The 72,089-nt window shown below is 35.7% G+C and overlaps 1 protein-coding gene across 1 annotated transcript; it reads left to right on the top strand.

The window, feature by feature from the left end:
* Positions 1-15,245: 15,245 nt before the first annotated feature.
* ACTR3 (actin related protein 3) lies at positions 15,246-69,645 on the top strand. The gene is made up of 12 exons (XM_019731127.2): positions 15,246-15,666; positions 35,379-35,434; positions 39,162-39,286; positions 45,507-45,617; positions 48,938-49,033; positions 50,435-50,542; positions 54,264-54,407; positions 56,796-56,969; positions 63,546-63,638; positions 63,839-63,964; positions 67,230-67,313; positions 68,415-69,645. The coding sequence occupies exons 1-12, from the start codon at positions 15,623-15,625 to the stop codon at positions 68,508-68,510; spliced, it is 1,257 nt and encodes a 418-aa protein (XP_019586686.1). The 5' UTR covers positions 15,246-15,622; the 3' UTR covers positions 68,511-69,645.
* The last annotated feature ends 2,444 nt before the right edge of the window (positions 69,646-72,089 follow it).

The raw sequence follows: 72,089 nt of genomic DNA, 5'->3' as shown, positions 1-72,089 counted from the left end.
ATTCAGAGAATCAATAGCTGGGCTTTACACTACTCACACTTACCCACCACTCTACATTCACATTACAAATATGAACCCTAAGTGTAAATAACCTATTTTGTTAGGCAAATAGAGCTTTTTTTTTTCTTTTTGCTTTTTTGCTTATGGGTAAAGGAAGCCAAGTTAAAGAAGCACCTTATTATTCCTAGCTTCCATATGTGAATTCTTCTATTCACTCATAATTTATTTGTAACCCGAGATCAATACCTGTGGCACTTTCATGGACATTCCCAGACCTGAGTAGAGTAGCAAAAAGCTTGAAGTGCTGATGGCCATGTTCCAGCTGAGGTGACAAGGTGACACTGTCTTCTTTCATCTGTTATACCATAAACAAGTGTTCTTTTTGTGGTCTATTTCGTGCTATATTTTTTCACATTTTTGTGCTTCTTATGGTTGCTTTTACTGTTTAAAATGACCCCCAACCGGAGAAGGTGAAGGAATTAGGAAATGCAAATTGGTAGTCAAAAAATAGTCACAGGGGTATGAAAGACAATATGGAGAATATAATAAATAATGTTGTAAAGACTATGTAGGGTGCCGGATGGGGACTGGACTTATCAGGGGGATCAGTTCATAGATTGTGCACATGCCTGACCACTGCGCTGAACACCTAAAACTGATATAGAATAATACTGAATGCCAACGATAATTCAGTATATATATACATATATACTTACGAGATGTGAAGTACAGCATAGGGAATATAAATGGTATTGTAATAACTATGTATGATGTCATAGGACTAGTAGACTTGGTGGGTTATCATCACTTTGTGAGGGGTGTAAATGTCTAAGCATTATGTTGTTTTATACACTTGAAACAAATATAAATAAATAAATAAATAAATAAATAACGCCTGAACCATAGTGCTGAAGGGCTTGTTGTCTAATGCTCCCAAGCACAAGAGGCTGTGACGTGACTCATTCAGTCATGAGTTACAGTGCTTGCTAATGGCTGTGAGTTCAATGTTAATGAATCAACAATGCATACTAAATAAGATGTCTTTAAACAGACACACATAAAAAAGGTTATGTGTTCGGTTGACAAAAATGTGAGGAGAGACTTGCAGGAACCTAACCCTGTATTTCCCCCAGGAGCCACGATTCAATATTTGCTAATTCAGCATTGGCAGACGTTTTATAGAATATAGCTACTGAGAGGAATCAACTGTATGTTAGAGCACAACACATAGAGTCAAGTTTTCCTGCCTTACTTTTTAGTTCTTAGTGTGAGTTTACGTTTTTCTTAAATATGATAGCTGTGCATTCATGTCCCACATTCTTGAGTTAAAAAAAAAAAGTATATATGTGTGTGTGTGTGTGCGTGCAAAAATGGCTCCTAAATGCTATGTGTGGAGGCATTATTGGAGGGCATGGACTTAAAAGAAAGCCATTGTTGGTTTGAGTGGTTCAAATATATTGCCAATTTCATAGATTTTGAACCACTTATGAAATAGATAATGTGGCAGCAGCTACCAAGTTTGCCGTTCCTTCACAGTGTTTATGTCTTTTATTAGTATTAAAGAATAAATTTTCAGTACAGAATTATGAGTGCATACCATTGTATCAATATAGAATTCAACGATATTTTTGTGTTAATTACAATGAAAACCAAGGGTTGCTTAGCAAGATTTTCCTCATAACCCCAAGTTCTGCTACCACGTGTTTTATAACAATGGGTATAATTCTTTGTGATTTATTAAAATATAGATACTCCCAGGAGGAATAACATATTTAACTCTGTTGGTTTCTTACCATTGCTGTAATCCTTTTGGACTGCTGTACTTTATAAATAGAGAGACAATTGTAGCCAATTCTACTTCAGTATGAATGAGTTTACCTGATGTTTTCCTGACCATAGGTTCTGCCAGAAGGCTTTGGTGAAGAGAAATGGGTAGGTGGGTGTGAAGAGTTTAGCAAGAGATACTGAACTAATCTGGGTAAATGGCTTGTTATAGGTTGAATTGTGTCCCTCTCAAAAAGACAGGTTGGAGTTCTAACTTCCAGTACCTCAGAATGTGACTTTATTTGCAGATGGGGTCTTGACAGAGGTGATCAAGTTAAAATGAGATCATTAGAGTAGGTACTAGTCCCAAATGACTCGTGTCCTTATAAAAGGGAAATGTGGATACAGGCACACACACACACACACACACACACACACACACACACACGAAGAACACCCGTGAAGGAGACAGAGATGAGATGATGCTTCTTCAAGCCGAGAAACAACAAAGATTGTCAGCAAACCACCAAACCACTAGGAGACCTGGACAGATCCTTCCCCCACAGCTCTCAGAAGAAAGCAAGCCTGCCAACACCTTGATCTCAGACTCCCAGCCTTCAGAAAACTGAGAGACAATACATTTCTGTTGTTTAAGCCACCCAGTGTGGGGGACTTTGTCACAACAGCCCAGGAAACGAATACATGGTCCATCATGGGTTGAAGAATAAAATTAACCCCCTTGTGGTTTCCACTTCTGCTCCATCTCAACAAAAACAGAAAAGGAATTGCTTAAAGCTGGGCATGATGAACTGAATCCTACCCACAATCATGAAACCACAGCCTTCACCTTTCACAGAGCACAAAAGTGTGATTTCAAATCCTATCTCCAAGGATGGGTCCACTCTGAAGCCATTTAGGACACTAACAACTGTCCTGGACTCTTTGATGCAATAAGTATGACTGCTTTTATGTCATGGGAAGGTTGAATGAATGCAGAGAAAGAGTTTCGGGGGCGGGGTGGGGAGGAGAGCAGCAGGGGTCTTCATTTTTATCTAATATTAACAGTATTAAATGTGCTTTGTTACCTATTCTGGGAGCTGATTACATCTTCCTCTCTTTTGTGCAGGCAAACCTACTTGGAACTATTTGGGGCTCAGCGTGGGCATGATTCTTTGTTCACTCTGCTCCATTTCCCACAGTTTCCCTATCAACGGGAGATCACTAATGAATGAAGAACTAAATGGAAGTGGCTTTAAAAAAATTAAATGACGGTTTCCATTGTATCAGATGTTTTCAACATGTTCATTCGATGTTTTACATCTTTTGCTGGATGTTTTGAGATGTGAGCCTTGCAATACTGACATGAATTCTTCTGTGATGATGACAATCATTTTGTTTTTTGCCTAACAACTTGCCAAGTAGTGTCATTTCCGTGTAGGAGATGGGGTTCGGTCAGAAATCAGAGCCCAAGTGAGGTAGATCAGTTGAGGGAATTTAATACCAGGAACTAGTTACAAAGATAGTGGAAGGGCTGGAAAGCCAAACTGGGGAAGGAGGGACACCCCAGAGAGCAGCAGTAGCAGGAAGCCTCTACTCTCCATCCCAAGGTTGGAGAGACCAACAGAGGAACCGAGTTATCAGAGCCCTGGAGCCATTGTCCCTGGATGGACCTAGAATGGGAATAGTAGAGGAGAAGCAGCCACTGTGGGAGAAGCTCCCTGAATCAGATAGGGGGAGAAACACCTTGGCTTCTCCTCTTTTTCTGCCAGTACTCCTACTTCATCCTTCTATCTTTCACTGTCCTAATTCCTTTGGGGCATGGGCAAGTGACTCCAGCAAATGGAGTTGGCAGGAATCAGCTTCCTTCCATACAGAGTAAGAGAAAGAACGGATGAATGAATGGATCTGAGAGTAAGTAGGCAAATGACCAGCACATTAAGGCTAGACAAGTGTGTTATGTTGGATTTTGGGTAGCAAAAGGTCAAAGCAGGTCAGAGAAGCCCAAACCAGGGGTTGGGCAAGACCAGTGAGTTATGATGGATATTGCATATAAAATACAAGTTATAAACAGCAGCTAAGACGACACAGGGAAGTACACGTACACACCATAAATTATAAGCTAAGAAGCATCAAACAGTTTCCTGAAGATCGGGAGAAACAGGAAGTTATAGATTTTCACAATAATTAGGCCACGTCAAGGAGACAGAGCATCAACACACACAAGGAAGTAAAAAGGTCAAGTAGGCTTAGAGAGGTATAATTCGTTATCTGTGTGTGGGAATTCATTTCAAATCATCAGTTTGAAATGTAGACATTAGAATCCAAAAAAAAAAAAAAAAATGTTCTTAGTTTTTGTCAATCAATATCTTGGCTACTTTACATTTTTTGGTTATCCGAATTAATTCCCACATCTGCTTGGAAACTATACTTTTCAATCTGTGATATTAGCTTGCCTACTTATCATTGCTCTTTCTCATGAAAGTAGGTTATAAAGAAAAGTTGTAACTATTTGAGTTTCCTGTTGATTTCAGATTCGGTAAGCAGGGTGTTCCTGTTAGTACTCAGAGGGCACCTGACTGCAAGGAAGCCCTAGGGCAAAGGTTATGGGGAATAAAAAGGAATCATACACTCGATGAACAGAACAAAAACTTACACATAAAGAGTAATGTAACTTTCAAATTAGTTTTACAATTTCTGTCCTTATATTGTTTGTTTATCTTTCATGGCAGTCTCTGTTTTATCCCATTTAGCACCATATGAGAAAAAGATAAGTAACACTTTGAAGTGATCACACCACTCTACTTAACAATCATCTCTCTGAATTCATATATACTTATTTGGATAAGTGAATTGAAAATTGTTCCTGTCTTTAATTATATTAAAAGTTTTATTAACCAAGCTCTTTGCAATGGAATCTGAATTAATATCTGTAGGAGCTGCCTGGTTCACTAATTAAACAGGCATCTTGCAATAATTCATGTTTGGAGGAAAGCAATGTATTTTGCATATTGGTATCCATTATAAAAATGTGAATTTTGGAAAGTAATAAATGAAGCATGTAGTTACAGAAATACACGTTTATATAAGCACACAGGTGCGCGCGCACACACACACACACACACACACACACACACACACACACACACACAAGGCCCAAAGCCTATACAGATATAAATTATCTAGGTAATTAATAAAATTTATTCACCTAGAAACGTGAGCATCAAATATGTTCAGGCAGTAGGCTAGGCTCTGAGAACACATAACCTCACATGATTCTTGGCTTCAGGAAGTTTATTAAGCTAGAGATTTCTCTTATGAGGCCATTAGAGGGGCTAAGAGAGGTGACTACGTGCAGGGACCACAGGTGGCACAAAGTAGGGAGGTATCCCCAGGTGAGGAGCCAGCAGCAAGTTTTCAACCTCAGGGTTCCAGGTCTGAGCTCTGGATCTCAGCTAGCCCAGTCCCAAGCCTAGACCTCCTGCGAATGGCAAGGTCCAGCCTGGTCTCCTACCTTGAGCTAACATGACGCTGCTGTGCATACAGCCACGCCTCCTGCTAACCTCTCACTCCCAGCTCTCAAGGGCACCCTTTACAAACTAGCATTCCACCCCCTACACACACACATATTTCACTTCCCACATCAAACAGATTGTGTAGCCCTGTGGATTACACTTCTCAGAAATACCACTGAACATTCGCCGCCTCTGCACCCGCACTGCCTCTGCATGCCAGTTCTTAATTTGTTCTGTCACAACGGTCTCCTATCAGGTCTCTCCCTCCATCTCCTGTTTTGACCTGCTCTACTGCAACTTTCCCCTGGCAAAAGAGCTATCTTTCCAAAACACGTTCTCTTTTCCAGTACTTTCTGATGGATCCCTACTGAGTACACGTAGTGATTCTCAGGCTTGGATGTGCTCCAGAATCACTTAGGGAACTGTTTTTAAAACACAGATTCCTCCTGAACCCAAATTTCCAGAAGTGGGGCCAGGGCCATCTGTATTGTATACAAGTTCTCCAGATGGCTCTTTACTGTCAGTCTGGTTCTAGTTGGGGACCAGAGTTTTGGAGCTGCAAGATAAAGTCCAAACTTAGCACACAAAATCATTCACATATTCACAGTGACTCTTCTCCTGTATACACAGCGTACCACAGCCACAGTTGTCACCAATTTCTGAAATTCTCAGGGTTCTTTCAAGCCTCTGTGTCATTGCATGTTATACTCTCCAGAGTTGCCTCTCACCTCCTCCTCCTCTCTGGAAAGCATTCTCCAAGCCTTCTTTGAAATGTTCCCTGATCTCTCAGCAGAGTGAGCCATGAGCCTTCCAATGCTTCTAATGCCCTTCTTATGTTATACTTTAAATTTTACTGATCTGTTTCCCTTACTGCACTTTGACTTCAAGGGGTGGGGCTACAAATTACTCATCTTTTTAATCTTAGTGTTCCGCTTTGCTCCTGATTCATAACTGGCACATAACAAACATGAACGAATGGACAAATGAATGGGCAGAGTTCTAGTTACAGTATCATGAAAATTGGCTGGGTATGAGGCCATTACTCTTTATGAGCTGAATAATTATATAAATTCCAATAGAATACTATTAAGTGTAGCTAGCACAAGCTTATCAGCATTTGAAACGAAATGGAAACCAAAATAAACAAAGGCTATGCAAAAATATAATGACAGCTTTCCCAGTTCAGGATTGAGATCATTCAATATGTAATGTTAATGTTTGGCAGATGTCCAACATTTTTATTCTTTATTTAGGAACTGACAATATAAGCAGACACGTGCAATCCATCTTTTTGGCGGGGCGGGGGTGGGGCGGCAAAGCCAACAATATTTTTTAGTGTATTTCTATTTTTTCTGCTTCTATAGTATCTCCTTCTTTAGTGTTTGCAGGAATTCTTTTTAATGAAAATATCATGAATCCACAACCACTAAGAAAAAATTAACTTAGGTGTACAGGTTTACAATTCAACATAAATGGAATTTTTAATGGACTTCACTTGTTTTTGCTTGCTTTATGTTCATTACCTCTCTTTTGGTAACAAACACTTATTTTCCCCCTTGGGACTACCCCTCCTCCACTTTCTGTGTAGATCTTCCCGGTGGGACTGATGGAAGTGGGGCTGGGCATGTGACCCAGGCTTGGCCAACTGGAGTCACAGTGAAGTATTGAGGAAGGACTGATCCAAGCAGCTAATGAGTTACTCCCAGTTTCTTTGTTGGGACCACTGAGAAACATGTATTCTTTGCACTGGGATTAGAACATAAGCCATTTCGCCACTGTGTGAATAAGGTTACCTGAGAATGAAGTCGACTCAGTGACACGCAAACTCAAAAGAGAAAGGCAGATTCTCATGATTTTTCGTCTTTGCATCCAGCTATGCCTGAACCCAATTTACCCCCTTGAAATGTACACTGGAGATCCACTCACTCTAAAGAAAAATATGCCTTTTTATTCTCGAGCTGGTTTGAGTTTGGTTTCTTTTATTTACTACCAAAACTTCTTCAGCAGTATGTAGGACATTATGCCAGATTTTGTAACATCACTACATTTGTTATAGTCACAAGAACGGAGTGAATTTTCAATATAGCTTTTATGACTCTCTAGAGTTATATTTAAGTAGAAGTACTCCAATACTTGATTGTGAGATCTTAAATAAGTCACTTATATCTCCGTACCTCAGTTTCTTCATTTGCTAAATTGGGGAGTTATAGTAAGTCCTTCTGCAAAATTAGTATCCTATGGAAAAAAAACAAAAAGCCACGGCTACAATATTAGAGCAACTGACTGCTATTTAAGGACCTTAATCCCCCAGGCATAAATGCCGAAATAGCACATGGTATGTGTTAGGGGCTGAGGTGACGGGGACCAGGAAGAGAATATTTGATAAACTTCATTTTGGATAAAACCCCAACAGTCAAATAATTTATTGTATTATCATTAGCTTCTTTTATAATTGGATACTTCTTCCAGAAATGTGAGAACTGTCACAGGTTGTCAAATTTGCCAAAGGATGAAAATAGAGGTGTCAGTAAAAATGTATTCACAATCCAGTTTCTTCTCATCAAACTGGAACCAAATACACAGTTTTAGATTAAGATGAGAAGCTTGAACATTTTTCAAACACATGTTTTGAAGAGAATGGCAATGCCTGAGACAGATTTAGAAAAAAGCAATGAATAAATTTAAAAATCTAGGCTGCTCTAAAACTAGAGTTTTAGTAAAAACCAACATATGTTAAACCAAAAGCAATGTATACATTGGGCCATATTGTAATGTCAAAGAATTAAGAATGCACTTCTTTTCATCTTTTATTTTAAAAACAATCAATATATCATTTCCTATAATATTTTTTTCTCCAATTGGTACGTGAATGTTTATACATGACTTCCAGTTCATTTACATGTAAAGTTACTGCAACCTACCATGGGTTTGTGTTTCCCCTGTCACATCTGTTCTTTCTAGTTTTTGATATTAATACTTGAATTAATGACCGATTCCTAAAACAGATTGAACTTGCTCAGACGGAATGATCCTAAAAGCTTTCTATGATTATGTTGTGGCGTTGACATTGGATTTCCAGTCCAATGTCAGAAAATAACTCAGAAACTTTCCTCCTGGCCTACTAGATATTTTAAAATTACAAATTAATTATACTCATTATAACAAGACAGAAAATATAATTACAAAAAAGTTAATAATCTTCCCCTTTAATCTCATCACTCTTAGGTTTCCGTTATTTCATGCACAGTCTTTCATATTATCTCTATGTTTATACCACATATAAATATATACATATATGGCCCACCCTTCCTTCCCTTCCTTCGCTCCTCCCTTTTCTGTATTTTTCCAAATATTAGATCACACTACAAATCAAAGATCACAAACTGATGGCCTGCAGTCTGGATATATCAGGGAAAATGTTTTGTTTGTAAAACATTAGGGTCATTTAACATGAAAACTGGAAGATGTGGATCTAAATGCCTGCATAGTAATATTATTGATGCTGCATGACCTCTCCCATTTTACATGGTCCTTTTCATCCCCTATTATTTATCCCTTCACTAATCCACCTTTCTATGTTACTAGTCTATCACCTATAAACATTTGAGCTTATATTCGTCTGATATTACTTAGCAACTTGCTGTTGTATTTAACATATCATGATAGTATCAGTTAGAATCAGATGCAGTGGCTTAAACACTAAGGGTTTATTTTTCTCTCATGTAAAATAAGTCTGGAAGTGGGTGTCCCAGGGCCTTTATAGGGTACTTCAGGGTCATTAGGGACCCGAGTTCCTACTTTTCTGCTCCACTTGCCTTAGGACATGGCTTCTCATATCAGGGTGAGTTAATAATACATAATGGCTGAGAAGCTCTAATCACTTTATCTGTGTCTCATGCAGGAAGAAAACTGGAGGACACAAAACCAAAATGGCGCACTTCCTAACTGAGCCAAACTTCTTTAAAGATATTTTCCAGAAGTTCCACTCAACTATTTCTACTTTTATCTCATTGGCCGTAACTTAACTGCACAGCCATATTTACCTGAAAATGTGAATGAGAAATGTAGTCTTGTGGCTGGGCAGATAAACACCTGAATAAAGCCCGGTTGCTTTTATCAAGGAGAGAAAGCATGAGTATCCATTGCTGCTGCTACATATCCCTGAAGTTAATACAGACTTTATGGAAGAGATTGTGACTGCCCCTCAACATCCAGACTCCCCTTCTAAGTTAAAAGAAACCTGGGATTTACCTGGTCACAGAGACACTTGAAATAAAGGATGTATTTTAAATCTTTAAACTTCAAAATAATTCTTCATGATTATAATGTTCTCTCCTTCCAACATCCAGTACTTTTATTCTTTAGGAGTCACCCAAGTGGGATTCCTAAGATTAACACAAACGAATTTTAAGTTTTAATAGCTATTGATAGTTAACTTTGTAGGAAGTTGTAGCAATTCGCGTTCTCAAGAAGTGTTCAGTACATGTCCATTTTTCTATACACTTATCATCATTGGATATGTTTTTCTGCTAAATGTTGTGAATGATGGGTGAAAAATGGTATCTTTCATTGTCTAATTTGTAGTTCCCTTACTGCCAGCAATGACAGGCCTCCTTACTTATGTTAATGAACTATTTACATTTCCTCTGTGGGATGTTTGTGTTAAAACCCTTTGCCAATGTTTCTGTTGGATAATTTTCCTTTTTCTTATTTTTAACTATTAGATACTAACCTTTGTCATATGTGATGTAAATATTTTCTTCTAACCGATAATTTTAAAAAATCTTTAACCAATGGAAATTTAATTGTTTATGTAACCAAATCTTTCCATTAATGGCTATGGGTTTCTATTGCTTTTAGGAAAGTCTCCTCCACTTTGAGATTATACAAATATTTTCCTAAATTTTCTTCCAATATAGTTATAGGTTTGTTTTTGACTATTAGACTCATTCATTCAACTAATAGTTGTTGAGCACTTATTATGTGCCAGGTTGTCTTCAGATTTTAGTGGGGTTATTTTCTAGTTTGGAGATAAAGACAACAAATAAATGAACCAATAAATAAACCAGGCATTTCACCAGAGAATGAAACACAGTGGCACGGTAGCATTAGGCAGTCTACTTCAGATTGGGTGGTTAGGGAAGGCATCTGTGAGGAAGTGAGATATAAACTGATTTAGGTACAACTATTGATTAGAGGGGAAGTACAGGGAGAAGATGCAGGTAGAAATGGCCTTGGTGTGTGTGAAGAGCAAGAAGGTTGATGTGGCTAAGGCATCAGGGAAAGGAGGAGACAAGTTGGAGAAAGAGGCAGACACCAAAACACGGCGGGTTTAGCAGGCCACAATTAGGGGTATAGGTTTAATTCTACATAGAAGATTTGTAGTTGATCTGGAATGTTTTTATGTGTAATATGGTATGTGTGTGTGTGTTTGTGTGTGTGTGTGTGTGTGTGTAGGAGAATTTTTATTTTCTTTCTCAAATTTTCTATGAGAGTTATATTTTAAATAAATTATTCATTTTTTGTAGGCAGTGGAAACTAGGGTGATATCCCAGAGAATCTCACCTCACTTTAAACACTGTACAGTTATTATCACTATATGAAATATATTTTCAATCGAAATTAAATATGATGAGTATAATATTTTTAACCCAGGGAATGTATATGGCCATTGAGTAATACCTTTCTAGAATTTCCTTTTAGAACCATGGTCAGAAGCAGTTGATAAGTCACCTATGAAAACCAGTTTTATTACTTTATAGTCAGCTATACAAAGCTTTCCATCAAAAAACATAGCCCTAGTTGATCACTGATTTTTACTCACTGGACTTGGCTCTGAAACAATGACTTTTGGCCAATTCCAAAAGTTAAATCTACCCACAAAGGGCCAAGATTTGCCACCAATGAAGATATTTAAAGGAATGTGCTACAGGCTCTGAAGGCAAGTCTGAAGGAGACCTTCCAAAAATATTTTGCACAATGGTAGCATTAAAAGAGTAAGCACATAGGCACCAGGATAACTTTTGTGAAGAAGAGGACCAGCTTTTAGATATTTAAGTCTATATGTTTAAGTAACAAGTCAAAGAGTCATTACTTTATAATTATGCCACATTCCTCTTTGTCCATAAGATCATTCTGCAGTTTATAATATGCTCTTGTAAAATTTAACCTTTAAAGAACCCTATAGGTTAGGTATTTCTGCCCATTTTACAGATGAAGAAACAGATTAAAGAACTCATACTTGAGTCTCTTGATTCCAAGTTCTGTGCTCTCTTTAGACACTAAGTGAGTTGTCTAAGATCACACAACTTGGGAAGGGAGAAGCCAGAATTCACAGCCACCTCCTCTGACCACTAGGCTGCATGGACCATTTATCCATCTGCCCTTAATCAATGTTCTCTGTGGATTTGATTGGTCTGCCAATTTGCAAATAGTCTTCCCTGCAGCAAGTACCTAAGTTGATTTTTTAAAATAAATAATATTTACCATTTTAAAATGGAGATTGAGAGACATGTAAATTTCTTAGACATTTTAAGATCTAGAGACATTGGCTAAGCTGGCCTTAAAGCATTGGAATACCCCAGGAAATCTCATGGTAACCGGTAACCAATATATCAGTCAAAATTAAACAATATTTGTGGCATTACAACTAAAGAGCCCTGGAAAGAGGTCAGAACCAGGTTTTGGTCTGGGCTCTCTTCCCTAGCTTCCCTAAGATGTTGGAAAAAAATCACACAAACTATGGGCTTCTGTATCATTTAGAGTTCTTACATTTCTGCAAGTAATGGAAACTGATTATTACTAACTTAAGCAAAAGGGGATTTATTGGAAAACTATTGCAAGGCTCACAAATGCTTAAAATGTTTGGGACCAGGCTTGGAAACTGATAACCAAGGACTTGGTTGACCTGATCTAAAAGGAAATCAGAGTGCAATTAGGGAGTAACGAATGCAGGGTAGTCAGACAAACCCTGCCTATCCACCACTGCTTTCCTTTCTTACCTAACAAGATATTCTCTAACAGGCCCTCTAGTTCTGACAGCCTTTGGTCTTTGTATTTGGAAAAGGGTAAGCTGGAAGGGGACGTATGCAAAACAGGGTGGTCAGAAACGCTTTGTTCTTTTGTACATCTGATGGCTCTACACAGTTGAGGAGACATGAGCCACCACAGCACTAGACTGACCAATTTGACATGTAGCAAGCAGGAAGTAGAAGGAGTCTTAGGCAAGCAAAGTGTTTGGGTAGACAAATCATGAGGAACAAACGCAAATGACACTTCTAACAAGCGTTGGAAGCTATCAAACGCTTCTAACAGTCACAGCCTTTACAGACAAAGGACATTCTTGACTATGTAAAGGAGACTATGGGAGAAGGTTTCCTCATGCCTACAAAATAAGATACAGTACGTAGCACCAAAATGAGCTTCATATTTTAATGCGGTACACAAGAAAATGTTAAAGAGCCTCTCAAATCACAAGTTGAAAACTTGCAGCCCACAGGTCAAATCTAGCCTGCAAAGAATTTGTGACCAACAGAGAAAAATACAGACTTACAGCTTTTCTTGAAAAAAGGGAGGCTCTGGCAACACTGGGCCTGCACTCTGTATGGCAAGTTTTCTACGGTCTTCCATCAGGATGTGGGCTCTCCACATTGCCATTCCCTCCTCATCGCCCTCTTTACTCATACATCACCTGCCTGGACCCTGGGAGCAGTCCAGTTTCTGACCCTTAACGTAACTACTTCCATGGCAACCCATCCAAGGCAGAGTGTAGGCAGCCATCTTGATAATCTGCCAGTGGGGGCTTCCCAGAGAGACCTGTTTAAGTTCCTAACTTCTGTCCTTGGGACCCTTTTGGTAGGATCCCCTTGTTCCTGACTTATACCTGTAATGCTGGAAACAACCATTTACTCCACCCCCACCAAGCCACATCTCCCTCTTCTGTCACAGTCTATCTTCAGGCATCTCCTCTTCCAAATGACCTAAAATCCCTGATGGTGGAAAAGGCAGCAAAGAATCCCTACTTAGGATCTTCTAAAATGTAGGTAATAAACAACTATACATCTGAAAAAAGAACCACTTGTGTTTGACTTCTTGGAAGGCAAGCTCTGAGGAAAGCTTACCCTCAGAATTATTTCTTTGTTTATTTATGTATTTGCTGTGAGTAGCTGTGGATGTGCTGGATACTAACTGATGATAACTCCCCTAAGTGAGTCTCTTCTGCACACAGCTGATCCCATCTGGAGCCTACTCCTCACGTACTTCTATCCCTAAAAGCACGCACTACAGCACAGAAGATGATTCACTCCACTCATTACTATATGGGATACATTCCCTACATCATTTCTTTGCTTAAATCTCTTTGATGGCTTCCAAGTTGCTTTTAAGCTAAACTTTAAGATGCGTAGAAAAGTCTACTAATCCTTGCGTCGTTTGCTTCCTCCTTATTTCTCAGACTTCACCTCCCTTTGCATCTTCACTGACTCACTTCAGTTTGACCACTTGGGTCTTTCAACTTGTGGAAGAAGCCAAACTCTTCCCCCTTTCCCACCTCAGGGCCTTGATGTTTGCTGTTCCTTCTTTCTGGAGGGCTCCCCTTTATTTTTACCCTTTCACCTAACTCCTACTACCTCCACCCTAAGCTTTTAAATGCCACTTTGTCAGAGAAGCCTTCCCTGTCTTCCACTTCCCTCCCATTCTGCCACCTGCCATCCCCATTTCTCATAGGCTTGTAAACTTCTGGTTCCCTGCTCTCTGCTTTCTATTATTTTTCAACACAATTTGTATGTTTCCCCACTACACTGTACTCTATGAGAGTAGAGACCTTAATATTTTGTGCATACTGAATATTCAGGATCAGCAACTGTTGTCATTGTAACAGAATAGTGAGCTATACTTTTCTATCAAAGAAATGAAAAACCCACATTCCACCCCCCAGGTCAGTCTAACAACACACTATGTGTGATCTTCTGGAATTAGACCTCCTTTCTTAGTAAAAAATATTTTTATTTCATCCTCAGATAAGCAAATTCACAAGGTTTATCAGAAGACAATAAACGTAGTGGAGAGGAAAGCTACTAACCTTCTGGTTCCCAGACCTTCATCACCTGGGATCTTGGGAGAAACGCAAATTGCCAAGCCCCACTGCAGACCACAGAATCAGAGAACTCTGGGGGTGTGGCCCAGCAATCTGTGTTTTAACAAGCCTTCCAGGTAATTCTGATAAACACTTAGAGTTTGAAAACCATTGTTCTAGGCTTTCCAGTTTTTAATCTTTTTCTTTTGATTTTTTTTTTTTTGGACCCGAATCCTTGGTATAATCCTGCTAGTAGAACAGTATAAACTACTCCAGAGAGAAATTTTTGTCGTCATCCAGAAGCCTTGACTGAAGGCCTATTTGTGTAGAGTATATTACGTAGGATATATTCCCGGGAGGTTTGATGTTTGCCCTCCTTATGGAAACAGGCCTGCTCTAGGTGGGTGGGCGGGGGGCACCACAATTTAAACATGTTATAATAATTGTAACGTGCAATGTTGTAACAATCCACAAGTGTAAACGAATAAAACCTCGGCATGAAGGCAGAAGAGCCACAGTGCAAACCTTTGTTCATCCGTCCCCCGACTGCTCACCATCGGTCTGATATTGCTCTTTTCCACCCAGAAAAGCAGCCACTCAAGTTGTAAGAATGGTTGTGTGCTGCTGACAACGTTTTCAATTAGGCCGTTTTCCCCGGAGCACGGAAGATATTCGTGGCTGCGGGATGCGGGTCCATCCTCCCGCAACCTAGCATAGAAGTAATTGAAACTAAAAGCCCCTTTCAGCTTCCGAAGAATTGGAGACTGGGGCTGACTTCTCCGCCCCTACACTCTGGGAAAACCCGAAGTGGATTGCATTAACGTAGGGATGGGAGCCGCCGCCAGTGACCACACCTCATTGCGCATGCGCTCTCACCCCTCCCGCTCGGAGCCGGAAGGGGGAGCGCTCGCTGCCTGGGCCTGGGCTGGCCAGGGCGTCGGCACCGGCGGCCATCTTGACTTCCCGGGGAAAGGCGGCGTGAGGGGGAAGAAGTTGTATGGTGGGGGCAGGAGTGAGGAGGAGGGGAGACAGAGGGGGAGGAGGCCGCGGCGGGGCAGGGCGGGGACTGCCTGCCCGCCTGGGTTGCGGAAGTGGTAGCGGCTGACCGAGCCTGCTGCTTTCTCGCTACTGCTTCGGCTTCCCGGCTACCCCCCGGACGGAGAGAGCGGCCCGGCTGTGGATGGTGAGATAGCTCCTATCTCCTGCCGCCAATCCCTGGCCACAACCGGTACGGAGCAGACGGCGGCAGCGGCAGCAGCAGGAGAGGAGGAAGATGGCGGGACGGCTGCCGGCCTGTGTGGTGGACTGTGGCACCGGGTAAGGGGACTGACGGGCGGGGGTGGGGAAACTGAGGCTGAGGTAGGAAAATGGCGGGGGAGGGAGGAGATCGGGAGATGAATGGTGCGGCAAGGTGCCGTCGCCGGTGGTGTCAGTCCTAGCCCCGCTGTGTTGCGAGGGGTGGGGCCCGGAGAGGCAGGGCCTCCCTTGTCCCCTGGTTTCACCTCTGGGACCCGGGCGCGGGGCCGAGAAACCCCCGGGAGTGGATTTCTCCGCGCGGCTCCTCCCGGCCCTTCCCCCACCGCGGTGGGCAGCGCCGCCCAAGGAGATGCGGGGACGGTCACTTCCCCGGGGCGCGCGGACGCCGTGGGGGTGGTCGCCGAGCCCGGGCACCCGGCTCTCCTTTGCTTCCGCACCCTTCCTGCCGGTGGGTTTGGGCATCGAGCGCGGGGACTCGCCTGGCAGAGGAGCGAGAAAAGAGAAGCGCTCCGTGTAGGTTTTGCAAGATCGCTGTGACAACACTGCCTAGGGTGTGGGTGGGGGAAATGGGATGAATCGGACTCTGAAAATGGGAACCTAAATCGGGGCTTTCATTTGACCACCCACCTCCTCCTCCTTCTCAACGCCCGGTCGTTTCCATCTCCCGCTGCATTTTAACCGGTGAACCAAGTCACATTTTAATTTGAGAGAGAAAGAGGTAATGTGTTACTTCTCTTGCTTCAAAAAAGTCCCCCAGTGAGCAAGCGCGCTGCAACTTCCTTAGTTTTGTCAAAGCTGCTTCCTGCTTTCAGTCTTTTATACCCTTATAAGGTAGTTTTTCGTTTCCAACCTGAATACATCTTATTAGAACTTTGAAAATTAAACCGATTTTAAGTAGACTGAGTTACTGGTGCTAGGTATCAGTTTATGTGAACCTGAAAAATTTATTTGTGTTCTACGGGAGGGAGGAAGGGAAGCTCCCGGGAAAATAAGTTCATTCTGTGACGGTATCATAAAGCGAGAAGGAAGGTGTAGAGTTATAAAGGGTTGTGCTTGCTTTTCAAAGAATTATTACAGATCTGTACTGTAGTTTACTAAAATATAGGGTGGCGTTAACGTGGTCGTTCTTTCTGTATTAATGGGCATTGTAGAGAGTTATGCTATACTTTGTAATTACATAGAAAATGCTGTCTATTTTCTAGAATGACTGCTTTATTTTACAATATTGGAAATGTTTTCTGTTTGTGCGTGTGTGCTATGTTGATTTATTATTACATCTCTTAATTCCCAAAATACTCCAATTTTGGGAGGGGGGTGTGTGAGAGGTGGATTGCCAGCCTTCTCTCCCCCCTCCCTATTTATTATTCAGCAAGCTACTCTTCCTTAAAGGATGGTATGCTCCTCCTCCTCTTTGCTCTCTGTAAAATTTCATGCTAGTGTGGCAGTTTCCAAAATCCCAACCATGCATAGGGAAATAACCTATTTATTAATATTTTCCCTTGGGAAACATTAGCCTAGTTTAGCCTTGGGAACGTCTATGTATTTTTTTGATGGACAGCTTATTGATTTTTTTCTTAATCCAGTCTCACTTCCCTAAACCGATATTTTTTTTTGCTTTTTATTTTAATTGGTGAATAGTTTTATGTTTAGGTTCACTTTTAAAATTAGATTTGGCCTTACTGAGGAAGAATTTTCAAGTGTATTTTGTTAAAATGAGAAATACTGCTACATAATTAATATTTATGCTTTAGAAGTGCCTGGATTGTCAATAAAATTATTGTAGATAATTGTCACCGTAATAGCATGATAATATCTTAAGTAGGATGTTACTTTTTCTTCATTTTCCCCCGTTTGGAAATACAGTTTTGGTTATTTTTGAATTAGTATAACTAGGTATTTCATTGAAGTTAACTGTCCTTAATTGACCTCCTGATAGGACAACCTTGAGAGGGGTTCAGTACTTAGGATATATTTTTTTTAATATTTCAGTTACTATTACGTTAATACATTTTACATTATTGCATTAGTTTTATCTGAGAAGGAGGACACTCATGATTTGAATGGAACTAGTTAGGATTCCCGATTTCCTATCACTTTCTTTTACCGTCTGTCACAATCTGAAATTCTAAGAGAGCCATTTATTTTGGTCTGCAAGGCATTTTGGTCTTTCTGTTGCATTTCTTGAAATGTTACTCCTTTAGTTTTATTAAAGCACATAGAGGATAGCTCATAGAGATTGGTTCTGGGGTAAGCATCTCTAAGTAACGCCTTAATAGGAAGTTTTATGTTCTAGAATACTGTGGTCCCCAGATGCAAATCGTGCACCTATAATTTGTGTGTTCCTTTGTGCTTTAGAGAATGCATTCATGCATGTCTTAAGTCTCTAATTGCAGTTTTCCACTTAATGTCAGTGAAAAATTATAACCTTAATCAGGTTGCTCTTTCCATTTCATTATATAAGTTAGGCAAAGGTGACAAAAAAAGTGGCCATTTATGGAACTTGGTGGTCTTAGGTAAGAAAAGCTGTAAGAGTTAGGAAACTAGAAGCTTAATCCCAGGACTTAAAGATCCCCCAGCAAAAATCCTTTATCTCAATATAAGATGAAGAATCACCTAAGCCAAGATCACAAAATAGCTCCTTTTGAAAAGAATTTAGAAAGAAACAGTTCTTTCATATGATACCCTATCTACATGCTTTTTTGGTCTGTATTAAAATAGTACTGTAGAATACAATTTTGCCACAGAGATTCTCATTGATAGAGTTGGTTGCTTAAGAACTAAATTACAGAACTCAGCCTGCTACTAGTGGTGAGAGGAAAACATTGTTTAAAAAAGCATTTATAAACACATTATAACACTTGCAAAGTTATGATTATCTTAAGTTATTTTTTGCGTGTTTTCACTCAAATTTCTTCAACATTCAAGCCAAGTAAAGGAATTCCTTATGTACTTTTTATAGTGTAGCTTGGTTACAGAACTTTGCATTGTAAACTTCCTTTTTCCCCCTTTATGGTTTTCTTTTTTTCCTGATAAATACTGCATTGGTAAATTCTTTTCATTGATTATGATAACAGAGGTTAATCTAGCCTTATTGTAGAACTCTTGGATATATTCAGATCTAGAATGGATCAAGGAATTTCCCTAATGAACTTAAACATCTTAGCAATCTTAAAATTAAAATGTAAGCATAAATATTTTGTTGAGAGTAGTGGATGAGGAGCTTATTTTATTCATCCTGTGGCCACATTCTAGCAATAAGTATAGATAAGCTGATCTTGTTTGAGAGAGCAGAGGGGGAAGGGCTGAGTGCATGGGGGGAAAGTTTATGTTTTGTACATGGTATTTAATAGTGCTATTTCTCCAGCCATCTCCAAGGCTAGAAACAGTCACAATACCTTGTTACAAAAACAAAACAAAACAAAAACATTAAAATTCTCATTCCTTCACAGATCATGTTTTGTGTGCTGTTGAAAGTAAGTGTAACAGACATGATCCTGTTGAAAAGTTAATTTGGTTTAGACTTTCCTATATGTCTTTCTCTTTTCCTTTCCTGTCTGAACAATTTTGTGTTGAAACATTGATTTTTGAATTGTATATATGGTGTATGTAGTGAACTTCCCAGCCTTATTGTAAAACACAGTTAAGAAATTTTATTTTTAAGCATGAAAGGGAAAGATCCACAGTGGAGGACCTGCTGGCCAGGCTTTTTATTTGCCTTAATCTTTTGACAGCTATTTTTACCTCAATTTACAAGTGAGGAACAGGATTAGTGAATGTAAGTTACTTTTTTAATGTCATGTAGTTAGCAGTTAGTGAGAGTTGCTATTTGGACTTAAGCTTTTCTCTATTGAAGCCCTGTGTTTTTTCTGTTACACCATGGGGACTCCTGAGCCCCTTTTCAGAACTAAGCACTTTGTTTTATTTTTATTAGTAATGTTAACTATTCTTGTTTAAAATAACCTTGTTAAAAAATCCCAGCCTTATGCATTTGATTTAATTAATTAGAGGAACCTTTCTGTGCAGCTCTTTCTGACTTAGATTTTTTTCTGGGTGTGTGAATTCCTAGACTAATTTCTTTGTAACTTTGATTAAATTTAATCTGCAAAAAAACATATTCATAAAAACCAGAGAGAAAAATAGATAAAAAGGTTTTTATCAGGAAATACTAGGAATTAACATTTATAAAGATTTATGTGTCAGGCCCTGTGCTAAATGCTTTATCTCATCTCATTTACTTTTCACATCAACCCGAGAAGTATTACTCCATTTTATAGACAGGAAAATTTAGGTTTAGAGAAGTTAAACTACTCTGCTGAGGTATTGTAGCAAATAAGTGTGATAGAGTCACCACACCTATAGTCTCCTTACATAGAGGATGAGCCTTTGACAATTTTGAATCATTTAGGTATTCTTGAGAGAATTCATATATGATGTTATAAAGGCAGAAATGTTAGTAATTTAAGGAGTATTTGCACAGGTGGAAAAAATGCTATTGTCAAATTAAAACTTACTATATACTTAGCAGCAGGCCAGGCATTCTTGGAATTATAATGAAAATGTATTATACAATCTGCTGTCAAGAATCTTAAGACAAGAGCTAAAAATCATCTTAAAAAATCAGATGGTGGAAGACTGCATTAATCAAATGTTAAGTTAAGTACTTTTCCGATAGTAATAGCTATTCTATAGGTTGTAAGGAAAGAAAGGGATTATTGTTTTTGTGGTCATGAATGGTCAAGGAAGATTTAGTGGAGGTAGGGTATGAGCTCTCTTTTTAAGTATCTGGAAGGATGCAGGGGAAGGAAAAGCAGATACGTGTAGCAGAGAGGAGAGAGTAGCTGCTTCATGTCTTTAGATCTCAGCATATGTTGTACCCCTCCCCTACCTTATGAATTGAGGAGTACATAATAACAACGCAGACTAGATTATGTAATGTGAAAAGGTACTAACATTTATTGGGCACTTACTCTGTGTATCTGGTTTTCATTATGTCAGCAAAACTTTGATTCAAAATAATTTTACTTGCTAGAGAATAAAAATCTAGTAGAGGAGTGAAATGTTGAAAATAGGTCTTTTAGAATATTTGCAAGGTGGAATGCAGTAGGATGAGATGTAAAAGAGGTATTTGGGATGTAGTTATGGGACTTAGCTCAGAGTAGGAACTCAGATCTTTGTTGAATGAATGATTGAATGAGTGAATGAATGAACAAGAATTAGGGGGATGGTTTAAAAAAATTGCATCAGACACACCTGTACCCAGTGACTCAGGATCTCAAAGGTGGGGTCTAGGCATATTTATTTAAATGAGCTTCCTAGATGATTTTTAAGCAGCCGTCTCGGCATCAGCTTCTGGAGCAAAAGAGAGAAATTTGGGAAAGGTTGGTTTTGTTTGTACCTTCTTTCTGGCAATTGTATTGTTTTGTATTGTGTATTTATGGTTAGCAAAGGCTTTGAAGTCATAGCTGTTTTTGAGTTCATGTTCTACAATTTACTAGCTGTATTTCCGGAAGCTGTACACTTCAAACTCTGCAGGTCTTATTTTTTCCATCTATTATTTGGAGATCATAGTATCTAATGGTTTATTTTATTTTATTTTTGAGGTAATAAATGAAAGTGGTTCAGCAAAGTGCTCAATACATTGTAATTATTACAATTATCAGTTAGAGCCCTTTTTTATTGAATTGAAGATTTCAAGAAAAGGAACACAGTATCGTGCTTATTTTCTTATCACCTGTAGTACTTTGCCTACTACAATTGTTTGCACAGTCAAAATGTTTTTGCTTATTTGAGAGATGGAGGTATAGCTAGGACTTGGCAGTTGATTATAGTAGATTGTAAACAGGCATCAATGAAGATTTGAAGATTGTGAGTTTGAGTGGGATAATAAGGGAGTTAGTTTTAAGAAGCCAAGTAAAACTGGAATTTGTTATTGAATTTGGAATGATCCATAATTGGAAGTGCTCTAGAGGAAATTAATACAGGAACTTCAGGAATGAAGGGGGAGATTTCACAATCATCATTATAATTTATACATTGAAGCTAATTAAATGACAATTTAAAGAGAAAACAAAAGATTGAATATTAATGTTCCTTGTTTAAAAAATCTTGGATATGTGACCCAGCTTCTTGAGCATCACAGTGAGGAGAATGAGTGAGCACAGTGGCTCGAAGTGATGAGTGATCAGTTATGATGACAGCCAGTCTCCTAGCTCATCCCACTTTTTTTCCTTAGGAGGAGAGTGCTCAAAATAGGTCTAAATTTCCCTCCACAGTGTTCCTTCATGTCCAGCGTGCTTCCTCTCCTCCATCATGTGGAAACATTAATGCTTGGACTTGACAAAAGTGTGGAATAGTTAAAATGTAGCTCCAAGCAGCATGTTTTCTGAGACAAAATTCCTCTATTAAAAGGCATTTGAATGCTCACCTGTAATTCTATTGGAACTTGTAGCCTCTTTTATGACACTACTGATCTGTAATAGCCACTGGCATAAAGAGGCAAGAGCAGAGCGGTTAAGTAATAATAACACTACATTAACATGCTTTATAGCTTACCAAGCACTTATAAATACATGCATTATTAAGTAACAGTGCAAAATAAGTTGATGTTAGTGGATTAATGTTTTAAGTTTGGTTCTTCAGAATAGGATAGTGATTAATATTACTTTGTGTGCTATTTGTTTTACATCTTTATGTGGGCCTTTATATCATAAAATATATGAAAGGTATGTACAGAGTTAATACCAGAGCAGAAAGATAAATATAATATCCTATTTTGGAATTTTAATAATTTCAAATATTTCTGCAAAACTGTTTCAAACTGTTGTCTTCTTTAATCCTCATGACAGCGTTATGAATTCAGTTTTATTCCTTATGCATTAGGAATAAAGTCTATGACCACAAGATAGTAATTGCTGGAAAAACATTTCACTCATGACTTTTTGATTTTTAAGGTCCATATTCCTCCTCTCCACTAGTGAAAAGGAGTTAGATTGTACTTTTTAGGCCTAAAAGGACTGGAAGGTTGTTTCATTCAACAGTTTTAGAAAAGAACAATGATTAATATAAAAGATACCCTTATTTATCAGAATTATTGCCTGCTAACGTTTTGTCATATTGATTTCATCTTTTTGTTTTTTAAGAGTGAAAGATCATTATCAGTGACTATCCCCAAGTAGACTTTTCCCCTCCCCAGAGGCAGGACCATGATAGATTAACCATTTCTTGTATAAAGCTCTTTTTTTTTTTTTTTGCAATTCATTTCTACTAGTCCGGGCCTTCCCTAACTTTATTACATTTCCACTACTATTCTTCTAGTCACCAAGTCGTTGATAACTACAAAAGTGCTTTTGAATGCTCTCCTTTACTATTGCCCCTTCTTTAAGCAATTTTCAAGTCCTTTTTCTTCCTTGCTAGCCAGAATCACCATTGTAGATTTTTTTTCATTGCTGATATAACCCAGGGAGATTTTCTGTATATTTAACTTGCTTATCTGGACCACAAAGGAAAATTTTGGTTTAGTTTTTTAAAATATGATGTTGACCTTCTGAGTTTATAAACTTAGTATAATTTTGCGTTTTTCATTTTATGATCTCTTAAAAAAACCATTTAGAAAATGACACGTTCTTTTTTAAGTATAGGAAAGTGTAAAGAAGTAAAGTGCATTCATAATTTGACTGCCCAGATAGCCCAGTGACATGTTTTAAGATAAAGTAATGTATATGCATATCTTTGCATGAATTATCTCCGGGATCAAACCATAGCATGAGCATGAGGAGTAGTAAGTAGTCTTCAAACCATTGAAATTCATTGAGGTGTTCTAAAAAGCGAGGGCTGGATTTTTCTACTGTTAACCAAGCTTAGATTCCTGGGCTAAGCCCTACTGGAATATGGTGTATTACCCTTTTTGCATATTATTGTATTTGTTTTGTTAAGGATGTTTGCATCGCAATTGACACTTGAACAACATGGATTTGAATTGTGTGGTTCCACTTACATGTGGATTTTTTCAATATTGTAGATATATTTTCCTTATGAGTTTCTTAATAACATTTTTTTTTCTCTAGCTAACTTCATTGTAAGAATACAGTATATAATGCATATGCAAAATATGTGTTAATAGACTGTTCATGTTATCGACAAGGCTCCTGATCAGCAGTAGGCCTTAGTAGTTAAGTTTATTAGTAGTTAAGTTTGAGGAGTCAAAAGCTATATGCAGAGGCGGCCAGATGGCTCAGTTGGTTAGAGCACGTGCTCTTAACAAGGTTGCCAGTTCAATTCCTGCATGGGATGGTGGGCTGTGCCCCCTGCAGCTAAGATTGAATATGGCCACTGGACTTAGAGCCGAGCTGCGCCCTCCACAAGTAGATTGAAAGACAATGACTTGACTTGGAGCTGATGGGCCCTGGAAAAAAACACTGTTCCCCAATATTCCCCAATAAAAAAAATTAAATAAAAAGTTATATGCAGGTTTTCAACTGTGTAGGGAGGTTGGTGCCTCTAATCCTCACCTTGTTTAAGGGTTAGCTGTATATTCATTACGGATATTGGTCTGTCCCTTTCTTTATCTGGAATGTTTTTATCTGATTTTTGATATTACAATTATAATGTCCTCACGAAAGGATTTGGGATGGGTTTCCTCTTCTGTTTTCTTAAAGTGCTTTTGTAAAATTAGTGTTTTTTCTTCCTTAAATATGTGTTAGAATTTATCAATGAAACCATTTGGGCCTGGAGTTTGGTTTTGGGAAAGGTTGCTGATAATTAATAGCTATGGGGTTATTAAAATAGATTTTATGTTTCATCTTGTGTTGAATTGGTAAATTGTATATTTGAAGGAATTTCTCCATTACATCTGAGTTGTTTAATGTGATGGTTTGGTTGTTTTGTAATATTTTCTTTTTATCCTTTTGATGTCTGTATGGTTTATGTTATTAGTCAGTTTTTCATTCTTTATGTTGGCTACTTCTGTACTATTTTTTTGTGATCAGCCTAACTGATCTTCTCAAAGAACGAACTTTTAGCTTGTTAATTTTCTCTGTTTGTTTTCTATTTTCGATTTCCGCCCTCGTGTATACTATTGACTTTCTTCGATTTACTTTGGGTTTATTTTGCTTTCCTCTTTCTAGCTTTTAAGGTGGAATTGGAATCTTAGGTATGATTTTAGACCTTTCTGTTTTTTCTAACATAGGCGCTCAAAATTGTAAATGTCCCTCTAAGCAGTGCTTTAGCCCTTGAAATATTTTCTAATTTCCCTTTTGATTTCTTTGATTTATTGATTCTGGCTAAGAGTGTATTTAATTTGCAAATTTTGGGGTTTTCCTAGATAATCTTATTGCTACTGATTTCCAATTTAATTCCTTTTAGTCAGAGGACATTATTAGTATTTATCATTGCAATCTTTTATATTTATTGAGATTTGTTTTATGGCTTAGCATGTGATCTAGGTCCTGGATTGGCACACTTTTTCTGTAAAGGGCCAGATAAGAAATATGTTAGACTTTGTGGGACACATACAGTCTCTGTCTCCATTGCTGCTGCTTTCCCTCCCTCCTTACCCCCCTTCCCTACCTCACCATTATTCCTCCCTTCCCCTTCAAAACTGTAAAAACTGTTTTAAACTCACCAGTGACACCAAAACAGAGCACAAGTTAGATTTGGCCTTTGGGCCACAATTTGCTAATCCATTGTCCAAATGAATGTACCATGTGTACATACTTAGCAAGAATTCGTATTCTGTAGTTCTTGAGTGTATATTCTATAAATATCAGTTAGGTCAAAATGGTTATTAGTGTTGGTCCTCTATGCCTTTACTGATTTTTTTTGGGGGGGTGGGGTGGGAGAGGGACTCATTGATTGCTGAGAGGCTAGGTGACAGTTTTCTCCTGTAAGGGTAGAATTATGTCAGCTTTTAATTCTGACACATTTCAGGCATGTTGAAACTGATAATAGACATATACTGTTGTGTCTTCTTGACGAATTTATCCTTTTATTACAAAATTTTTCCTCATCTCTGGTGTTACTCTTTTTCTTAAGAGTAGTTTTATAGTGTATCAATATAGACACTCCAGCCTTCTTATGCTTACTATTTGCTTCCCATCCATCTTTTTTCATTCTCCATCTTTTATATTTAAAGGGCACAGCATGCAGACAGCATGTAATTGGGGCTTGCCTTTTTAAAAAAAAAAATTCTATAACTCCCTTTTAACTGAAGAGTTTAGTGCATTAAATTCAATGTAATAATGGACATGGTTGGATTGTATACCATTTTATTATGTTTTTAATTTGTCCTCCTTTTCCTCTTTCTTTTGGAGTATTTGAACATTTTTTAGAATTCCACTTAACTTTTGGCTTTTTTCCATTATATTTTTATTTTATTTTATTTATTTACTTTTAAAGATTTTATTGGGGAAAGGGAACAGGACTTTATTGGGGAACAGTGTGTACTTCCAGGCCTTTTTTCCAAGTCAAGTTGTTGTCCTTTCAATCTTAGTTGTGGAAGGCGCAACTCAGCTCCAGGTCCAGTTGCCGTTTTCTAGTTGCCGTTTTCTAGTTCCAGGGGGCGGAGTCCACCACCCCTTGCGGGACTCCAGGAATTGAACCGGCAACCTTGTGGTTGAGAGCCCACTGGCCCATGTGGGAATCAAACCGGCAGCCTTCGGAGTTAGGAGCATGGAGCTCTAACCGCCTGAGCCACTGGGCTGGCCCCAACCTTTTGGCTTTTTAACTGTATTTCTTTGCAATTTGTTTTTAGCTATTGCTGTAGATTATAAACACACATCTTCAAGAAAAGTTACTACCATTTACTTAGAGTTAATACTTTAAAACTTCATGCAAAGAGTAGAAATCTTGCATCTCTGTAGGTCTGTTAACTCTCTACCATTCCCCTACCCCATGTTCTTTTATGCTACAGTTATAGATATTACACTTACATATACTATAACCCCACAAGGTAATATTTTTGCTTTAAATAGTTATAAGCATGTTAAAAAATTGAAGAGGGTGCGAAATCGTCTTTTATATTTACCTAGCTGTTTTATCATTTCTGATGTTACTCGTAACATCTCAGTTTTTCTCTGGTGTCAACTTCCCCTTACTCTGAAGAACTTTCTTTAGCTCAGGTTTGATGGCAATGTGTTTTCTTTTAACTGAAAAATGTCTTTATTGCACTTTCAGTGTTGAAGAATATTTTTGCTCCTGTAGATTTCTGAGTTGACTGTTTCCCCACTCATGTCAGGCTTTAAAAATGTTATTCCACTGTCTTCTGGCCTCCATAGTTTCTCATAAGAAGGTGGTAGTAGTTTGCTTTTTTGTTTCCTGTTAATGGGCCATTTTTCCTGGCTTCGTTTAAGATTTGGTCTCTCTTTGATTTTCAGAAGTTTGGTTATGATGTGGCCTAGGAGGTATGGTTTTCTTTATATTTATTCTGCTTGGGTTTCATTGAGCCTCTTAAATTCATAAATTTATGTCTTTTACTAAATTGGGAAAGTTTTCAGTCATTATTCATTTAAAAAAGGTTTTTCCTACCCTCTCTCTCTTCTTGAGGACTTCAGTATGTCAACTGTTTCCTATTGTCCCTCGAGTCTCTGAGGCTCTCTTCTTTTCTCTGTCTTTTTTAGGCTTTTTGTTTTTCCTTTTCTCTTTTTAGGTTGGATAATTTCTACTTAGCTGCCTTCAAGTTCACTGATTACATCCTGTCACCTCTATTCTGCTGTTTAGTTCATCCAATGAATGTTTTTAAATCTGATACTGCATTTTTCAGTTCTAGAATTTCCATTTGTTCTTTTTATAGTTTTAGAGTCTCTGGTGATATTTACTATATTATTAGTCATAACAAGTGTGTTTTTCTTTACTTCATTGTGATAGTCATAGCTGCTTTCAAGTCTTTAGTAATTCTAATATTTGGGTCATTTTGTCTAATGTTAAATGTCTTTCCCTTGGAGAATGGGTTACATTTTCCTGAATCTTTATATGTAGAGTAATTTTGGTTTGTATGTATATACTGTTCTTGTTTATCTCTTCTCTTGTTGATGAACATATGTTTTGCTTCTAATTTTGGGCCACTGTGAATAATCCTGTTGTGAACAAATGTGTACACATATTTGTGTGGACATGTTTTTATTTTTCTTGTTATATACATAGAAGTACAATTGGTGGGTCATATGGTAAGTGAATGTCTCAGTAGTTTCTAAAGTGGCTGTATCATTTTGCATTCCAACTCCATTGTATGATACTATACTTTTAATATGCTTTTTCCCCCCTATGGAGTTGAACATCTTTTCATTCATAGCCATTTCAAATTCTTTGACTGGGTACTCCTTATTTCCGTCCCTGGTTGTAATCACCTTTTAGGTATCCTTTAGTATGTAAAGGAAATTAATCCTTGTTCTGAGTACAGACAATTTTTTTCTTTTGGTCACTTTTGGCTACTTTTGGTATGCTTTTGTGAAGAAGTTTTAAATTTTCCAATAGTTGAAATAGCAATTTTTTTTTTAGTGTCTGGATTTTAAATTATAGTTAGAAAGCCCTATTCCAGGACTATAAAGAAATTATCCTACATTATTTTTTAAACTTACAGTTTGATTTTTCCCCCCTTTTAATCTTTGGTGCATTTAGATTTATATTACTTTAATATTCATAGTTCTACCTAATTTAATTTTTCTTCTGGATAGCTACCAAGTTTGAATAGCTTCTTTTTATCGCGGTAAAATATATACAACATAAAATTGACCATTTTGACCATTTTTAAGTGTACAGTTTAGTGGCATTAACTATGTTCACATTGTTATGCAACTGTTAACCACCATTCATTTCATAACATTTTTATCTTCCCAAACTGAAACTCTGTACCCAAAAAACACTTACAGCCCCCCACCCCCATCCTACTTTCTGTCTTTGAATTTGACTTTTCTAGGTACCGCACATAAGTGGACCATATAATATTTGACCTTTTATGATTGACTTATTTCACTTAGCATAATGTCCTCAAGGTTAATCAATATTGTATCATGTGCCAGAATTTTCTTTTTAGGCTAATGTTGCAATGTATGTATATACCACAGTTTGTTTATCCATTCCTCTGCCAATGGACTCTTGGGTTGCTTCCACCTTTTGGCTGTTATGCAAAATGTTGCTGTGAACATTGTTGTACAAATACCCGTTCAAGTACTTGCTTTCAGTTCTTTTGGGTACATCCACAGAAATGGCATTGCTGGATCATGTACTATTTTATGTTTACCTTTTTGAAGAATTGCCATATTATTTTCTGCAGCAGCTCACTGCTTTACATTCCCACCAGCCATGTGAAGGGTTCCAATTTCTTCATATCCTCACCAACATTTGTTATTTTATTTTTGGGGACTGGTAATAGCCATCCTAATAGGTGTGAAGTGGTATCCCATGTTGTTTTTGATTTGCATTTCCTTAATTATTAATGGTATTGAACATCTTTTCATGTGTTTATTAATTAGTCTTTTCTTTATCTTCTTTGGAGAAATCAATCCCTTATCAGATACATGATTTGCAAGCATTTTCTTCCACTCCATGAGTTGCCTTTGCACTCTGTTGATAGTGTCCTTTGGTGTACAGTTATTAATTTTCATGGGTCCAATTTATCGATTTTGTTGTTGCCTATTCTCTTAGTGTCGTATCCTAGAAATCACTGCAAAGTCCAGTGTCATGAAGCTTTCCTCCTTTTTCTGCTAACAGTTTTATAGTTTTAGCTCTTACATGTAGGTCTTTGATCCATTTTGACTTAAATTTTGTATGTTATAAGATAAAGGTCCAATTTCATTCACTTGTTTGTGGATATCCAGTTTTCCCAGCACCATTTGTTGAAAAGACTGTCCTTTCTCCACTGGAATGGTGATGGTACCATGTCAAAATCATTTGACCGTCTATGGGAGGGTTTATTTCTGGGCTCTATTTTAGTCCATTATTTTATATGAGGTGTGATCAACAAATACGGTGAATTTAAATTGAAAAAATTTAATACAGTAAAATCTCATTGCGATGTGTGACATAGAGCCTTTCCGTTGTGATCACAAAATACGGTGAATGCTGCTGCTGAATGCCATCCAACGGAAAGGCAGGGATCTTTAATACAGGAAGCAGCACATGGAACCTTAGTAACTGTGTATGACAAGTTTCAGCTTGTTCGATTTAGTGTGGTGTGAGCCACGTTTGAGAGAAGGTGTGTTTTAAAGTGTGCCATAAATCATCCTCCATCGTGATGACAATGCTCCGTGTCATACATCGCTTCTGGTATATGGCAATTTCTGTCAAATAAAAACATTACTGTATGTCCTCATCCTCCTTATTCACTGGATCTGGCACCGTGAGACTTCTGGCTCTTCCCCAAAGTCAAAATGATTCAGGACATCGAGGCAGCCATGACAGTGCAACTAAAGACACTTACAAAAGAGGACTTCCAGAACTGCTTCAGAAACTGGCAAGAACAATGGGATAAGTGTGTTCGAAGCGAGGGGGAGTATTTTGAGGGGGGATTAATGGCAGTGCGTCTTTTACTGTAATATTTTTTTATTTAAACATTCGCTATATTGTTTGATCACACCTCATATTTCTGTCTGTATGTCAGTGCCATGCTGTTTTGGTTACTGTAGCTTTGTAGTAAGTTTTGAAATCAAGACATGAGACATCCAACTTTGTTCTTATTTTTCAAGATTGTTTTGGCATGATCCCTTGAGATTCCATACACATTTTAGGATAGATATTTCTCTTTCTGCAAAAAGGATTGTTGGGTTTTTGATCGGGACTGCTTAGATCTGTAGATGAATTTGAGTAAATAGCTTGCAAATGTGAAAATTTGTCACAAGTCTAAATACACTAAATGACATTATTGATATGGTAAATTTAAGAAAAACCCAAGCTATTTAATTTCATGTTTAAAAAACTTAATGGGAGGCTATGTTATCCAAGTGTCTGCTAGCTTTCTGAAGGAAGAGTTTTTGCTGAAGGCATCTTGGAAAGATTTTGATGTGTGTGTGGATACTTTTCTGCAGATGTGTTGTATAATCTGGTTATGTATTGTCTTCTGAGCTTGCTTAATTATATAAATGACTTTTTTGAACACCCAAAAGAACTTAATAGAAAATTACAAGGGCTATGAAAAAATAAAGTATACTGAGAGAATTTATGAATTCAAACAAAGTTCACTTTGAAAAAGTAAGGTTAAAATGGTTCACTGTGATGTTTGGTCAGTATTAGTTTTAATTCTAAACAACGTTATAACTAGGAGAGGAACACGTATGTATGCTTAGATAAATTCTTAATATGAGAATGTTTGATTGATTTGAAATCTATTTGCATTATTACAAAAAATTTGAACTTTGCATGTGTCAGTGAAAACCAGGAGCTTTTAATTTAAATAAAGTGATCACATCCTTGTGATCTAAATTGTAGTTTAAAGAGTTCAAGTTACCACATGCCAATTAATTGTGAGAAAGGAATTTCTTTTAGTCAGAAAAAGTTAGAGAACCTTGTTTACCATCTACTTGTACAGTTTCTTCTCCATAGTGGCTATCAAGAATTTTCGGAGTTTACTGTAAAAATGTCTTAATCAAATTAGGCATTTCAAGTATAAAAACTGATAGAATTCAGTTAGGTTAATGGAAGCTTACATATGAAAAGCTTTTATTTGAAAGTTTTCAGTAAATTTAGTGTATTGTTTGCATCTTTCCTAATAATACAAAGAAAATTTAAATAAAGTTTTTAAGCAAACCTCTTACAGATATATCCAAATCCCCTCCAGTTTCTTCAAATATTACCATATTTTGTATGCATTCATATGTAAAGGGTTGGAAATATACTTTTCCAGCTCATCCTTTTAGACACATCTTTCAGACTCAGTTCCTGTAAATCTTCCTAGGCTCTTTTCCTCTTCTCTCTCCTCCTTCCCCTACTTAAATGTGTCTGTTTTCTGCTCATATTTGAGCATTAAAATGTTTTTATCTGAGCACCAAAATGTCTTTTTTTAAGTCTGAGAGTTCTGTAGTCATATTCTGATTGTTTTTACTCTTGTGACATTTTCTAGATACTTTCTGAACTTTGATTCTTCTGAATTTTTGAGTCTTTTCAAAACAATATTTCAAGTTTGCTAATTGTGTAAGAGAATGGTTTTAAGGAGTCAAATTCTTATTTTCTCATCTAGCACTTAGCTCTGTCTCCACTAGAGAAAAATGTGACTTTTTAAGGGTTCAGCTTAACTCAGCAAGTCTTCTAGATTTTCGTATATGATTTTCTCTATTTTTTTAGATTGTATTCTATACGGCATTTTTCTTTGAACGAAGAACCAAATTAATTTTTAGAGGCTAAGCAACTTTTAAAGTTAAGTGAACTAGGACATTTCCCATCATATTTCTTAGAAATTGGTGAAAATATTGTCCTTTGTGATAGTCATTAAATATTATAATTTAGTCATCTGTATCTAGTGTATCTAAAATTGACGTGATTTTGTTCTTTTGCAATGTTTAAAAAATTTTAAATCCAAGGCTACAAACATTAATAAATATATTTGGCTGTTCCCCACCTCTCCAAATTTAGAAAATTATTTTGCTATGGTGTTTTGAATATAGTAAAAGTGATTAAATGTTATGGTATATCCATACAGTTGATATACTGTATGTAGTTATTTTTGTGCTTGGGGAAGAGCATACTTGTTTTGATTATGTATTGACTGTTTTGTATTAATAAGTTAATTAGATACCTCTTTTGGTGTTTATTTTGAAAGTAATTTATTGCTGAATATGCTCAAGCTAGGGAATTTGATTTTGACCAGGAATAGAGCTTTGATTAAACTGGTGAATTTTTGTTAAATGGTTTCTTAAGAGAGTTCCTACTTTAATATGGGTTCTACCTCAAATATCTTAGTATCATATTAGGGAGATGATATTTACACACATAAATAACAATATAGACTTGTGTATATGTTCAGCAAATGGTTGAGATAGTTTATTGAAGTAGAGGATGACTGATAGTTAAAGTGATCAAGAAACATTTTGTGGAGGAGTCCTAAGTTGTGGTGAGAGCTTTTTGAGAGCGTGCAGGGTAAGCACAGATAACATTGAAGGGGAAATGTGCAGAGCATGTAGGGGAAAATGAGTATGCTTCGAGTTGGGTTTATGGAAGCAAATGATGGGAGACTTAATACAATTGGGGGCATATGGAGAACCTTAATATTCAGCTAAAGGAATCAGAATCATAACTTTTTATCTGAAAGGACTTTAGGAACTATTTACAATTTATCATTTTTGTAAAAATGGGAACACGTTTGTACTTAATTTTATAAGCAGTAGAGCCTCATATGAAGATTTTTTAATTAGGCAGTGGTTTGGGGGTTAAGATTATTCTGATCTCTTTTGTAGGGGTCATAGAATTGGAAGCAAGGCATTCTTTTCTGTCTGTTAGGGTATTGTTGTGTATAATGGCTTGAATTGCTGTGATGACAAATAGGAATAAAAGTGGAGGGATTAGCTAAAGGAATGATTAGGTTATTAATCCTTCCACTAAGTGTTGGTCAGACAGTAGACTTTTAGGGTGTTGTGGCTCAATTTTAGGCTGTTTTGTTTTAAGGAAGTCTTTGTTTTCATAAGGCTCAGTAAGTTCCTGTTGTCCTCCAGGGACGCTAAATACACTGTTGGCGCTCCTCTCAGTGCCACTGTAGCCTCTACTTTTTTCAGGTTTCTTTTAACTGATACCCTCTTACTTCAGCCAGGTTACAGTTAGGTTTCAGTGAATTCAGTGGGAACAGGTTATCCATATCAGTCGATGGTGGTTTTGTGCATTTGAGTAATTAGTTCTAATTTTTCTGTCTGCAGATCAGGGGAGTATGAGTTGTTCAGTCATGCTGATATCCATCTATTACAGGAGTTCTGTTCTACACGTGAAGTTGTCACATTAATAAGAGACTCTCATTTGGAAGAATACAAAAATTGGGCAGTGGAAGGGTAATAAAAATATATCAGATATGAACTAAATCTGAAAATCTACAGACTGACTTTGGTTTATAGGTAGAGGGATAATTTGTATCATTAATATAAGCATTTGAAAGTTCAGATATCTGTATGACCTTTATCTGAATATTAAAGGAGAGGAAAATTTGGAGAGAGTGGATGAAAAGAGTAATTATAATTCGAGTTGACATGTATTGAATGTGTACTCTGTGCCAGGTGTTGTGCTTAGTGCTTTAATTTGTTCTCTTATACTTTGAACAATCTTGAGTTACTTATTTTACAGATGAGGGAGTCAAGACTTAGGAATTATTATGAAATAATGCTGTACACAAACGGGCAGAGGTAATCAGCTCTCAGGGAGGTTATGAAAGTTTTCATATAGAGGCAGTGATACTTAACCTAAATTTTTCAGCATGAGTTAAGAGTTTAGACATTGCAGTCAGAGTTGAAAGGAGCTCATCTCCTCTAGTTAGAACAGTTTAATAGTGGCTCTGCGGCATAAAACGCGTCGGTCTGCTCAGGAACCATCAGCGGTTTTCTGTGTGGTGTTAGGGCTGCTGGGGAGGCTGTCAGGAGCCACATACTAAAGGGCTCTTTTCTTTACCTTGCAAAGAAATTTTATTTTTTAAAACATGGACACTGGAAAATCTTTGAAGCGATTTAGTCAGTAGAGCAGTATCACATTTTGAACAATTTATGTTTTCCCCTTATGTCGAATGATTTAGTCTATCGGGCAATCTTAAGGTTCTTGAACATAGTTTGGGGCCAAATACCCCCAAAAGAGATTTTCCTCCTTTTATATTAGACAAATATTTCTGTAGATATTATTAGAATAGGAGAATGTCACAGCAGTTTACCTGCCTATTATTTAGCAGTGGGTCTGAATATGAAATCATACAATAAAATATTGTAACTTGCTCTTTAAAGCTGGCTCATTAGTTAATAGGTTTTCCCACACAGCCCAAAAGTGCCCAGCTGTCTCCTAAGTGTGTGCTGCTTGTCATTCTCAGCTTTATAATTTCTAATCATCATGGTGGTTATTATTTTGTTATTGTAAGAATATAGGCTGAATCCACTGTGGCAAAACATTTAAAAAAAGTATAGTTAATTTTGAATAGTAATGCATTCAAATGGTATGAAATGATATGCAATAAAAATCTCCTCACCTACCCAGTCCCCTTCCCTGGAGACAACTAAAATTACTGACTTCCTTATATTCTTAATGCTGGTCTGTGTCTATACAATCAACTATATTTTATATGTTCTTACCCCTTCCCTTTTATGCAAATATAGAATATTTGAAACATTGTTATGTACCTTGCTTTGTTCAGTTAACAATACATTTTGGAGATTGTTCCATATCAGGACATAAAGAGCTTCTTCAATCTCTGTTTTAATAGCTACATAATATTCCACAGTATAAATTTAACATATTTATTTTCTCATTTGATAGTTATTTAGGTTATTTCCAGTCATTTGCTAATATCAGCAAGGTTGTAGCAAAAAAAATGCAGTATATACATCTATATACATATTTATGTAGAATAACGTTGCCTTGTTTGTTATTTCTTTACACACATGTATGAATATCCTTGTAGGATCAATTTCTGAAAGTGGAATTTCTGGTTAAAAGCTATGGGTATTTATAATTTTGAGAGTAGAGATGTTTGAATGAATTTAAAGCTATGGAATTTTATATATGAATTACTCACAATGTAATCTCACTTCAAAATAATGGAAATCTAAGAATTAAATTTATAATTGCTAAGATATTAGTGATATCCTTATAAAATTCTTTTTGTTTTGCAGATATACAAAACTAGGATATGCTGGAAATACAGAACCACAGTTTATTATCCCTTCCTGTAAGTATTTCTTTTAAACCACAAATAAACTGATTTAAAGATCTTTTTCTTAATAATTAAAGTAAAAGAGAGAATCATTTCTGGCACACTGTAATAGTGAATCCTTTAAAAACATGGTTTGCCAAGATTTAAGTGTGGCCTCATTTCTGTACCTCTGACCATTCATTTCAGCTCTCTGTGTAGCTCTTCATTTACCAAGTCTCCTAAATATCTCTTTGTAAAGACAAAACTGAATTAAACAATTTTCTGTTTCGAGGATATTGTTGTTAACTGTGTGGTTGTAACTAACTTAAGTAGTGCACCCCCCATCACACCTATGAAGACTGTCCTTTGGTTTGTGGATGTGATTATTGTTTGCAGGCTCTGAGCTTGTTGATTTCCCTGACAAGAGCCCCGTTTAAAAATAAGGAAGGCGTCTCATCTTTATAGAGATGTTAACTTCAGCTGTTTTCTGATATCTTCTAACCATACTTACAGTGTTTTCGTTCTGTCCTATTTTTGTTAACTTCATTTTCTCTGACTATCAACTTTCAGTAGGTTTTAGAAAATACTCTTGGGGCGGCCAGGTAACTCAGTTGGTTAGAGCGTGAGCTCTGAACAACAGAGTTGCCGGTTCAATTCCCACATGGGCCAGTGAGCTGCGCCCTACAAAACTAGATTGAAGACAGCGAGCTGCGCTGAGCTTCCGGAGGGGTGGCTGGATGGCTCAGTTGGTTAGATGGTGAGCTCTTAACAACAAGGTTGCCTGTTCAATTCCCGCATGGGATGGTGGGCTGTGCCCCCTGCAACTAAAGATTGGAAACAGTGAGAGCTGTTTCCAAAGATTGAAAACAGGGTGAGCTGAGCTGCACCCTCCACAACTAGATTGAAGGACAATGACTTGGAGCTGATGGGCCCTGGAGAAACACACTGTACCCCAGTATTCCCCAATAAAATAAAATAAAATACTCTTCATACTTGGTTTGTTAGTGCTCTTATTGGTTAATGTGGATTATGTATCTGGTCCTTGACGGAAATACTTTTGTGCTTTTGACTTGCAAACAATTCACTTTCTGCATGTTATGTAGTAACACCTCTGATCTACTTGTCCTATGCAGAATTAAGACTTTTGCATATCACATAACAGACCTTTTGAGCCTTTGCTTGGTGGTGCTGACTCCTAGAAAATTTAATTTTGAGAGAGTTAGTATTTTTGCACACTACTGTTTGTGTATATTTGAATATTTTTGTGTATTCTTACTAACTTATGAAGGCAAGAAAGAAATGGGAAAATAAACATGCAGAGAGTAGTGAAAGTAGCTTAAATTGGTTTCAAAATCAGTGAAGTTGGAACAAGGTAGGAATTATTAGACATGCCAAAAAATGCAGATCTTTAGTTTCAGTTGGGTACTCATTGGACATGAACAGGTCAGTTGTTTTGTACCTAAAAGGGAAGCTTTTGTATATGTTTTTTACTTTTTGGAAACAAACCTATTTGACTTTTGCACTTTTGATACACTTTTGGCATACTTTTTTAGGTTTGGTTATGTAAGAAATTACGCTACTACCTAAGTCTAATTCTCTAACACCTAGAACAGATTTTAGGTGACACTGATGAAATAGCTCATTCATCTGACTGTAATAGTCTTAGTGTGGTGATACTGTTGTCTTTTTCATTATGTTTTATGCATATTTGTTGTCTACACTGAGGGATAGGTTTGCTTTTCTTTTCCCCCTACCCTTACATATCAGTATATTGATTGTTGTTAATTTTAAGAATTTGATGGCAAATATTGGCTCTGTTGCTGACTAGTTAGTATAGAAGAATTTTTGTGGACTAGTACTTGACTTTAGTTATATTTGAATTTAATGGTAGACTATTGTGTTTGCTTGTATTAGTTTCCTTAGGCTGCCATAACAAAGTACCAAAAACTGGGTGGCTTAAAACAAGAGAAACTTACAATTCTGGAGGCTAGCAGTCCAAAATCAAGGTGTCAGCACGGCCATGATCTTGCTGACAGCTCTCGGGGATAAACTTTGCCTTCTCTGTCTAGCTTTTAGCGTTGGCTGACAATCCTTGGTATTCCTTGGCTTATATAGAAATCACATAGCTGTCTTCTGTCTGTCTCTTCACATTGTCTTCCTTCTCTGTGTGGCTGTCTGTGTCCAAATTTCCCCTTTCTATATATAAGGACATCAGTCATAATGGATTAAAGCCTACTCTAACCTCATTTTAACTTGAAAGACCCTATTTCCCAGAAAGGTCACATTTTGATGTTAGGACTTCAGCATATGTTTTTTGGGGGACACAGTTCAACCCATAAAACTAGATTGAAGACAGCGAGCTGCGCTGAGCTTCCGGAGGGGTGGCTGGATGCTGATTTTGTAATTTCTTAATTTGTAATCTTTTATAAAGCATTATGTTGTGATTAAACTTTTATTCAGTAGATTACTGATTTGTCACTCACATCTTTGCAAAATTTGGTTTTGTTTGTGTTAAGTGGTTGTATTAAGTCTTTCTTGGAGACCCTTATAATCTTGATCTTTTGAACCCTAGGCTGTCATCATCACTGTACCCGTTCTCTATTTCATCTCTGCCAAAATACACAGTTTTAGTTTTCATTGTCTTTATGAGAGATCGGAGCATGTTAAAAATTAATTTGCTTACTAAAAGAAGGTTTTTGATTTTAGAGTTTTTTTCACCAGCCAGTTTTAATGCTACAGGTGCAATGTTTATAATCAGCAGATGTAGTCATTGCTGCTGATGAGCGTGGATATTTGATCTGGAAAGCCTGTAGATATGGTTCAAAGTTATTTTCATATATCTTTGTTTTTCAGGAAATTATAGTAAGCCATCTGGATGTCTGTGTACATAATAAATGAATTGCTAGAGAAGCTTTCTAGCATTTAAAAGTAGACTGTGGATTTAGAATTTCTTCAGTATTTTCTACCTACTTTATTAAGGCTATAATTGTTATTATATAAATGTGTAACAGTTGAATGCCAGATTAACTTAAATGTATGCAGGTAATCTATTAATATTTTTATTTATATTATAAATATTATATATAGATATTATAGGTAGTTATAATAATGGACTGCTTAACTTGAAGAATTCAGAAATTTATGACTTAATTAAGAAATATATAACAAGATTTAGGTCTGGTACTGTATGTTGAATTTTTGAAGATATTTAAGAGGAATGTCCCGGGTTTTACCTAAAAGATTTGAAATTTCCTTTTGTATATGTGATTAAAGTTTAAGAGATCCATATGTCATTGTTATATTTAAATTACTAGTCCGTAATAGAATAGGATAGAAATATGGGGAAAGCTTATTTTTAAAAAATTCCCCTTGTAATTTTCCTATTTTCATTTGTTAGTGTTTTTCAATTTTTTTCTTTATGATTGACCATCAAACATATCTTGACTTGGTGGGATTACAATTTCGCTCAAATTAAAATAGATTTTACTATAGTTTAAAAAAAATATAACTGAAACATTCCTACAGCAGTACTTCTGTTTTTGGCATTTTACATTTAAGGCCTTGCCTCTGGGAGGAAGTTGAGATTTCATTGTGTTAAATGAATTTTGTCATTGGTGTCTTACCATCTTCGTGCTTTTGTTTGACAGTTTAAATTGCTAGATCATGTTTTGTTTAATAACACTTTGTAATGGTAGAAGTTACATAATTTGTTTCACTTGAAAATAATAAATTTTTTGACATGTAAATAACTTTTATTTTAAAGGTATTGCTATTAAGGAGTCAGCAAAAGTGGGTGATCAAGCTCAGAGAAGGGTAATGAAAGGTGTTGATGACCTAGACTTCTTCATTGGTGATGAAGCAATAGAAAAACCCACATATGCAACAAAGGTATATTTTTATGATTTGTAAAAATATATAACATTTGCTTTAAACAAATTAGTGATTGTGCCATTTGGAATTTCATTCAGTTATAGGCATAATACCCTTAATCTCATCACAATGGAAATTTCTTCTTCCCTGTAGCCCCTCCCAACCTTGCTTTAACTTTATTGTTTTTTTTTCTCCAAGAGGAAAATTTTTGCCCCTTCAAGTGATCAGTACTTACTTTTGCATACCCACTAAATCTCAGAACCACCAATGTGATTGGCATTCTCTTACCTCCACATTGCCACATCTAGAGACATTTCCCTCTCATTGTTATTCAAACTCACATCATTTCTTTCCTTTTTGAAGCTTATGCCATCTGGAAGTGCAGGTCTCTTTTCCCTTTTTGTTCCTTTTCCTTTTCTTGTTCCCTGCTATTCTTCCCTCTTCTTCCTCTTTATTGAGGTATAATTTATATATAATAAAACAGGTAAGTCCTAATTATACAGTTAAAATTTTTTATGACTTTAATCATAGGAGTTCAGGATATAGAGTAAATCTAGTAACCCAAATGCTTTCATTGTGCCTATTTCCACAGTTATTACCCCCACCCCCACCAAAAGGTAAACACTATTCTGACTTTTATTATCTTATTTTTAGGCATTGACTGCCTGATTTGCAAATTTCATTATTTGTACCTCATTTCTTCCCTTTTCGTAAGTTACTTATTAATGAGCAATTACCATGTGTAAAAACTTAGCTAAATGTTGAAAATGCAGTAGTAAAAATGGCTATCTTGATGTCGAGGTTATTATAATGTGGTAGAAAAGAAGACATTAAAGAAATAATACCGAGTGTTAGAAAAAGGAAAGTACAGGATGCTCAGGAGTATATATCGGGAGTAGCTCACCTAGTTTATGGACTCAGGAAAGTCTGTGAGGAGGAAATCTTTTAAGCTGAAAGTTGAAGGATAAACTAGCAGTTGGCTGGGTGAATTGTGTAGGCAAGGTTGTTGTAGGCAGAGACTCCAATATTTAGGAAGACTTTAAAGTATAAAGGAACTTGGAACTGACGACCAATGTGCCTGAAGCATAGAGAATGAGGTGGAAAGAAGTGAGGGGGCTGGACAGGTGGGCCAGGATAAGATTGTTGAGAGTGTTGTTAAGCTGTGAAAAGAATTTAACTCTGTCCTTTGGGGAACATTAATGAATTTAAGCAGAGAAATAGTGTTAGTGATTGAAGTCTGTCTGCTTGGGCTGGAATTCTGGGTGTGCCACTTTGTAGCTCTGTGATATCACTCAGTAACTTGACCTTTCTGAGTTTTTTTCTTCATCTGTAAAATAGAGATATCATTAGTACTTTAAGATTGTTGGGAGGTTTAATGAGATAATGATATAAAGCAGTTGTTAAGGTGCTTTGAACATAATGAACACTCAATATGTATTGGCTGTTTTTAATATTTGGGGACACAGTATCATTTTGGACAGACCAGACTATTGTAATAGCCAAGGCAAGGAATGTTAGTGACTTGGACCTCAGAGATGGCAGTGGGGATACAGAGAAATGACATTGTGTGTGCACGTTTAACTTTATCATGGAAAACCTGACACATAAAAGTGGAGACTGGAATGTAATGGACACCCAGGTACCCATCTGTGGCCAACCTTGTTTTATCTGTAACCACCCCCTCCCCAATAATTATTTTAAAGTAAACCCAGATGTTATTTTACCTACAAATACTTATCTCTTAAAAATAAGGACTTTTAAAAATATAGATACCATACCTCAATACAGTCTGCAATTTCTTAATGTTATCTAAAATACAGTCAGTGCTCAAATTTCCATGATTATTGGTTAATCTGTTTGAATCAAGATTCAAACAAGGTTTACTCACTGGATTTGGTTGATAAGTCTCTTCATCTATAGGTGCTTCGTGTGTGTGTTGCCATACATAAATGGGGAAAATTGGATATTTGTCTTGTTAAATGTCCCATATTCTGGATTCTGATGATTATATCTTTGTCATTTCTGCTTTCGATATTTACTTTTTTTGTTGTTGTAAAATGATAGATAAATCTAGAAGTATAAAAATTAAAAAAAATTTTCTTTTGGAAAAGTAGATATTTAAGGAGTAACGGAATGATTAACAAGATATTGGTGGTAATCTGTACATAGTAGTTGAGGATAATTCCCAGCTCCTGGATAGTTTCCTTGCCCCTTATTTCTTGAGATTAAGAACATTTAAGGAGAAACGCTTTTGACTGTGGTGGTGTAGAGAAGAGAGGATAAGTTTAGTTTTTAATAAGTTGTGTTTCAGGTATCTGGGAAACATCTGCTATATTGTTAGATAACTGTTTGGCTTTTGGAGCTCAAACAAGACAGAGCTGGGGGTAAATATTTGGAAGGTATCAGTTACCTATGGAAAGGATGAGATTACCTACAGGAGTTTATATATCAAGAGAGGCCTAGGACAGCCTGATCAGTGCCCCATTTAGGTTTGGATAGAGGAGGAAAAGTTTACAAAGGAGGCTGAAAAGGCATGGTTAGAGGATGGAGTAAACAGGAAAGAGGGATAGACAGCATGGAATGCTGCTAAGTTATCAGATCAGCTAGAGCCTGTCTTTAGCTACAAGGATGTCATTTCTAACCTTAATAAGAATAGTATTGAAAGAATAGTGAGGCTGGATTACAATAGTTTGGATTTGAATGGTAGGCCAGGAAAAAAAGATAGTAATGTTCATTGAGATTTAGCTGTGATTGGGAGGGAGAGATAGATGAAGAGACAAGATGTGGGATTAAGATAGAAAAGATGTTTAAATGGTATTGTGAAAGAGTCATTAGAAAAAATTAAAGTTAGCAGGAAAGATGGAGTTAACCCAGGTGTCTGAGAAAGCTAGAAGGAGGGATCCAAAGCATGGATGATCTAATTGAAATTGGGAATATCTCATATATCATAAAAAAAAAGTAAATATGGAATCCGCTTTATAGATTTGGTGAAGAGATTCCTGCCTGTTGGCTTCTACTTTCTCTGTGAAATACATAGTAACGTTATCTCTGCTTCCCTGGGAATAGTGGGAGAAGGTGAGATCTGAGTGATACGGAGAACATTTAAAATCATTATTGTGGAGAATAAAGATGAACAGAGTAGAGAGACAAAGGCTTGCCAGGCAAAGTTAGGTGCATTTGAGAGTAGTGATTATGAATGCTTAGTTTTCTTAACCCAGTTATGTGTGTTTCTTCAGTACAATCTGTATTCTGTGTATAGGCAAGTTTAGAGTAGAGTCCTGCTGAGTTGGGTGTTGGTAGATAGAATGACAAAAGGAAATATGAATAGTCAAAATAATGGGGCATAAAATCTAAAGGTGTGTGTGTGTGTCTGTGTGTGTGTGTGTGTGTGTGTGTATCGTCTCAAATTATTTACTATGCTCTCTGTTACATGTAATTGTAACAGTCTTCATCCGTCTTTTTTTTCCTAACATGAACTGTTCTTTTTATTTGTTACTGTTTTTTTACACCCCTGTTGTCACTGATTCCTCCTCTTTTGTCCACTACTCGTATGTTAATATTTCCCAGGTATTGTCCTTGGTTCTCTTTTATTTGTTCATTAAATACTTTCTCTAGGTAATCCATTTACTCCTTTGTCTACAACCACACCTGAATCTCTATTTCCAATTCCTTGGCCACATTTCCAGCCACCTACTGTTAACTACCTACTCCTACCTGGCTCTCAAGTTTAGTATTTATTATATATACAAAATTGATTATATATACTCCACCCTTGCTTATTCCAAGACAAGACAAAACACAACTTTTGTGTCTTGATTAATAGAGTTTCTCCATCCTGACTTCAAAACTAGGAACCTATTGATATCTTTGAGAATTTTCTCACCTATTAATAGAAAGTTTGAATCTGGCCTAAGATCATTCATACCACAGTGCGTGCTCTTATTCTCTCTTTCTTGGTTGTTTTAAAGATTTATTTTAGCTTTCCCAATGCTGCTATACTATTCTTCCTAAAAAATCAAAGCCATGCTTAACATTCCCCTGCTTAGCAATTCCCACTGGTGCCCCGTTTCTTAGAGAATAAAACCCAAATACAAGGTAAATATATTTTTTGAGAATCTGGTCCCCTTAATCCAGAACCAATCTCTCTCTCTCTGCATCCCTTTCCCCAACCCTTTTGTCACACATATTTCTCATTGATAAGTGCAGTGTTTGTATATTATGCAGTGTTTGTCTTTGTATGTATGTTTTTCTATTTGCTATCTACATGTTCTTCCCTGCCACTCCTCCAAGAAAACAAAATCGACAAGGTTGCTCCTTTAAGACTCAGCTTAGATATGACCACCTCAGTCATATAGGAATATGAGCCTTCTTGTTTTCCCTCAGAAGCCAAGTTCGTCATCTTGTCCTGGGTACTTTGTTTCTTTAAAAACGTACACTGTAATATTTGCATCTATTTCTTCCACTAGACTGAGTTTCTTGTGGGCAGGAGGTTCATTTGTGCCAGTGAACCTTAGCATCTGTGCCAATGATTCACAATAGGTGCACCATAAAATAACACTTAGAACACTGAAATATGTGCACTTCCAATAATGTACTAAAATGAATGATGTAGTAAAGTATGTTTTTTTATTAACTTAAACGAGGAGTAGAAGTCATAGTATAATGCCTTAAAAAGTATGTGGAAGGCTAGGGTGAGATGTGGATTTTAGGGATTAATAGGTAAGAGGTTTAATGATTGAGTAAATAACTGCAAGGTGTTTACTTTTTCTTTCAGCCTTAGGTACTGAGTATATACTATGTACATAGAACTATATATTTTTGTTTGTTTCTTTGTTATATACTGGGGGTGCCAAAAAAGTGTATACAAGTGGACACTGGTCAGTGTTGTTCAAGCAGTCGTTTTCCGTAATCAGAAGTGTCTGGACGCTGATGGTAACCACTTTGAGCACCTCTTGTAATTGCGGGAGTCAAACGTGACTTGTATTCATCTTTTTTTACTGGTATCGATGTAGTTTTCCTTTCTTAAAATGTGTATACATTTTTTTGGTACCCTCTGTATATATTTAAACTTTTTTGCCTAAATTTTTGTTTGCTTATTTAAGGAATTCTTTATATATTTGGAATACTAATCTTTTGTTAGTTATGTGTGTTGTGGAACTGTATTTTATTGCAGAGATTCACAAGCTTTCTCAGTGCCTTTAGTGTCTCAGTAAGATTTTTTGTAGTGCTATCTAGACCAAAAGAAACATCTAACAGTTCTGCTTATTAAGTAGCTAGGTCTAAGCAACTTAGTAGCCATTTGAGAAAAAAAGACACTTATTTGAAAGGAAAATATTTTTATTTAATTGTTAAATAATCACAGTTACTATTGGGATGCATGTGCCTTGTAGGCACTTCACAGTTTCTTGCACCTGGAATCAGATTGCATATCACCACGATCATTTCTTATTTTACATGGGTTTTTTAGGGGAGGTACGTGGTTTTTATTATAGCACCTGCTGGCAACCCAGGTTCTCAAAGAAGAGATGTTATTGAAAGGAATATAGTATGACCTAATGTTGAAACTAACAGCCCCGAACTCGTAGATATGCAGTGTTGAACTGATTTTGAGTATCACTGTATTTTCCTGGAAAATTTAAAATACTTTGTGTTGTCTCTGTGAATTTGCTGCAGTACCCTGGGCTCAGTTTTGGAAGCATGGTTCTGTACAAATGTTTACAACTTTTCTTATAAAATTTTACATGCTAATTTATGATTATTCTTGCTATACACTTACCAACTGTGCTTTATATATTAGGCACACAACAAATATTTGTGAAAGAGCTAAAAATTAGAAAATAAGAAATTGTAATAAACTATAATTTTTATAGGCTTAATTTTAATGGGTTAAGTTTTCCCATTATTACAAAATTTTCAGAAATCCAGAAAGACCAGTACAATGGTCTTTCTGGATTTCTGAAAATTTACAATTTTTTACATTTTTGACATGTTTGCATTATATATTTTTTTAATTGAACCATCTGAAAATATGTTGTAGAAATAATTTTATTTATCTCTAAATAGTTATGTATGCATCTCCTAAGAAAGATCTACAGTTTAATTATCACACCAAAGCAATGCTATCGTCATCTGATATCCACTAATGATCTCATTTCCACTGGGATTTAAAGTTTTGGTAGATTTATTTATTATTGATATTACTAAGATTTAATTTGTGTTTTATTTTTTGTTTTAATAGTGGCCAATCCGCCATGGTATAGTTGAAGATTGGGACTTGATGGAAAGGTTTATGGAACAAGTGATCTTTAAATATTTAAGGGCAGAACCTGAAGACCATTATTTTCTTTTGGTAAGTACAAATTGTAATTTCACTGAGGAAACCTTTGAAGAAAATGAGAATTGTTTTCATCAGATCTGTACTCACCAGGACATACTTTATTGTTTATTAAACTGTCATATGTCTAAAAGACTTTGTTAGAAAGCTCTATCATCTTTTAAGACCATCCAGTTCTGAGTTCCCATAGAGGAGTAGTATGTTGAAGCACCAAAATTTAGTCACTTAAGAAGTTCTTTTGGTAATTAAAATGTAATCTTTATTATAGCAGTAGTAAATAAGGTTCAGAAAAAAGTTGGAAACATGACACTTCCGTTTTTTTTAAAGAGCTAGTCTGATTATTATTTCATTTGTAATTCTTGGTAGCAAAAGTGCAATATAACTTAATTTTTAAACTCTTTTTTTAACCAAAGCATAGCTTTATTCATAGCTTAAAAAAATCAAATGCTGTAAGATTTAAAACAAAAAAATAGCACTGCCCTTCTCATTTCTCCCAACCCTTGATTCATATTCTCCAGAGGCAAACATTTAAAATTTTTAGAGTTTTTCTGAGTAGTAGTGTTTTATAAATTTGAACAATATATTCTAGTTTTTGTTTGTTTTTTAAATATTAGACACTCTCTACTATCTAGCAGGAAAGATGAGGATTTTCTTCTTTTCCTTTTATCCCCCCTTCCTTAACACAAAATCCCTATCTTCTCCTCCTCCGTGTAGTATAGTTATATCATAGTTTTTGGTTAAATCAATATTTTATATTATGGCAGTTTGTAGATACAGGCATACCTTGGAGATATTGTGGGTTTGATTCCAGACTACTGTAATAAAGCGAGTTGTAATCTTTTTGCTGGTTGAGCGTCTTGCCTTAATTTGTAAAAAAAAACAACAAAAAACCCCACAAAAAAACACATCTGTGAAGCTCAGTAAAACTAGGTACATCTGTATTATTTATAGCTGGACTATAAACATAACGTTGAAAATACAGTGAACACCCACAAATTAGACTCAATGATTAATTTTACTATAATTGCTTTATGACATCTATCGTGTTATCCATCCATCACTCCATCTTATTTTTTAATCACTTCAAAATGAGTTGCAGATGGAGTCATTTCACCCCTAAATAGTTTAGTGTACACATACATCATTGACTAGAATTCATATTTGTTTACAGTGTTTATTTTTTTAATAGAAAAATTACACGCTATAAAATGCATAAATCTTAATCCTACCATTCTATGGGTTTTGATCCGGCATTGGCAAACTTTCTCTAAGGGACCAGACAGCAAATATTTTTGGCTTGTAGGCATTATGGTGTCTGTTGTAGCTACTCAGCTCTGCTCTTACAGCAGGAAGGTAGCCGTAGATAATACTTAAATGAGTGGGTATGGTTGTGTTCCAATAAAACTGTATTTACAGAAACGGGGTAGGCCGGATTTGGCCTATGGGATGAATGGTGTAGTTTGTCCATCCCCTGATTTTGACAGATGCATACATCTGTGTAACCTAAACCCTTATCAAGAGAAAGAGCATTCCTTCTGGAAAGTTTTCTCATGCCCTTTTCTTGTTAATTCTTGTCCCCATGCCTTAGAGGCAGCTACTGTTCTGATTTTCTCCAGCACAGATTTTGCCTACTTTTGAGTTTCATAAATTGGAATCATACAAGATAGGCTCTTTGATAAGACTTCACTTAGTATAATCTTGAGATTCATTCATGTTGTTGTATATACCGGTAACATGTTGCTTTGTGTTGCTGGTTGTATTCTATTGTATGAATATGCCTCACACGCCATTTCCCTGTTGATGATCACCAGGGCTGTTTCCAGTTTTTGACCATTAAGAATATTTTGGCTATTGTGAACATTCTTATTCAGGTCTTTTTGTGGATATGTTTTCATTTCTCTTGTGTAAATATCTAGATATGAAATCGCTGGGTCATAGGGTAGGAGCATGACTGGTTTTATAGGAAACTTTCAGAACTTTTTCCAAGGGGTTGTACCTTTTTGCACACCCACCAACAATGTATTTGCAATTTGGTTGTTCTACATTTTATCCAACATTTGGTGTGTCAATCTTTTTAATTTTAGCCATTCTGGTGGGTGGGCAAGATTTCTCATATTGGTTTTAATTTGCATTTTCCTGATGACTAATCACATTAAGCACTTTTTCATGTACTTATTAGCTATTTGTATGTTTTCTTTGTGAAATATTCTGATTATATTTTATGTAGAACTCTGTCTTGGAGTTCATAGTTCTGCTTTGGGTTTTTAGTTTGCTTAATTTTGTATGTACGTATTACTAAGTATCTCCATACTCTTAAACATAATTCCTGAACTCTTCTAAATAGTTTTAAACCTATCAGGCAGTTTAGCTATTGAAGGTTTTACGTGTGGAAAACGTCTCCTCCTGGTTAGTGTTTCGTTTTTTTGTGTGTGTTTTTTAAATAATTTTCTTTACAGTGTCTTTTAAACTTCTAAAAAAGATTTAATTTGTGATGAATTCAAGTTTTATCATTCTTTCCCTGGGCAATTTGTGCTCTTTAAATTTAAGGAATCATGCCTTACTCATGGTCAAAAAGGTAATTCTGTATTTCTTAAGTTTAAAAGTTTTGCCTTTGAAGTTTAAATACTTGAGATAATAACAAGGATTGGATTGTCAAATCAGACTCATAAGAATCAGAGGTCTTACCCAGTTTCAAACTTTAATAATTTAAATGATTTAAATAATCATAAGGCATAGGCGAAACATGCAGTCCAGGATCCTAGGTTATTTCTTGCCTCAGACTTAACCCTCAGGTTTCTAAGTGGTGTATTCAGCAACATAACTGAAACTGAAGAGAACTGTTCAAACATTTCCATTTTATACTCTTAACAGTTTTGTAACTTACATAACATTTTCCAGTAAGCTATGCCATCTATTTGTAGAATCTTGGCTTATTTACTATAATTGTAGGCAGACCAGGTACATCCTGCTGTAAACATTGCATAGATGAGGATTCTTCCCACTAGCAAATAGCATTGGTATTTTGCCCAAAGTCTGTCATTACCATGTTTAAAGGTGATTTGACTGGGTCTCCTCCTTTTCTCCCTCCCTCCTGCCCTTTCTCAACGTTGAATCCTTATAAGTGGTGTGACATAGGAGTTCAGTTTCTTTTCTTTTTTTAATGTGAATAACCATATTGTTTTCTTATATGTATAGATTTGTTTGAGTTCTCTATAGGTTTTCTTTGGTCTTTGTGTAAGTTTAATGACTTTGAAATTATTTCTCATTTTAAATTGTGTATGAAGTTTTTAAAATAATCTGATAGTGTTTATTTAAAATGTTATTCAATTTAATAGACTGAACCTCCACTGAATACTCCAGAAAACAGGGAATATACTGCTGAAATAATGTTTGAGTCCTTCAATGTTCCAGGCTTGTACATTGCTGTGCAGGTAACCAAGTTTATAAGTCAAGATAAACTTGACTCCTAAATTTTAACCTGGTTTAATTCACTCTTTAAATATATTTATATTTCATAATGTGAAAGTATATCATAGTTCTCTCCTGAATTAATAATTTAGAAATTGTGTTATAGTAAATGGAGTTATTTACTCAGCAAAAGAAATGTTAAAGAAAATAAGTTAACGGTTTTTGGATAATTCAAGGCCTTTCATAGGACAGAAATAAGAGAATACTTACCGTTTATTCCATGTCAAGACATATATGTGTATTCATTTATCCATGTAACATTCATTGTGTCCTTTTTTTATAGTCTGTTTTGATTGCTTTACTACTTGGTACATTTGACCACCTCCTTTGTGTCCCTCTGTATCCCATATATCATAAATCCTTGTTGGCTTTTATTTCACTTAATTTGTGTATATGTCTGTATAAAACAGCTTCTGCCCCATCCTTGAAGATCAGAACTCACCTCTTATTTTTTAACCCCATAGTAAATGTGATACATGGCATATTCACAAATGCTTAATAAGTATATAAACTATTGTATAGTTCTGTTAGCTCACAATGATATATGGTGTGATCCTGTGTTAAAAATGGAGGTTGGCCTAGATATCTTTCTAGATCCCTTTTAGCTATTATATTGCATGTAGATAAAGCCAGTTTAGCTCTATTTTTAATTATTAGTCATGTATCTTATTTGAGATTTGGATTATATTAAATTTATATTTAAAAAAAATGAACTAGCTATGTTAATTTCTTAATTTGCAAACTTTTTTTTAAAGACTTTATTGCCCACACCAAGATTTTTCATAGAAAAATATCAACTTTGTTTCCTAATTAAATCACAGTATTTGGAAGTATGCATTGGCTTTTTCTGTGGATAAATGACGTGTTACATATTCCTAAATGCATGTTACATTTAGAAAAATTAGAGCTAATCTTACAAGAGTGATACTTGTTTATAGCCATCTATGAATAGAATAATTCTTGTGGTTGAGTGATTGGTTGTTTGCTTCTCTACCTTCTTTGTTTGTAATAGGCTATCCCATATAAACATAGTTTAAATCTTAGCAATTTTAGTACTGTACAATTTCTCCTTAGTCTTCCATTTTTTTGACTTTAGAAGAAAAATGGCCCTCCCTGAAATATGGAATATTTATAAATAATGCCCCTAAAAGAAAATATATGTCTATAAGTTTATCTTAGTGAAATGTAGGATGTGAAAATTTGATTGCATAATATAAATTAATTGTGTGCATTTTCTTTCCAGAGATACTATGTTTCTATGTTTAAAATTGAATAAAGTACTCCAGTAAGATACTGTTTTCCTTTTAACTCTGTCTTTTTTTTTTTTTTTTTTTTTTTGCCTGTCTTATTTCATTTTGTTCAAGGCTGTTCTTGCCTTAGCTGCTTCCTGGACCTCAAGACAAGTAGGAGAAAGAACATTGACCGGTACGGTAATAGACAGTGGAGACGGTGTCACTCATGTCATTCCTGTGGTAAGGATATTTTAAAATTACTGAACAGGACATCACATAACCTCTGGCCAAGTTAAATTATATGAATTAATACCACTTTTTAAAAACTTAAATATTACACTTTAAAAATTTGCTATAATTTGGCCATTTGTTCAGCTATAGCTATATTTTGCTCAAGTTATTGTTAAAAGTTTATAAACAAGTTCCAAAATGTTTCTTTTGCTGTAGGTTTGTTCTCTAATCAGAAAATAATTAGAAAATTATTAGAAATATTTTGCTTCTAATTTCTAATTAGGAAATGATGAATTGGCATGTTAGGAGTGGAACTATGTATGACTTTCTTTTCTTAAACATGGAATTCTGTTTTCCAGTTTGGATGTGTCTTTGTATGTGTTAGCCAGTTGATAGTCTCTCTTACCGTTAATTAACAGAAGGGTGCGTAGGTTAACTAAATAGCTATTAGTTGTAAGCAAGCACATGGCCATTAATGACTTAGGAGGAATCATTTTTTTTAAATAAAAACTCAAGATATGATTATGATTTGTGGCTTGAATTTAGTAAAGCATACTAAGAAAAATTCATCAGATTGGATTATTTGAGCATTTTTCTGCCAAGACCTTTGTGCTTCTAATCTTAATGACAAATGAGGTTTTTTTTTTGTGCCTCATAGATTCAGAATGACTACTCAAATTTATACTCATCATTATTTTCTTGCTTTCTTTGGAATTAATGGATTTTTAAGAATAATTCCATTATATCTTTATTGACTAACTATGCTGTACATTTTTATTATTGTCAGTTGCTTGTTTTTGGTGGTCATTGCTCTAGGGTTTATAGTAAACATCCTCAACTTATCACAGTCTGATTACAAATATTCAACTATTACATAAATAAAAATCATACAACAGTGTACTTCTTTTTTGGTATGTTCTGTCATTGTCATTCATTTTACTTCTACATGTTATAACTCAATAGTACATTATTAATTTGTTTCATTGTAAGTAGTGTATTAATTTTGCTAGAGCTGCCATAACAAAGTACGACAGACTGGATGGCTTGAACAGTAGAAAATTAGTTTTTTCACAGAGATGGAAGATAAAAGGTGTTGGCAGAGTTGATTTCTTCTGAGGCCTCTTATTTGGCTTATAGATGGCTTTATTCTCCATGTGTCTTCGCATAGACTTTCCTCTGTGTGTGTGTACTAAGCTGCTCGTTTAAGAACTTTGGTCATATTGGATTGTAGCCCACTCTAATCACCTCATTTTTACTTAATTATCTCTTTAAAGACCCTCTCTCCAAATGCAATCACATTCTGAAGTATTAGGGATCAGCACTTCAACATAAGAATTTTGGGAGGGGCAGGACACAAGTCAGCTCGTAGCAAATAGTCATCTTGAAAAGAGATTTTGAAAAATAGATAAATTCTTTTATATTTACCCACATACCATTTTCAGTGCTTTAAATTGCTTTGTGAAGGTCCATATTTCCATCTATCATCATTTCATTATGCCTGAGTGATGGCCTTTAATATTTCTTACACTGCTGATCTGCTGGCTATGAATTCTTTCAACTTATGTGCATCCTTTGAAAAAGTCTTTATTTTGCCTTCCTTTTGTCAGGTACTGTTACTTGGTGTAGAATTTTAGGTTGACAATTTTTTTTTCCTTTCAGTATTATAAAGATGTAGTTCTACTGTCTTCTGGCTTGCTTTGTTTCTGAAAATACGTCTGTTATCACTTCAGTGTTTGTTCCTTTGAATGTAATGTTGCGAAACATTGGTCGGGCTACCTTCACAATATTCTTCTTATATATTTCTAGTTCACTAGGTTTCAGTAATTTGATCGTAATGTACCTAAATGTGGTTTTCTTTGTTTCCTCTGGGGTTCATTGAGCTGCTTGGATCTATGGATTTGTAGTTTTCATGATATCTGAAAGTTTTTGTCCATTATTTCTTCACATATCTTTTCTGTCTTTCCTTGTCTTTGGGAATTCCAATTACATGTACATTAGGCTGCTTAAGTTGTCTCATTCATTGAAGCTCTGTTCATTTTTTTCTAACTTTTTTCCTCTATCATTTTGGGTAGTTGTTATTTCTGTGTCTTGAAGTTCACTTTTTAAAAATTTTTTGTCTGATCTGTAATTATATTTAATGTATTTTTAATTTCAGATTGTTTTTCTCTTTAGAAGTTCTGTTTGGGTCTTTTTATATCTTCCATTTCTCTCTTCCTCATGTTTCCATTGATCTTCTTGATCATATCATATGGTCTTTATTATATTACCTCTTTTAATGTCCTTGCCTACTAATTCTATGTCTTTGACATTTCTGTTTTGTTCTCTATTGATTGAGTTTTCTCCTGGTCAGGGGTTGTATTTTCCTGGTTCCTTACTTATAATTTTTGATTAGGTACTATTCCATATATTCACATTGTTATGTACTGGGTTTTTGGACTCCCAGGACTCCAGAATATCCTTAAATAGTTTTTTTCCTGGGACACAATTAAGTTCCTAGGAATCAGTTTGATTCTTTCAGGGTCTCCTTTAAAACATTATAAAGCATGGCCTGAACAACCTTTTATTTAGGCCTCCTTTGTCCCCGGAATTGAGGCATTATTCTTAGAATTCAGCGCTGTATGTTTGAGGTCTTTCAACTCTGGCTAATGGGAACAGAAACTACTCCAGCTGTGTATGAGCTTTAGGAATTGCTGCCCACTCCTCTGCAGAGGTTTTTTTCCTCTGGCCTTGATGGTTTTCTCACATGCATGTGATGATTCCTAGTCAGCTAAAGTGGTAACTCTTCAGATTTCCAGAGCTCTCTCTTAATGCAGCCTTTTCCACGTTAGCAGTCTTACTTGCACACTGCAGCCACCTTGAGCTGCCTGAAATCTAAATTCTGTATCCTCAGCTTAATGAGACCATCAGACTCTGGGTTCTCCCCATTATTGTTGCCTGAGAACTTTCCCTAGGCTGTGAGATGAGATGTTTGTAGCACTTACCTTGTTTGTTTTCCCTTCTCTTAGAGATCACTACCTTCTTCTGCCTGTTTTCCAATATCTGAAACCTTTATTTCATATAATTAGTCCTGTTTTATCTTTAAGGTGAGAGGATGAATCCAATCCCTAATACTCTTTCATGGGTACATCAGGACATCCTTGATATTCTTTGTTAATGCATTACATTTAGTTTTGCTGCATTATTTTTTGTACTTCTGACTTAGATCAGTACATTTGTGAACTCATTCTGCAGAATTTAATTATTTGGCATTATGATGGAATGTCTCAGACTTGTGACATTGGTACCTGCTTCATTAGGAAAATGATACTTTGTGAATTAATGATCAACTTTCCTACATTGCAGTCTAAATTTTTATTGAAATTATAAAAGATTAAAAAATCATATCTCATCAAAGCCTGCTATCTAAAACATTTCATACTTCTGAAGATCATTATTTCTGTGATGTTACATCATTTTACTCTTGGTTATAAACTCTTTTATCAGTGGGAGAATATGTCTGTGCGTAAGTTGCTAGCCATTCTTGTTCATAATTATTATAAATTTTATGATAAGCAAACTGTGAGGAATATCGTTGAGGGATAAAGACTGGAAGAATTCTCCTGGGATAAAATAATACTTGAGAATGCTAATACACTAACCTGAGATATAGGTCTTTAATGGCTAATTATTTAGGTTATATTAATTTTGAAAACATTGATGGTAAATTTGACACTTTTTTTTTTTGGTCTAGGCTGAAGGGTATGTGATTGGCAGCTGTATTAAGCACATTCCCATCGCAGGACGAGATATAACGTATTTTATTCAGCAGTTGCTGAGAGACCGAGAAGTAGGAATCCCTCCAGAGCAATCCTTGGAAACTGCTAAGGCAGTAAAGGTAAAAAATAATGATGAGAGTGTAATTCAGTTAGAAATTAAAATCAAATTTATAATATTAACATGAAAAATTCTTTAGAACAGTACTTAAAAAAAAAACACTTGTTAGCTGGTTACGAATCGTTAGCCTTAATTATATCTATGTTTCTCTGTATTTCTTGTAAGGAAATTTTGGGGGATTATCGACCCTTTGCCTGTTCTCTCTACATTTCACATTTAGGAGGTCCGACATATAACAACATTTATACCAGTTGACTTTAATATATATTTTTGTGATTATTCCCTTTCGTAAAAATAAATTGGTTCACTTCAGAGTCCTCACATCTCAGGTTTTTCACTGAATTCCTTATGATAATCCTAACAGTTTTGTGTTACAAATTTTTTTTGATATAATTGAATAATTTGGTTATAGAATAGTTGGCTCAAGTGATACGGCAAATAGAAAAATGTGAAGCCTATGTAAGTTCTTTTAATAATTTGTACGCTGTGTAAGTCTTTATTATATCAACGTTTCATACAAACTATAGAAATACTTAGCATTGCTTTGTAAAATTTATTGTTCGTTAACATACCTAAAAAATTTCAGTGGATTTCTCACATGTTTTGAATATGTAAAAGCAAAACTGCTCTGGCAAAAATAACTTCATTAATTTGTCTATCTTTACATAATTACAGGTTTTTCCTTGCTCTTCGAAGGTTAGGAATGAAAATGAATTTACTACTTTCTAGGTAGTAAAGAAATTACTAAATGTAGCTGCCAAAAGTCACTGCACATTGGTGGCTATAATATTAAATATGTAAAAAGTTAATATGAGCACTATCTTTGTAAAAATCTGTGGAGTATAAAAAAGTAACAAAAACACCAAGGATTTAAATTTGTTCTAGAGAATACTGATGCTCAGTCTGAATGTCTTTTAAGGATCATCATTTCTGTGTAATTCCTACCTCCAAGGATTGGAGAAAGAAGACCTAATGTAGCATAATCAAATCGTCTTTTGTTTTCTGACATTTCCTTTATGTCGTTTGATTACCAATAATATTTATATCTATCTTAGATGGGATCCTTGATATGTAAAAGTATATGAAATGTGCATTTTTTTTTTTTTTTTTTTTTTTTAAGATTTTATTGGGGAAGGGGAACAGGACTTTATTGGGGAACAGTGTGCACTTTCAGGACTTTTCTCCAGGTCAAGTTGTTGTCCTTTCAATCTTAGTTGTGGAGGGTTCTGTTCAGCTTCAAGTTGTTGTTCTGTCTTAGTTGTGGAGGGCGCAGCTCAGCTCCCGGTCCAGTTGCCGTTGCTAGTTGCAGGGGGCACAGCCCACCATCCCTTACGGGAGTTGAACCGGCAACCTTGTGGTTGAGAGCACATACTCCAACCAACTGAGCCATCTGGGAGCTCAGCGGCAGCTCAGCTCAAGGTGCCATGTTCAATTTTAGTTGCAGGGGGCACTGCCCACCATCCCTTGCGGGAGTCGAGGAATTGAACTGGCAACCTTGTGGTTTAAGAGCCCCGCGCTCCAACCAACAACTGAGCCATCCGGGAGGCAGCTCAGCTCAAGGTGCTGTGCTCAATCTTAGTTGCAGGTGGCAGAGCCCACCATCCCTTGCGGGACTCGAGGAATTGAACTGGCAACCTTGTGGTTGGGAGCCCACTGGCCCATGTGGGAATCGAACTGGCAGCCTTCGGAGTTAGGAGCATGGAGCTCTAACCGCCTGAGCCACCGGGCCGGCCCTGCATTTTTCTTTAAAAAGAAATATGAGACTTGCAACCGGGAGTTCATAAATTGCCAATAGGATGTTATAACCCGTAACATTTTTGAATTGCATTTTAGATGAAAACTTTTACTTAGGACATATAACCAAATACGCAACAATTCAGCATTGCACGTAATACGGTGAAAAAGAGTAGTTTATATTTTCAGCCTTTTTTATTTTATTTATTTACTCTGAACTTAATCAGTTTTGTTTCAGGTAAATATTAAGGATCTATATAGTAATTTGTGTGGATATATCATCTATTAACTATTCTTCACTTTTGTGTGTATTTTATGCTTTTTCCTCTCTAGAATATAGACTCCATTAATTATTGAAATGGTAAAATGTTTGATGACATTAATGAAAATTTTCACAAAGTGACATTAAAATAGTAGAACTTGACTGTCAGATCATACTCCTTTCATGTATGGAGTCAGGAATTATGTGTTGGAGATGAGCTGTTTATTTGTACTACACATTATAATATCCTGACAAAATTTTTTTCAGATGAATTTCCTGTGTTTATTTTCTGAAGAGTTTAAAAATTTGTTTCTAGTTTACTGAAAACATGCCATCCTTTTTTACTTTTCCTAAAACAAGAGGAAAATACTACTTCTTTTTTTTTTTTTCTAGGAGCGCTATAGTTATGTCTGCCCAGATTTAGTAAAAGAATTTAACAAGTATGACACAGACGGATCAAAGTGGATTAAACAGTATACTGGAATCAATGCTATCTCAAAGAAAGAATTTTCCATTGATGTTGGTTATGAGAGATTCTTGGGACCTGAAATCTTTTTTCATCCAGAGGTAATTTTTTTAAAGATGGAATTGTTCTATAATATTTAGCAGAAAATATCTATCAACTCTGACATTCAGAGAGTTAATCTCAGGAACTTTATTTTGTATACTAAATGCTATAGTTGAGTCATATTTTTTCTGAAAAATAATTGCTTGTGTTAAAACAGGCTAAAGTTACATTTTTCATATATTTAGGAAAATGAAACTTCTGTCTCTAATATTTGTGGCTTATGTGGGGTCATGAAAAGAGGGCAGCCCTTAAAATTTATAATCATTTAAATAAAATATTTTGGGAAGGGTTCTAGAACTCCCTTTCTTCCCCCCATGTAAAACGACCATTATACAAAGACTGTCAATTGACTGTTGTAGCAAAATATTTATTAGCAAAATAGTCTTGTCTCTATGAAATGTTAGTAACATGTAGGCTGTATTAAGTTAATGAAAAATATGTGCGTTCATAATGAAAAGTTCTAGTAACTTAATATAAGAAATTTAACTTTATTAGTAGAATAACTAACATTATATGCCTACTCTTGTTTATATTCACTCAGCAAATAGTAAGTGGATATAATTCTCATGGTCAAAAATTAACTTGTCTTTCTCTTATGAAGCTTAAAGAATAAGAGATGAATATATGAACAAGTATGGTTGCTTTAATGGACATGTGTATCTGGTGAGGGCATAGGAACAAGAGCATCTAAGTTTACTTGGGAGAACTAGAAAAACAACTAGAGGAGATAACAGTTGAACTGAGTCTTAAAGGATGATTGTGTGTTTGTCAGGAATGCTGGGGGAATGTATTTCTGGCAGATGGGTAAGCGGGGTACAGGTTTGAGATATGAGAGAGCAAGATAATAAAAGTATAAAGGAAAGGAGTGGTAGGAGATAGATCCAGATTGGTGTTCATGAGAGACTAATACACTATGCGAAGGAGTTACTGGTTTCTGTAGCCGTGCAGAAAACTTCAGCATAGAAATGACCCAGGTTTATGTATGGTGTTAGAAAGGTCACTGGGTGACTGCACTGGTTGGGTAGATTGGAACAGAGATGTGAGCTGTGTTGGGAACAGGTGAGTTTATTGCAGTTTTTCAGATGAAAGATAAGTAATTTCAGTAGGTCAATGAGAATGAAAAAGGAGGTGAGAGAAAACTAATAGAATCAACATGACTTACCGATTGCCTGGATGCGAGGGGAGTAAGAATATGAGGAATCTGTGATGATTCCCCGGTTTGTAACTTGAGCAACTAGATACTGTGCCGTCCTCTGAAATTAGGAACAGAGAAGGAAGGGGAAGAAAATAGGTGAGGTGGAAACATGAGATGAGTTTATTATGCATCTTAAAAAGGTTCCAAAATGAACACTTGGATTCCAAGGGTTTTGAACTGGGTTGTGTGTTCTTGAGTAAGGATAGATGTGAAGTCATCACCCCATGGCGCAAAGGAAGAAATTGGTCAGGGAAAGGATGTGGAGAGGGGAAAAAGGGGACGAGGGGGGCCCTAGTGAACACTAACACTTTATGGACAGGCAGAGTAAGAGGAGCCTGCAAACAATGCTCAAGAATACAGGAAGGGAGAAGCCAAGCCAAGGGATTGTGGTACTGACATTAAAAGTACTGAATGTTTTCAAGGAGTGAGGTTCAATATAAATAGTGCCAGTTGCTACAGTGAGGTAATGGAAAAAACTGGAGAAGTACTCACGGGTTTTTAACATTCCAGTTCTTGGGGAGCAATTTCAATGGAATGGTGTGATAGAGACAGCTTATTGCATCAGTGAAAGGTGAAATTTCGGGAATCGACTGGATATTCTGGGAGGTGGCTCTGAAAGAAAAGCATAGTGGTTACTGGGGACTGGTAAGAAGTCAATAGAAAGAATAAGGCCGAGATTAGTTTTATTTTTAAAAGGGTTACTCCATTAACAGAGCTAAGGAGTTAAGTATAGGGCCTGGAAAATGCGGAGCTAGGAAGGCTAGAGGAGCAGGCGAGTAGCTGAGGAAGTTCATGATCAGGGTTCAGTTTCAGTTATTTTTCATGAAATGGAATCAAACTGTTGTGTTGGGAGAGAGATAGGATATAAGGTTAAGGGATGGGAGAGAATAGTGACTTATCATCACTATTGAGAAGAATTGAGTGGGTAACTATATCGCTAACAGTGGGGCACCGTTGAAGTTAGATGCCCAGAACTTTTAGTCACACAGTAGTGTTGTATCCCCTGCCTCCCAACCCAGGCAATTGTGGGAAAGTAGCAAACAAAGGGTTTTGACAGGCAGAGGTTAAAGTGTTGCAGCACAGAGAAGAGAGGGTATCAGAAAGACTGAATTACTTAGAGGTAGTGAGGGATGCAGGCAGGAATGGAGATCAGGACGAATTGGCATATAGTTGTAAATTAGGAGTAAAGGAGTGAGCACCAGAAGGATAAGACATTGTGGTCAGACAAGTATATGGGAGTTTTAAGATTTTTAGACAGCACATTTTTTGTTTTTTATTGCAGCTTTTAAAGTAATTAATTAAAAGGATATATGCACATAGTTTTAAAAATCAACACTGACAGGCTTAAAACAAAACGAGCAGCTCTTCACCCCCACCCCATTCTCCCACCCTTTTTGTGTTCTGCAGGGCAGCCACTAGCTCTTACTTAGCCATTACTCTGGGTAATTACATCCAGATTTCCAGCTACTGTGCGTATACTGCTGATTCTTGATTTATCAGTGGTTTATCTGCTAACATACTTTTACGTTAGTTGATTAGTTGATTTTTTTCCTAGACCTTCTTTTCCCTACGCCTTGTCCATATGTTATTGGCTAAATCAATAGTATTATACTATTTATATACTATTTATGGAATGAATGTTCACTTTTGAGGAAGTAGTGTAATGTGACTATTTTTTTCCTCTTAAAATTTAGTTTTTCCTAAATTTTTGCCGCATTTCTTCGTTTATATCATTTTCTATTCATTTATTCTTTGTTTTACTTATGGAGGTTTATTTATGGAGGTTGTAATTAACTGCCTGGTTATACAAGATCTGGAACGGAACCTGGGAGTCTCCCTGTTTCTTTCTTTACTTTTTTTTTTTTTAATTTTTATTGGGGAATATTGGGGAACAGTGTGTTTCTTTAGGGCCCATCAGCTCCAAGTAGTTGTCCTTCAGTCTAGTTGTGGAGGGTGCAGCTCAGCTCCAAGTCCGGTTTCCGTTTTCAATCTTTAATTGCAGGGGGCACAGCCCACCATCCTATGGAGGGAATTGAACTGGAAACCTTGTTGTTGAGAGCTCAAGCTCTAACCAACTGAGCCATCTGGCAGTCCAGGAGTCTCCCTGTTTCTGTTTGAGAATTTTAACAATTATTTTTAAAGCCTTGTTTTACCCTTGTTTGTGTGGTTTCTTGTACCTTCAGTCTGTGGCACTTTTGAAGGTTATGCAGGGTAAATTGATTGACTTCTTACTAATATGCCTTCTGGAAGCACTCAGGATGTAATATTCCTTTCTTGTTTTCCAAACAGTGTTGAAATATTTTATTCATTGTTTCCTTGCCACCTTTTTTCTTCCTTGGCCATTTACCTTTTCTTTTAATTTCCTTCTGCCATTTTAGTGGGGTTTCAAGAAGATGGAAAGAGACATAACCGTGTAGCTGGATGTCAGGGCTAATTGTATGACATGTACCCATGAGTGGCTGGAGTACAAGTGAATTAAAGTCACTTGAGTTCACAACATAAGTTGTTTGTTTTGAAGTTGAAAATGCTGAAGAGAGATAGTAAAACCTTAAAACCCTAAGTTGAAGACAGGAATTAGAGTATTGTGGACGATCCTGACCCAGAGTTCTGGTGAATAGGATCATTACTACAAGAGAGAGAACAGCATGGAAGAAGAGAGGTATTGGATTTCAAAGGAGGTAGCATTTGAGTGGAATACTCTTTACAGATGTCCTTAGCTAAGTCTTGACTGTCTTAAAAACTTTGAAACATTAGATAATGTAAATAAAATGTGTTGTCATCATGTCATTGCTTAGGAAAGGGAAAGTTGTCTGGATGAAAATTTATCTTACTGCCAATGTTTCATATATAATTTTTTTCCATTCTTTAAGTAATCTTTATTGTTTGATGTACCAAGTATACTTCATTAAGTTTTTTAAAACTCTGACTCTCCATAGCTTTATTTTCCTTGTAAGTAATTTCTTCTATGAGAAATGTTTACCTTTCTCTTTTTCAAAGTTGTTCTTAAAAATCAGTTACATACATGCACATTATTTAAAATTATAGTTATTTAAGTTGCAATAAAAACTAGGAGTGCCTTGCATGCTTCTCTCCCTATTTTTTTTTCCCCCCTAAAGGTAAGCAGTTCAAACTTTTTTTAATTGATTCTTTTGGTGATTGCCTCCATAGCTGCAAATTGCTTTGGTTGTATTACAACTTTTAAGTTTTTTCAGTTTTAGGCATTTTCTATCAACTTCCAATTATGGAAGATGATGATTTGCCTCTTTTCTCCTTTTCTCCCCACCAAACAGTACTCTTTCATACCCTTTTATCCCAGTGGTTACATTATAATTTCATTATAGTTGCATTGTAATTTGTTAGGTAAAAATTCAGTGCTTATATTTTTGTGAACACAAATTTTGCTCATAGCTGAGCCATGTAGTTTAACATGAAATGTTTTCCTGTTCTGTTTTGTTTTCCATGGAGTCATAAGTTGTTTGCTTAGTTTTAAAATAATTATCATTAACTCACTTCTAAACTCTCCACACCAGTTTTATAACTGTCTTCTCAGGATATTCAGATGCATAGGAGTTTTTCATTAGTTTTCCAGCACATCTGATATGTCCCAATCTGAATCTGTTTTTTCCTGCACCTGGTATAGAACTGTCATATTCCTTCACCATCATTCTGGAGATTCCCTTTGCCACTCTCTTGTGTTATATCCCATTTTTCTCTATTCTGTATTTTTCTCTTTCTCACAGCCCACTTTATTTTGTTAGTGATCATCTGCTAATAGGGTTCCTTATAAAAAGTGCATGGAAGATGAAAATTTTAAGTCCTTGCATGTCTGAAAATGCATTCATTTTATCTTTACACTTGTTTGATAGTTTGGGTATAACATTCTAGATTGCAGTTTACCAAATTGTGTTGCTGTTTTTTCCTATTCTGTTCTTTCCATACATTGGGGATTATGCCTTTTTAAAAACACTTCTTTATTAGTGCTTTTAGTAGAGAGAAAGAACAAGATACTTGTTCAGTTCACCATGTTTTCTGAGAACAGACCTGTTTTTTTGTATCATGTGAACTGTGTTACTTCCCAAGTGAATTTTAATATTCTTTCTCCTGTAGTTTTAGATATTTATGTCATAGTTCCTGTCATTTGAAGGAGTCACTCTGTTCTTTGTTTGAATTAGATGAAAGTGTAGGCATCTGAACTTGAACACTGAGGATAAAATGTATGAAAGAGTAAGGATATTTATTTTTGAACTGCTAAATTCATCACAAATACTAGAAATAACTGTTTTTCGAAGGAATGAGTTTGGTACTTTGTGTTTTTATTTTAAAGGAAATTAAATTTTTTGACAAAAGTATTTGGATTAATGTATTCTCTTGGGTGTATTCTCCATAAATTTTTCACAAGAGAGAAAGAATATTCTTGCCTTGATAGACACTCACAGTAATGTGAAGACCTGAGCAGGGAGCAGTTAAAGGCAGGACTGATCCTTTTGTTTAAAGTGAAAGAAAAAGACTAAAAATATTCTTGATAGGGGCCCTAAAGTATTGAATAACCTCCAACAATTTGTTATTAATTTGTTTATTGTTAATTCTTTTTTTTCTTCATTGTTTACTAAATATTCATTGCTTGTTGCTTTACTTCATATCATTCTATTTGTTGTCATCTGGGGTTCTTCAGCAATATTGTCCCTGAGCTTTTTCAAAAGATATATTCAAATCAGACTTATTTTCTTTCTAAATCAGAATTTCTGTGGGTGGATCCAGACTTTGTGAATATTCAAAGGTTCTGTAAATTTTTATTTTTGTATAGCCTCAATTAAAAACTGAGAAGGATGCAGAGATATATAGCACAGCAATGAATGACCCTATCCCTGCCTTTACTTGCTCATGGTATATAGAGCACATAAACTATCTTCAAGGTGGGGAAAGTATTATGGGAAGGTTAATCGTGTGTGCGCGCTCACTGTTTTAGGTAAATACTGAAGAGTATGGCCAACAAAGGACTGTGTAGAGAATTTACAGTTTCTATATTAACAAGTTGAAAATACTTTGAATATAGAACATATTTTCTGACAGTTTATTAATATTTTCTGTCTAGGTTTTGGGTATTAAATCTTTTTAAAGATGTTGACAGGTTCTCAGGTTGTAGAGTTTATTTGAGGTGGTAGGTAAAGGTGTGTTATACAACATACTTTACAGATTTTTTTTGTTTTAAACACTTGTTTAGGGGGGTAGGTTTGAGATAGAAAGTTGTTTGACAGTTTAAATCATTATGGGAATGGAATGAGGTTAAAAATAACTTTTTGAAAACAATTTTTAATTATAATATTTAAGTCAGTAGTGATCTAATCTCTATCATATATCCAACTTTACTTACTTTTTTCAGTTTGCTAATCCAGACTTTACTCAACCTATCTCAGAAGTTGTAGATGAAGTAATTCAGAATTGTCCTATTGATGTCAGACGTCCTCTCTACAAGGTCAGTATTTACAGCTAGATTGTTATTCAAGGTCATACTTTTTAAAAATGTCTTTATGTCCATTGTGGAATAAATACTAAATTTAAAAACACCTCTCTTCAAAAGGATATAATAGGATCGAGTACCATTTCTTATAGCTTTAAATGTTTTATTCTTTTTAAATAAAGGTCATATTTATTTATTTTTCTCTACTAATATAGAATATTGTCCTCTCTGGAGGGTCAACCATGTTCAGGGACTTCGGACGTCGTTTGCAACGAGATTTGAAGAGAACTGTAGATGCCAGGCTGAAATTAAGTGAGGAACTGAGTGGTGGTAGATTGAAGGTTGGTTTGTTTTCAATTATTGGTTGGAAGGTTGAGGGTGCCTTGATTATTGTAATGGGGATGGGAAATGTCTGCCCATTTTTGCTGTTAATATAGGAAAATAAGAGGAACCTGTCAGGTATTCTGATGGAAAGTGGTTAATATGATAGATTCACGTCCATGATATTCTTGGTCGTTTGATTTTTCTAGGATATTATCTACATTTCTAGAAAATATTGTAGCTGTGAGAGTTTTTTTTTTAACATCTCTCTCATAGATAACGTGTGTATGTGTGTTTGTGTGTGTGTCTGTGTGTGTGTGTGTCTGTGTGTGTAGTAGATTCCTGGTATATTCCAGGGATAATATTCTTTTTGCTTCCACAAAATTTTACCGCTATAGCAGGACAATAAAGCAGAGTGGAGAAAGGAGCTGCTGTTGGGTGGTCAAGCCTACTTTCACAGAGTGACTCTAGCCTCCCCCATAGCAGCCGCACAATGTGAAATCAAATTGGTGGTTCAGCAAAATAACCTTCCTATTACTTGTTCTGGAGTTTTGGGGCTTACTGTCAAAAAATCAGAATTAATTTTAAATTCTCAGATGTCTGCTTTCTATATTTATGACACCAATTTTCAGTAAATTTGATGTTTCATTCTTGTTAAGTAAAGGATATTAAAACAAAAAAATTGTTTCAGAGGATACATTGCTAAATAAAACACATTTATTCAACTTGGAAAATTACCAAGAATGAGGGCTCCGAGAGACTACCATAGTCATTCAAAATTACTTAAAAGTGAAATACAACACTCTAGGGTTTGCTGCTTGTTGAGAAATTGCATGATACCCGACTGTTTTCAGCCCCTAAATTTTGATTATCTTAAACCTTTCCCTTGGAATGCAGTAAAAAGTATATTTAAGTAGATTAGTTTGTAATGACTCATCACAGCTACATGAAATGAAAAAAAAAATGCTATTTTTTTGAGTATATAGTATTTCAATAAAATAAAAATGTTTATATTTTTAAGCTTCTGGTTCATTTCTAAATAAGAAATAAGGAATTTTCCCCCCAGTGATGTCAACACTGTCATATCTACATATAGGGAAAATTTTGTTTACTGGAGGATTCGAGGTGCCTCCTTCCTTTTTATTTTACTCAGTTATTTTATAGATCTTCCTATGTCATTCTGTATCTGTATCTAAATCTGGCTTTATTGCTTTTCACTCTAATTTTTAATGGCAACCAAATAGTTTCTTTTAATAAAAAATAAACTATATCTTTTTATGACTTACAAGTTTTAAAACTTTTTATTTTGAAATAATCTCACATTTACAGAAAAGTTACAAAACCTAGTAGAAGAAATTTCTATATATCGTTCATCTAGATGCCCCAAATGTTAAATTTTATATTTACTTTATTTTTATTTTTGTTTTTCTATAAATATATGTATATGTACAAATAACACACATACCTATACATGCAAAATTTTTATTTTTCTGAACTGTTTGAGAATGAGTTGAGTATATGATGGCCCATTACCTCTAATGTTTTAGTGTGTGTTTCCTAAAAACAGGACATTACATTTAAAAATATCAGGAGATTAATCTTGATACAATATATTATCTAGTTATAGACCTGATCCAAATTTCATCAGTTCTCCCATTATTGTTTTTTATATCAAATGGAGAAAAATAATTATTTTTTTTCAGTCTAGGATCCAATCCACAATCTCACATGTTTGAATTAGTTATCATGTCCCTTCAATCTGGAACAATTACTCAGTCTTTTTTGTCTTTCATAGCGATAATGTTTTTTAAAGAGTACAGGTCATTTGTTTTGCTGAATGTTTCTCAGTTTGGGGTTGTCTGATGTTTCCTCATGAGTATGCACTTTTGGCAGTGATACCACAGAAGTGATGTATCTTTTTTAGTGCATTGTATCACTAGACACATGATATGATTTGTCCCATATGTTAATTTAGATTGCTTGGTTAAAGTTGTGTTTTCCACGTTTTTCTACCATAAAGTGCTATTTTTTTCCTTTAATACGAATCTTATGGGGATATACTTTCAGACCATGTAACTATCCTGATTCTTACCAACTTTCAACCAGTGGTTTTAACGTCCATTTTTGTTTCCTGAAATAGTTATTACTGTGGTAGTTTTGGCAAATTCCATCATTTCTTCCATGTTTTTTAGTTTCATTTTACTAATGGAAAAGCCTCCCTCCCTCTCTCTCCCCCTCCCTCCTTCCCTCCCTCCCTCCCTCCCTCCTTCCCTCTTTTCCTCCCTCCCTGCCTCCTTCCTCCTTCCTTATATTATCCTATAGGCTATATCATTAATATCATTGTGATTTCATACCAATATATTATTAATATCATTAATTTTGATGCTTAGATTTTCTCAGATTGAGCTAGTGGAAGCCACTGCAGGTAGCTTCTAGGTTTTTTTGATGTGGTCCCAGTATTCTTCAAGCATTTTGTTACTTTCTGGAACAGCAGCATACTCCAGGCTCATCTTGTACATTTTCTTCACCAGTCTAGGAATCAGCCTTTTTTTTTCTTTTTTTTTTTTCCAAGGTACCCTTGTTCATTTTAGTGGAGAATGCTAGAAACCAACTGTTGGACACTAGATATATTCGTTGCTACTGGAGTGGGGTGGGGTGGGGGGGGGTCACTGCTCCTAGGCTTTCTTGGTGATCCAGAACGTGTGTGTGTGTGTACACGTGTGTAAACATCTATATCTAGTTCTCTATATAAATTATAAGCTATGAATTTGTACTGATACTGCTGGTTCCAGAATACCAGAAGGTTCATTCTAGCCTTCTACCTTTCCATATTTGTAATGCCCTTCTCTGACAACGAGAAAGCTGGTTTTTGTTATCTACAATGTATTTACGTTTTTGATCAATCTTGGAATATGTGTATGTAGTAGCTTCAGAATTGTTTATCCATAACTGAGAAATAGGCCTACTAATTATAGAATTTAATATTTGCTTAGTTTGTATCTTAAGCCTGAGGGTGGCAGTCGTAATAGTGTGTTCCCACATTACTTGGATTAGTCCCTTCCCCAACTTCAGGGTGGTTATGTTTTTTAAAAAAATAAAATAAGCTTAATGTTTTCTTGCTATATTCTGTTTTGCCTTATGTGCCTTCCACGTCTTTAAAGTTTCATTTATTTTTGAGTATGTGAAACAGTACGTTTTTGTGTATGTACATGTACATTGAAGGTTAAATGATACAGAAACTGTTACTTTAATTTACTATTGAATTGGATTTATTATGTCTTTTAGCCAAAACCTATTGATGTACAAGTCATCACACACCACATGCAGCGATATGCAGTTTGGTTTGGAGGATCGATGCTGGCTTCCACGGTAAATGAGATGAAGCTTACTTTTATTTTGTAATTTGATTTATTTTTAGATAGAAGAATCCCTCAATACTTAAACAATTTAGATGAACAAGGAAATTTTCTTTAAATGTTTTAAAGTTTTAAAATTGAATACATATGTGCATGGTATTTTTAAAAGGGCAAGTCATTTGGATTTAATGTTCATACTTTGCTTGTGAGACATTTTGTTAGAGACTTTTTTTAGAGCATTTAGAGTTTAAATTTATCTGTAGGAAAAATTCTTTTAACCTTGCGGTAATACAGATGGATATCAGGTCATTGGTTTTTTTCTGTGCAAATATTTAAAAGCATTAAGATAAATGTTTCATTGCATAGGAAGTACAATGTTCTAAACTAAGTAAAGGGAATTATTCTATGAGCCCTCTCCACAAACCAAAACATCTTAAAGCCCCTTTAAAAGATATTTTTACATCATTAGCCTAGTAAATATTGGTACTTTATCCCGTAGTGCACAGAGTATTAAATAAAACGAAGGGGCTTTTATCTGAATTACTGAAAATTATATGACCTTGAATTTAAAACCATTTTAAAAGAGAGATAATCGTTATTTTCTTCCTTAAAATTTTGTCTTCAATTGTGCCATATAACCTAGCTCAGTTTGTAGCTTTGCCATTTGAGAGATAACAGACAGACATCAAATAGTCCGTCTATACCAGACCTTGAGTGAGGAAAGCAAATTGATCTACACTGTTTCTGTAGCATAACTAAGACTGGTTTACCTGTACTTCAGGTTAATGCTGCTGCTTTAGATTATTGATTCAATGTACAATTTGGGAAAGTCTCCTAGAGTAGTCTGGGCATTTGAGAATCAACTCTTCATTCCTCAAAATTTCAAAATTATACAACAAACAGGTGTCGAGGAGGGTCTGGAGGAACATGAGTTAAATGCTCCTTTTTAATTCTCAGATTTATAGGGGATTTTAAGTCACGATTGCTAGAATGATAGAAGTTTTGTTCAAGTATTATGAATGGACTAATAATGAACATTTTAGATTAAAAAATTTAAGCTTGTTGAAAATTGATAGATTTTTTGACCTGTATAAAAATATGTTTTTATTTTCAGCCTGAGTTCTACCAAGTATGCCACACCAAAAAGGATTATGAAGAAATTGGACCTAGCATTTGTCGTCACAATCCAGTGTTTGGAGTCATGTCGTAAAACTGACTTCATAGTTACTGGGGTTAGGGAGGTGGGGAAGAAATAATCTTTCTGATTACCTGTTTTGTCTGAATGGCTGGTTTTAAGGTTTTAAACCTGACTTGAAATAATAAGACCAAACATAGTTATACAGGAATATTTTAATAAGTATATCAACATGCGAATGTAGAGGAGAGCCAAAATGAGTAAGTGTTTTTCTTTAGATTGAATATTTGAATCTTATGTGTATCAAAAAGAAGTGGGTTTTAGTTCTTTCTGTGCCCTGATATTTTGTATATTATTGAATTATCCGAGATTTGATGGGATTTATCAGTATGTAGATAGCTCTATAATGCTTGAATTGTACACTTCTAAGTGTGCAGTGCAAGAGCTTGTTTATATTTCATACTTTTTATACTTTGAGGGGAAAAAAAGTCAAAGAAAAACTAGTATTTGAGTACAAAAAAAGTGACCAAGTAAAGGATAAAGTGAAAAAATAGCCTCATGAGACTTGACATACATGCTCATGGGATTCCAGTTATTACGAGTTGCTTCCATCCCCTGTGCTGCCCCAGTGGTTTTCTTTGCAAGTGCTTTGGAACTAAGAAGCTAGTATCTTGGATTAACTGATGCCTGCTAGTGCTTTCTGATTACTCGCATTCTGTTTGTTGATTTGAAGGAAAAGTAAAGACAAGACTGTTGGACCAGTGTTGCAGTTCTGTAGTGTCATTTCGTATTAAAAAAATGAATAATTTGATTACCAGAATTGGTATATTTAAAGCCTGATGCCATTCTAATAAAGGCACAAATTTCTTTTTAATACGTGTTTCAAGCTCTTTAATCTCTTTATAAGTTAACCAATAAATCTATTTTCTTCAAATCTCTGCAATAGCTCTTTAAAATCACAACAGTTGGTTAGCAAGCTAACTTTTTTATGTGCTCTAAACAAATAATTGTGAACTTTTAATATGTTGAGTGCTTTCATTTTGATAACTGGATCTCCATTTGATATTTTCATTTGTATAACTCATTGCAGTCTGAAAATTTTTTAGTGCCAGTCCCTGACATATCATGGAAAGTTACTTTTCTTTGCATTTTAAAATACCTGGATCATGAAGAAAAAGTGATGAAAATAAATTAAAACTGAATTACCTTTTCTAATGTTTTTTTTTTTTTAAAAGAAGCAGTGTCATTCTTTGTGTTTATGTATTTTGATATGATTTCTGTTTCTGTTGGAATAGTGTTAGAAAATTTCTTGTGAACTTGAAATTTTACTAGTTATTTATAAAAGACTAAGGCAGCAAATGTTTTACAGGCTTTTTAGAGCTTAAGCAATAATACCAGTGAACACTTGAACTTCGTTATCCATGAAAATAACACATAGGATTAGTATACCTCTACCCACAAGTTGAACAAAGTGTTTTGTTGTTTGTTTTTAATATAAAGATAGAATTGGGGAGTAAACTTTATTTTATATTTAGATTGAATCTGGATATTTAAAATTATTTATGTGGATCTTAATTCTTTGAGTGTGGGAATAAAGAACAAACTCAGTAGTAGTAGTAGCAGTAGTAGTACTAGTAGTAGTGGTATCAGTATCAAAGATCTTTTTACTTGAGAAAGTATTTCATAAACATTATTTAAAAAACTATTCAAACAGTACCAAAGAGTAAATAGTGAAAGTAGGTTTCTTTCCCACCTTAGCCTGTTTCATTTTCTCATCATTACACTGTTAGAAATGTCTGATGTGTCCTTGTAATTTTCTGTGCATATTGAAATGAATATAGCTTTCTTATTTTACATAAATAGGAGTTTACTATATATGCTGTTCTGCACTTTGCTTTTGCAAATATCTTTGGAAAGAGAATAAATTGATAAGCATTAAAGATTTCATCCTTTTGGCTCAATAAAGTATCATTAGCATTGTCATAAATATGTCTCTTCTACCTAGGATGGTTGAATAGTAAATGAATAAGCTCAAAAGACATATTTACAAAGCTGCAGGTTACAATCTCATGCATACTTAAATAAAGATGTTCTTAACTTTTGATATAAAAATGTGAAGGTCAAAAATTCTTTTACATTTATTTGGGGAAACAAGAAGATTCCAACCTTTCCTGTATGTTTCCTGATGCCCCCTTTGCCCTGCTTTCATAGGAGTGAGCTATAATATAGAAACAATGCTCAGTTCTTTGCATCTCTCCTATCATTGCATATCATTTCTTCAATTTATAGCTCCTTTGGTTGGCCAAGATGAATTCAGATCTGTAACACTGATTTGATGTCAGGCTGTATGAGCATGGTACATTGGAAAACAACAAGCAGAGGCCAGTAGTTGGAATATTTATTGTGGTTCTACTAATTGATGATACAACTCATTCAACTTTGATTTTTTGTTATTGTTAAAACATGGGAATTACATTTGTATAATAATGGACAAATTCTTCAAATTTCTGCGCCTTAAGTTTACATACAAGGTAGCAGTGTTATCTGGATTAACAATGCAATTTTTATGAGTTTTGAGAATATAACCCAGCTGTCTCCTTTTTAATACGGCTTTGATCAATTGGAAGTATTGATGAACAGAAATAAAACAGATGCTGGTTATCTAACTTGATGTCTACTCTTTAAGCAAGCTAAGCAAGTTATCACAACTTAACCCTTAATCATTAGTAAATGGCATATACTGCAAGTCGTCACCCTGTTCTGATCTGTCTTTCTTACCGATAAGAGGTAAGGCAGTTATCTACTCAAGTCGCCCAGTACAATTAATTGAATGGTTTATTTTCGAGGCTGTTTTAACAGATTGAAATAACTGTTGTTGTTATTTCTAGAAATATCTTTAGAAGTTGTAATATGAACTAGAGCAATCATAGGTTGTTATGTCCTTATTCTTTACTTAATTGCTATAGAGAAGTCCCTAGAGAATATATCCATATAAATAGAAACTTTCTTTCAGATAACCCTAAAGATGGTCTCAGGGTACTTATAACATTATTCAGGAAGTGTAGAAACTTACTCATACAATTGTAAAGAGAGCTGTTCCTTCAAGTACTGGACTGATATGTCAGTAATCAAGTCCAGTGCTTGTTACCAGCCCAGCTTTGACTTGTGTGACCCCTACTCCCTGATCCTTTGTAGTTCATAAGCACCAGGCTTAGTTCATAAGCACCAGGCTTGAGTTTCTTGGATAGCCCACTGCAGTCTCTTAACTGTTAGCACCCAGATTTGCACCTTAGGTTAATGGCCACTAAATATATTACTAAAATAACGCACAGTCCAAAATATGTGCCACCTGGGAGTGAAACATTCTCCCCCTCAGCTTGGAATCCTGTGTCAGAACATTTTCAGTCTATACAATTGGCCAAGCACAGAGTTGTTACTGAGAATTCAGGGGGAATTTGCATGGCGAATCCTGAAATAAGTATTTTTCTAATTAGGTACATAACCACATCTGAATTGACTGTAAGCAAGAATGTTTAGATCTGCTGGAGGGTCTGGAAAGTTTTTAGACTTCAGTGAGAAAGGATTTCTGCTACTCATTGTTTATAACTCCTCCGTGCTATATAAATGTTCATTCATCTTTCACATAATTTGGTT

The sequence above is a fragment of the Rhinolophus sinicus genome, linkage group LG01 (assembly GCF_036562045.2).
Source record: "Rhinolophus sinicus isolate RSC01 linkage group LG01, ASM3656204v1, whole genome shotgun sequence".
In the NCBI taxonomy this organism is placed as follows: domain Eukaryota; kingdom Metazoa; phylum Chordata; class Mammalia; order Chiroptera; family Rhinolophidae; genus Rhinolophus; species Rhinolophus sinicus.
This window is presented reverse-complemented; position numbering and strand designations above follow the sequence as displayed.

What these genes read in the sequence shown, in the direction of transcription:
- ACTR3 (XM_019731127.2), top strand. Translation starts at nt 15,623, where the DNA reads ATGGCGGGACGGCTGCCGGCCTGTGTGGTGGACTGTGGCACCGG. An exon ending in GCTTGTACATTGCTGTGCAG is followed by an intron (nt 49,034 to 50,434) that starts GTAACCAAGTTT and finishes ATTTTGTTCAAG; the next exon opens with GCTGTTCTTGCCTTAGCTGC. An exon ending in GATCGATGCTGGCTTCCACG is followed by an intron (nt 67,314 to 68,414) that starts GTAAATGAGATG and finishes TTTTATTTTCAG; the next exon opens with CCTGAGTTCTACCAAGTATG.